This window comes from Coturnix japonica, chromosome 1, assembly GCF_001577835.2.
Source record: "Coturnix japonica isolate 7356 chromosome 1, Coturnix japonica 2.1, whole genome shotgun sequence".
Lineage (NCBI taxonomy): Eukaryota > Metazoa > Chordata > Aves > Galliformes > Phasianidae > Coturnix > Coturnix japonica.
The window spans coordinates 39,534,597-39,606,685 of NC_029516.1; the positions used below are offsets into that span (position 1 = coordinate 39,534,597).

The following is a 72,089-nucleotide window of genomic DNA, read 5'->3' on the forward strand; positions in this document are numbered from 1 at the left end:
CAAGAAAGGCAGGAGATTATGCTTTTCTCAAATTCTAGGTAAGTACAGCTTCAGTTCAACAAGCCTCTAGATCTGCTGTCATCACAGTCAGATCCACCACCTATCAAAACACACTGCTGAAATGGGACTTCAGGAAGACCTGAAGGCATTTCTCTATGTAAAGTAAGCTCACTGTCAGATGTGAAGATAGCTGTCACTTAACTACATGGATTTCAGAGCTGACACACGTGAAAACAAACTGAAGTGATCTGAGTTGTTAACAAAGCAGAAGACAGCTGGAATCAGTGAGTTACCAGCAGTTTAATACCTTCCCTACCCTCTCAACCTATCAGTCTCCAGCTTCTCAGATAGATGTATTTGAAAGCTATCTGGTAGAGGAGCTGCTAGCCAGTTTAAATCATTTAATGTTTTACACTAACTCACAGGGGTGAGGTTGCTAGACAGTGTTCTAATTTAAGTATTGATTTGCATTATGTTCCATAGGCTTCAAAGTTTTGTACTACCAACTTCATTCCCAAGTGAAGAACAAAAGCAAAATCGGCGGATCCAAGCAACATGAAAAAAAAATTATGCACAAAGTGACTCCACAGTAATAGCAAGAGCAGCTATATTGAAGTGAAAAAGAAAAGAATCAGTGTGCACATTAACCTTCTGCTTAGTACCTAAATAGTGTGGGGAGATTATAAAAATGGGCTTAAGGGCTGATCATACCTGCCTTGTTTTCTACCCATTTACTGCCTCTATCTCCTCAGTCTTATCTAAGCCAATCCTCAGAAAGCAAGTCTGGATGCACAGTATAAATAGCGATTCTTCATTTTCTCCACTGCAGCATTAGAAGCCACTAAAGCACACAGCAAACAGATCGCAGTATTCTTTAGAATTCTAGTTAGTGCAAAGATTTTTAAGGATAAATTCAAACCTTTTTCTGGAAAGCCATTAGTCGACAGCTGGTCTCCAGTGACTTTCCAGTCTGCTGTCAGAGCAGCCACTTTGGCCTCTTTCCTATGAAAAGGTTACTGCTTTCCAGCAAGCAGCTTCACCTGACAGATACACAAGGACACGTGTTTCCACACCAGCTACCTGAACACTTGCACTATGTTGCTTACCTCCTGTGAGTCTTACCTCTCACCTCCTGTCATGGGGAAAGCATTCTCTGAGCAAGACACAAGAACAAGTGGTGCAGCAAGCCAAAGGGGCAACAGAGAACAACTAGCAAAAAGGAAGAGAAAATTACAGAGAAGCTCAGAACATTACAGAGAAGCTCAGAACAAGGTGGAAGTGAAAACAGCTATCTAGTCCCCTCAGCCACACTAACGAACTTTCTATACATGGTGACAAGCCAAAGAGGGAAGCAGAGGAGAGGTTGTCTCACTGTCCTTGCAGTCTCTTGGAAAATGCTAGTTAGAAGAACTGCTGGAGAAGGCCACGATACAATCTCCAGAATAAGAAGAAACAACAAACAAAACATCTTAGTGTTAATAAAAGTGATTAGCAATTAGTTTAAGATTTGAAAGATTCATTTATTGGAAGATCCACCACGTAAGCTCTCTTGGTTTGTGAGGAATAACAACCACCATCTTCTTCACATTTTATTATATCTTACAGGTCTTCCTAATGAAAATATGCAATAGCCACAAGATTTACTGCTAGTTGCTAAGCTCTTTGTGTCAACTGAGAGAGAAGAGCACCATAGCTATTTCTTTCTATGGTAGTAAAATTCCACTATGCACAGCTGATGCATCTCTTCTTCCACTTTTTCCCCAGAAGGAGCTATCAGTTGTTTTCAATTTGTTTCAAATCCAGGGAGATATTATGACTGATAGTTTATTCCATCACGCTCAGCTGATCTCTTCTTCCAGAGGGGGGGGGGGAAACTCTTAGTACACAAGACCCGAGTAGTCTTGGTTTTTGTTAGAAATGCAGTTGCTCGGGGAGCCAAAGAAGATACAAGAAGCAGCATATTCCCATATTTGCACATACACAGGAGCAACCCTGAAAGAACCATGCACACAAGACAGTCACCTGTCAAATGATGTTAAAAAGGCTGTGTGACTGCTATGTGATGGCACACCTATAACTCCAAGGAACATTCTATTTTTTTTTCACCTTTGTACATACTTTAGAGGTGGCCAAGATCATCAGATCCCGAACATCAAAATGAATGCTAAAAGTTGAGTTTAAATGAAGAAATTCAGAAAAAAATACTGCTGTGAACCCTAAATTAAGACCCAAGAAATTAGACTGCTGCTTAAAGTATTGGCTTTGCGTGTTTATATGAATAAGGTGGTAAGAAAGATATATTAATAAGCATTCTTTGGAACCAATGATAGCAAGAGCAACAGCAAGAGTTGGCATGCTGGTGCCTCAGTACCTCTGTTTCCAAACAATAAGAAAAGTACGAGCGGCTGAATCACCCTGCCTGCCATGTGATGGAGTTTGTCGCTATCAGCTGCTCCGAGACTGGTACATCTCAAGCCTCTTCTTCATACACAGGACACTGTACACCAAGTGGTCAGAACCTAATAGTGTTGTATTCCCTACTGCCACCTTATCTTTCTGTGAATATAAGGGCACAAGTAAGGGTAGCAGATTACAAGCGATAGGCTCCGCAGAAGCGCGTTTCAAGAACATGATGTTTCCTGTGCTCACTGGGAACGAAGGTGGCATCCAGCTTGTAAGCAATATTGAAAGACTGAGACGCACCGAACACAGAAGTTAACCATAAGTTGAAGGTCATGTCATGCCGGAACTTCCTTGGGTTTCTCCTTCAAAATTATATTAAAAAAAAAAACAAAACAAACAAAAAAACAAAAAAAAAACCAAACAATAAACCAACATTACCCTCGCGCTGAGACACCCCAATCATGCTTTAAATGGCAAAACTGACCAGCAAAGCTTATCAGTCCTGTCCTCCTCAAGGGTTATTTAGGACTACACTTGGCAACAGCACTAACATGAGTATATATCTTCTTCCTCAATCCATTCACCCCCTAAAGACAGGGCAGATGTTGTTTGCCATGTAACACACTTCTGCATCTTATCTACTACTGGAGAAAAAGAATTTGCCTTTATTTTTAAAAGCTATTTCTGGCTTTTTTTTTTTTTTTTTTTTTTTTTTTTTTTTTTTTTTTTTTTTTTTTTTTTTTTTTTTAAAACACCTCCTACATTTTCTTTACATTTCTTCTCCCACCAGACTTTTGAAATACCAACCGAGAAAGCTTCATGCCTACTTTGCAATTCACCAGAATTAAACTAATAACACCTCCTGCTGTCATCTGTCATTTAGAATAAGATTTATAAGTGGCAGCAGAAATCACTTTCATAATGTTTACTGGAATATGAATAGCTTGAGCAGGCAGATCTCTCAAATTTACTGTACATATCAAATGAAACCTGTCATGAAAACTAGAAACTCGTTTTTTAAACTGCATTTGAAAGCTTGATGGTTTGTATTTTATTTCTAAACTGGACAATACTGTGTATTTGTGTTGAAAATACATTGAGCATGAACAGGTGCAACTGTACCACAAAAGACTGCCTCATTTTCTGCCAAATGATTTCTTTATACATGATAGTTCCCAGAAGTTCTTTCTATCTATACTAATGGTTCTTGTTCTCATATTCTGTAAGCATCTCTGAAACAGGACACATGCAAAGCATTGTTTTTACTCTTTACAAATGGATATAGATGTTGGGCGGGATTAGCACGATCTCAGATCCTTATTATTTATCACATCACTATGCAATCAGTGAGCATGATCTTATTTGCTATTTGAAGCCAAAATTAGGGGAAAAGAATAGGAATAAAATTAGCTACGCATCAGTGAAGAAATCCAAACCTAAAGACAAGCCACTTTCAATTAGATTACTAATTATTAATTAGCACACGCTAGAGATAACCTTCCTGTATGTAAGCCATCATAGATTCACTTTTATTTTTATACACAGGCAACAGCACTCCTTATGTCTGCAGCCCTCCTTGTTCTTCAACCAGTTGACATTGTAAGGAGAACCAAAAATGGTACCCTCAATAATAACTGCAACAGGTTGAGTACCAGAAAATAAACCCATTTAAGACTATTGTATGCACTATATCAAGATGGTAGGAAAAGCTCATGTTGGATTTTTGGGCACAATCCTGCAGTTCATAGATTTTATCTAGTTTTTAATTAAAATACACCACAAAAAGATCTGTATCTCCTGAACAGCAGCTTTTAACATGCTTGGGTTTTTTTTCCCCCTTATTATTCATTTTAGGAAACACTGGGAATACTTAGGAATATATGAATATAATTGTACTGATCCTTTTGGAAGAAGATAAGCAGGTACTTTTGTGCAAAAATAATCTGCTACAGATTCAGGCTGCGTTCCTTCTTTCTCAAAAATAAAACCTACATTGATATGTTCTGGGCTAATCACTGCCATTCATTAATCTGCATTAGATAAAATTTTGCAGACTGAAAGGTGACTTTGAGGAAGAAACGCATCCTTCCTGCACTAACATTATTTTTCCTTCAAAAATTGAGGAGAACGTATATTAAAGTGAACAGCTCAAACAACAAAAGACATCCTTGAGGTCACATTTCAGTGGTAAAGAATGCTTGGTGCCATTAATATTTAGTCTACCTTAATGGAAGAAATTTGAGTTAGAAGATACTTTAGGTTATCTTGTCCACCCTTCTGTCAAGGCAGACTTGCTTGCTGCAGCACGTCATTGATTGCTGTGCCAAACCCATTTTGAACTTGTCAGTTAATAGCGAGTTCCCAGCTCCAAGATCTCAAACACAGGCAAAATAAAGTCTTCCAAGCATAAGTACATTTATTTGACTTCAGTGTCTTCATCTCGTGACTGTTTCTTCCAGTTTGACGTTCTCTTCTTCTCTTCTGAATAAACTCAGTTAAAAAACAATAATAATGATAATTACAGACCATTATGATGGTGAGCTGCAAGGTATTTACCAGCCCCTCAGCTTCATGTTCAGCTCCTACAGCTTGGTTTAAGAGTACCTCAACGTTAACAGCTGACAGAAGTCCTCTGTACTGCCGTGCAGGAAAGGGCCAATCTCTAGATGAGATTCCAGCATTAGACAGCAGAGTGTTTGAATTGGCAGAATCTGTCACAGGTTATTAGCTGTGTGTGGTGCAAACGGGGACCCTTTGGTTACGCCATTATCTGTATGCAACGCGACATGGTAAGAAACCAAGACCAGCATCTGAACCCATTGCTAAAGCGACACTGTCTGCTGTGTGCTTGAAATTCCCAAGCACAATGTCTGCTTAATATGCAGCACTGAGTCACCGCATGCATGCATACAGAGTGCAGCCACACCGCCAACACAATTACCTTCCCCTGGTGCCATTCTAATGCCCCGCACCACAGGCAGCACTCTTTTTTTGAATGAATCGAAGTAGTAGCCCCGCATTCAGCACCAAGACAGCAGGACCGATTGAGAAAACCCGCACGTGCCTCTAAGAACACAGGATCCTTGTTTTCTTCAAACCACCCCACCTGGGTGGGCGACCGTAATAAACAGCACAGCGATAAATGGAACAACCCAACAACCCTCTTCCAGACCAGAAATTTTACGTTTAAGCGCATGAATTTTTCCCTGACTGAATTCAGTGACCACTTTTTCCACTGACACTAGGAGAGTTTCCATTCATTATGCCATAAGTATTGCAGTTCTAGTACACTGGAAGCCATTCCTGCCAACAGAGTCCACAGTTTAAAGATACACGAATTTACTTCTGTAGGAATTCCTTATTCGTGATGTTCGGAACAAATCCTTGATAAGGTCCAACATATGGAAAGGGGAATAAATCACACCGGCCGTAGGCAGAGCTCCCACCCCGTGACACACTGTGCCACAAGCCGAGGGCTGCTAGGTTTACCGAGTCAGCGTCTTCTTAACCACCTAAAAACACCATCTGGACCCCAGCTCCTCAGGACCTTCGGGCATTAAGCACGCAGCACCTTCGGACGTGGTGGGGCTTTCCATTGACACGCTGCAGCCCTCCCCCCAGCCAGGTAAATGGCTGTCAGTGACAAACGATGCCAGGAGAGCTCAGCCGGGACCTGCTGCCGGCAGGGACGTGCCCTGCATGTCCCCAGGTGCACATCCCCCCCCTCCCCATCCCCGGCACTACGATGCACACCCGCGCCGGGAACGCTCCCTGAGCGAGCCGGGTAAGCGATGCACAGCAGCGTACTAGACGGCGAGATGGAAAGCACATCGCATCCATTTACACAGCTACCAGCGCCGCACGGAACAGATATTTCCTGCGTTAAGAAAAACGCGAAGGAGGAAAAAAAAAAGCCCCCGAAGACTTGCTGCTACGCATCACCCTTCCCTTCTGTTTCCATTTAATTATAAAAATGAAAGGGAAAATCGCCCGTCCAACGCCGGTAGGGACTCGCGCTGACTGCGGATCGCGGCGCGGTACCATCCGCCACCCAGGGGGCTGAGCGCCGCGGCCCCAACGCGGCTCCACAGCGGCACTCGGAGGAGCGCTCCTCCCGGACCCGCGGCCGCTCCGGGCCTCACGTGGTGCCCATCCAAAGGTTACTCGCACCGCGCGAGGCGCTCCGGCCGAGCTCCCACCCTCCCCGATGCGCCGCGCCGCGCTCCATCCCCGCCTCCCTCCCGGGGTGCGGCAGCGCGGGGCTCGCACGGCCGCTCCCCCCGGCCGCCACCTTAATCCGCGCTCGGCCGTGCGGTGCGGCTCCCGCTCGGCCCCGCATCCGCTGCCCTCAAGGTCACGCCGCGCGGCGCGCTCCGGTTACCTCCTGCGGGGCGCAGCGGGAGGGTCGGGGAGCGCCCCGGCCCCGCGGCCCCCACCCCGCCGAGCCCCTGCACCTGCCGGCGCGCCGCTGTGGACAGAGCGGCGGAGCGGAGCCGTGCCGAACGCAGCCGATCCGAGGCTCCCCGGCAGCCACCGCCCGCCCGTCGCTCTTACCTCGGGGCCGCCCCCACCGTCGGTCGGGACGAGGCGCCCGCGAAGCTGCCCCTGCCGCCGCCGCCGCCGCCCGCCCGCCGAGCGCGAGGTCCCCGCGCCGCGCCGCCCCCGCCCTGCGGCCGCGGGAGGGAGGGAGCGGGGAGGGGAAGGGGCGGGGGCGCAGGACCGAATTGGGGAGGGAGGGAGGGGCGGGGAGGGGGCACCGGCGCGGAGGGAGGAGGGGGGGGGCGAGAAGGAGGCGGAGGAAGGCGGAGGGGGGGGGGGGGCTCGTGCCGCCCCACCGGCCGCAGCCGGACTCACCCTCCGGCGGCGCTCCGGGGCCGCCGCCCGCTTCGTGCCGCACGCACCGGGCAGCGCCGAGCGCGCCGCGGAGCCAGAGCCCCGCACAGCGACCGCTACAGGAGCCCGGCGGGGCGGAGCGGAGCCGAGCGGGGCGGAGCCGGACCGAGCGCGCCTCCCGCCCACTCGCCCGCCCGCTCGCGGCCGCTCACCCTCCGTTGCCGGCGCCCGCCGCCCGTCACCGTCCGCCCGTCACGTGGCGGTGCCCCTCGCGCGGCCGCCCGAGGGGGGTCCCGACGTGCGGCGGCCCTCGGGGGGCAGGAGGGGACGCGCGGCGATAGGCACGGAGCCGGCAGGGGCGGAGTCCCTCGCCTCGGCCCGGCCCCGCGCCGCCCTGACTGGCGGGCGGGAGGTGACGCGCTTGTTTCCATGACGTCGCGAGGCGGGGCCTCGGCGTTTGATGGAGCCCGGCGGGTTCCGGGGGACGGTGACTTTGCCACGAGCGGCTCCTGCGGGGCGGGTCCGGGCTCCGCGGCGGACCGCAGGGGCGGGTCGGGCCGATCCTCTCGACCGCGGTGCGGCGGGTGACCCGGTGAGCGGGCGGCCTGACCGCGCGGGGCCGCCCTGCCGGCCCGCCCCTACCGCGGGGGGCGCGGGGAGCCCGGATCCTTCGGCGGGGGCGGGCAGGGGGCAGCGTCCTGGGCGGCTTTGTCCGGAGGGGAGCGGGGCCAAGCTCCGTGCAGGTGGGGCTCCCGGCCGCTGTCGGAGCCGAGGCTGTGGTAGAACAGAGCAGCCCACCGTATCGCTGCTGCTGCTGCATTGCGAGTTACTGCAGAGACCACAGAGGGTTAAACCACAGAATGAAGTCAGCACGAAACGGCCCACAAGGGCCGGCAGATAAATAACTCATCCTCGCTAGGCTGTGATCGTGGCTTGCGGAGCGTCATTGTCTCGTCTCTTACCTGCATCCTACATTTTCCTCCTGTTCCAATGAGGCAATCGAGAGGCAGCGAGCGGCAATCCGCTCCTGCCCGTTGTGGATGTTTCTAAAAATACTGCCTTACCTCTACGCAGCTAGAGGTCAATTGAAAAATCACAATACAGAGGTAAACAATCCCGCAGACTGCTCTGTTGAGATTCTTTCTTGCTTTTCTTCCCGGAAGGAGAATAAAACGATCCGAACGTCCACGGCACGGAGCGCTCTGCGGGGCTCCCGCGGGCACCGAGCGGCACTTGTCGGCTCAGCGCTGAAAGACACAGCACAGCTCTGCCGCTGCTCTCGGGCACACAATTAGCCTTGGTACCGCCAAGGAGGAGGTGATGTGTTTAACGCATTGCAGTTTGGGTACGTGTCTGTACCTGCTTCCTTTTGTCTGTAAGGAAGGTAGGCAGCCTCATTCCTCATCCATCGAATGGGAAAAGCTCTCATCTGCCGTCTTTAGGGAATGAAGGGATATATATATATATATACACACACACATATCAGCATTAATCTTTGAGATGCTATTACAGTAGAATTCTCTGCATACATTTTTCATGGCACAAAATAATTATTTAATGTTCCTCTTGTAGTGATTTATGAGGGCAGCATAAAAATATGCAACAAATGGATTGAAATTTAGAAGAGATTCTTTCCCACTCCATAGAATCTTTTCCATGGGAATTTCAAAATGTCTTTTTTTTTTTTTTCTTTTCCAAATGAACAGTCAAGCTACAATTTTCTTTATGTTTTTTGGGAGCAAATGGGCATTTTTCCTTCCTTCTGAAGGTTAGGGCCCGTAACTGTGTAGCAGAAAGCCTTGCGTGTTATTTAGGTCACCAGTCCTATAAAGGAAGCAAAAAAACAAACAATCGAGGTGCACAAAGGAATATTTATGGAAATATTTCATGTAACTTTTGAGGAAACATGGCCATTTCAGGATAATTCACTGTGGTTTGCAGACGGTTTGGAAAGGCTGGGCTTGACACATCCATGACAGTAGCTCAGCTCATTCTGTGACCAGCCCTCCGATGATATCAGACATTTTTTACAGAGGCAGAAAATGTGTCACGGAGAATTTAAGTGGGTTGCCTGAATCTGATCTGCTTAGCATGGGACTTTTATCATAAAGAGCATGCTTGGATCATTACAGCCCTTGGTAAAATCTGAGCGAGGCAAACGGGGTCTGAGTGCTTGCACCTTGCTGATGGCTACCTTGGATTTGGATGAAGAGGCAGGACGGGAATGACCCAAGAGAGAAGGCAGATAGAAAGCACATAGTCCTCTCCTACTTTGTGTGTGCTTCTATACTGATATGGGTTTTGAAACATATCTTCTCACTGCTCTGCTACAGTGAGAAGTCCCCCAGTCCTCTTCCAACTGAGCCTATGAGGAGTGAGTGAAATCGGTGATTTTTTAATTATTTTTTAAACTTCTTTTTTTGTTTGGTGAAACCACAGGGAGTGACATTAGGAGACATTTTATGTTCAAACATGAGGAAACCAACGTTCAGAGAATTCCCCAGGTCTACTGAGCTCAAGGTTTTATCACAGTCGGCCTTCACAGAACACCCCAGACTAGGTCCCGGCCTTTGGGCCCTCTGCCACCCCCGCGGTGTCATGGGGGCCGCTTCTCGTCATCCTCCCTAGGGATCCTGTTTCCTGTTGCTATGAGGTTAAGCAACAATTTGATTACAAGCAATCCCCCTTTCTTTCATCTTGTAGGTGTCACCACGGTCAAATTGCTCTATTGTCAGCCCATACAGCCTCGCAATCACCGTGTGAAACAAAACGAAATCACCCCATTCATCCCCAAAGCACCATTGCCCCTCCCTTAGGAATGAGGCCTATCTATGAGGCCTATCTATCTGCTCCCGTTAACATTCTTATCAGCTCCAAATTCTTTCTCTTGACTACTCAGGAACTCGGTATCGTGCTTTACGCGTTTCCTGTTGTTTCCTGTTGTGAATGCATCTGATAAGTCAAAGTACTTGAAGCTTTGTGCTCTTTCATTTCCATCACAACGTTCTGGATTTAATTATTTTCTTTTGTGTTCTTCTAGTGCGTTATCAGAAGGACCAAAGATAACACGGAAGTAAACAAAGGAATGTGAAAAAGAACAGCTATTGCACAAATGTCTTCTTCATGTGGGGGTATATGAGAGAGCTGCGGATGTGATAAAACAGTATGATGCCTCTTAGAAAGCGAGAAATGTCCAATGAATGTATGTGTGCTATTACTCTGCAAATTATCTGCTAGCAGGACTCAAAAATGCATACAGTGAGCATGCAGCTATTCTATTGTGAGGACATTTCCTATGTAGCACTTACCCAGTTTGGAGCAATCCTCTTTATTTTCTCTCCCATAGCAAAATCCCTTAAGATCCTAAAAGATGGAAAAATATCCAGGCAAGGCAGCCCTGGAAGCGTTTTGATCCAGTTGAAGAGAAGGATTTGTTAAAAATCACCCTGCTGTAGCTCATCTGGGCCTGCTATTATTCTGTATGGATACAGATTCGTCAGGCAGCTCATCTGGCAGGCACCAAGACTCAAAAAGTTGGAGAATTCATTATAAGTTAGAATGGTGTGAGAGAACTTTTGAAGGTCTCGTGGCATGTCTGATGCCACAGCAAAATATATATATATATACATATATATATATATATGTAAAATATATATATATATAATATATATAATATATATAATATATATAAATATATATATATATATTCCTGTTGCAGATGTTTTAAGGTGTGTTGCTCTGTAAGCTGTGTTCTTATCTTTAAGAGCGTATGGTCAGCCGATGTTTGTGAGGCTCCATTGAGTTCACTCATTTTGTGGGTCTGTTCCAATTCATGCTGACTGAATATCTGGTTCATAAATTGCAGTGTTGTTATACGCTGCTCTGTGATCAAATGACAAGTGTTTTGTTTATTTTTTTTTCTCTCTACCCCCAAAGATAAGAAGCAACACGGTTAACCAAGCTGTCTCTCTCTGAGGCTAACATCAACATCACTGACCAGCCTGAGTCATGCTCCTGACTCACAGAAATTAGTTTTAGGAAGAGTAAATATAGCCCCTCCTCTCTCTCATCAGTGCTGGTTAATTGTCTTGAATAGAACAAAAAATCGTCCCTTAGTAATGCTACTTCAAAGTCCTTTGGATAAGACAACAGATAATTCAGTTAAGCCTTGGGTTCCTTAGGCAAACATTCTTATTTCTGCCTCTTGGCGATTGTTCAAGATGGTTTTGAAACATTTAAGAGTCATTAGAGCTAATAGCTACCACTCTGAATTTCCTTCAAGGAAGAGTATCAGAAAAATGCACCACCTTATTGCCACTACCTTAATCAAGAATTAATCACTCAAGTGAGAAACAATGACTGGAACCTACTTGAATCAATTATTTGCTTTCTTTGTTGACAGGTTCAGCTCTGAATCATCTTACCTGTTCTTAAGATACTAACAAAAATCTCAAACCAACCCAAAACTGCATTTTTAAAATTATTAATATGGGCCTATCTTACATTCATAATTTAAAACTGGATTTATACAAGCTTTATAAGCCTTGTTCAAGAATACTTGTGCTTTCATATCATATAGTATTATAAATGGTATTAAAAGTGTTACATAAAATGTTTGCATTAGTGTATGTGTAAGTCTAAGTATCCTCAGAGAATTAGGTTATAGGTAATAGAAATAGTAAAGTCGTAACTAGGGCATTGTCTTTAATTATCAGATAATACTGCAGCAATGAATGCAAAGTGTAGTAGGAACAAACTTTTGCAAATAATTTAGTGTTGCTTATAAACCAGAAGAAAATTAAATGAGTGCTTGTGACAACAGCTGTATTTCTGTCCTGTATTAGTAGAAACAAATCAATATGATTTTCCCCTGTCTAAGTTTCCTTTTGTCAATTAGATAACATGGCAGCCCTGTAATGAACCACCAGAGTTTAAATGTATCGTGTTATGGGCACATCTAGTAGTAGGTTTACTGTAGGTTTCTTTCAAGCTGCAGTGTGTTATGCAGTGGTGAAGGCAATTTGGTTTAAGGTAGAGGTGGGTTAAAATATACAAAAGATCTTTTGTGCATGTTTGCAGTCCAAAATTTTTGTTCTTTTCAATTCAGACCAGACTCAGTAAAGGTTGTACATACTCAGTGCTTACTAAAACTGACTCACTTGGGTTACTAAAAAATAACTTTGATAACCAAAAGGGGCTCAAAATTAATAATAGTAATAATAATAATAATAATAATAATAATAATAATAATAATAATAATAATAATAATAATAATATGTATGTGTTTATTTTTTGTATTTAACTCAAAACAACTCAGCTTGATGTTAACCACAACCAAGTCCCTTTCACTGTGGACATGGAACCTTTTACATTCAAGACCCCAAGCCCTAGCACTGACTATTGGGCTGCAAACTATGCAGAGAGTAGACCACCAGGATACCACAAAGGCCCCAAGGCTGATCTGCCAGACTCTATTTAGCAGTAAATGTACATGTGCCATAAATGTCCTTTATGGCATATATAATGGTCTTTAAAATTCTTAAGGGTTAGCAATAATCCGTTGGTCCAAACCATCTGGGAGCTATGATAAGTTGAAAACAATATTTTGACTGAACTCTGAATTAATGAGCATCTGCAGGAGTACTTGCTCCACAGCAAACTGCAAGAGCACTTCTGATGGAACCTGGGCACATGACTGGAGCTATCTTTCTCCAGCATCTGCTATGGTCTAAGAACTGTAGAGGGTAGGGGGATGATTGAAGTGTTAATGCTTGTTTAGTGTACGTAAGGTGAAATCCAGAGGTGAACCAATCAAGAACTCAATCACATGGTGCAGTTTCCAAAACAGATGAAGCAATTTGGGATCATCTGAAGATCTTTCATTAGGACATTCCTGACCTCTTGTTAAAGTGCTGAACCATGCTCTGTCCCCACCCCCCCTTTGTTACCTTGCATAGCTCCCTTTGTCTCTTTTCCCTTTAAGTACTCTGTCCTTCACTTTTTCTTCAGTTTAGCTGATACATGGCAAGTTAGCAGCTTCCTCACACTTCCTGCCAAGCCAATCCAAACCCGAGAACATCCGGTGGGCCTCATGCCTCAGGTGATTAATTTACACAGTTTATACCCTTATTGTGTAGTATTTCTTCCCTTAACGTTTGGGGGGGAATTGTTCATCTTCACACATACATCTTAAAAGGACAGATCTCGATCTGTACTAGCAACCCTAGGGTTCCTTTTACAGTCAGTGGTGAGAAGCAGTAACCTCCAGAAGGCAGTATCTTTCATTATAAGATTTATGTTTAGAATATTTCTGCAGTTGTGTATACTTTCCTTTTAATTCTGGGGATGAACAAGAGTCAGTAGTTTTAACGTCTAACTCTCAGGTTAGCAATAGGTAAAAGAGATGGACTGCTCTTTCAGGCTACATGGTTTCATGAACCCTCACGATCTACCAGCCATTACTTTTATGTGGCCTGGACAGCATGTGCTGACACAAAAGTAGAAAGATACAGCATTAGGCGGGTCAGCTTGTAAAACAATCCACAGTCAGTGATTTTAAATTCATTAAACTTTTGCTAGCAGCTTTTAGTAATTAAAGCACTGAGACTTGAATTGAGGTGAATAGTCCTTACAGGGTAAAGGCCACAATCATAAGTAATGACATAAATGAAGTATGTCTGATTCTTGTAGAGCTGTCTATAACGAAAGGGATGTTCACAGGCTTTCACAACATGGCTGCTGGCTTCAGTTCCACTGAGATGTGAGGTGGTACTTCTGAGTGACCAGTTTATCCTGAACTCCCATGAGATTGTGAGCTTTGTTGCAAGACAGGTAAGACACAGGAGGAAACTGTGTGGGTCCCATAATGAGTGTAGTGCACGGAGTTTCTTAAGATTAGAGTTACAGTGCATGGAGTTTCTTAAGATCAGAGTTACACTGTGGAAATTCCAGCACCATTACAGCCTGTGTTTTGAATGACACTGGGATGTCAGTGACATTGTAGTGTAAGCTCTGATGTGTCTAATCACTGAATGCTTGTCTGCCTCCCAACTTCATGTGGTTTTATTGAAGTATGTGATGCCCTGCAGTGAAAAGTTAGCACTCATAAAAAGCATCAAGGATCCCCTTCAAAGGTAGGGTGTGTTTGTATAAATAAATACATACATATATATATGTATATATATATATAAGGAACTTGCTTTAAAAGGAATCTCTAGTCTAAAAATATGACTAGCTAATACTCCAAACCAGTGTTATACTTATGTAAAATAATAATACTTTAAAAATGATTGACCAACAGTAAAATGCCTGTAAATTCTATTAGAAAATCCAGTTTGTTACTTAACACTTAATTGTTTCTTTCCTTGCCGCTCCCTGCCTCAAACATGTTCCCATCCATTTTAATTTGTTCTAGGAAGACAAACAAAAATGCATCTTAGAAAACTGTTTGCAGTGGAAAACAATAGATGCAAAAGCATGAGAAATTTAATCAGATTTAATTAAGAAGTCTAATGTCAAGGTAGTGTTAGTGTAGGTGCTTTATTTTTTGACCCCTCTCTTTTCCTGTTTTCTAAATTAGTTTAGAAAACGTCCATGAAACATTAAGTTGGCAGAAAAGTAAAGCTAAGATGTGGTACGTCTCTTAAGTTTCTATTGCCAGAAAATTCAGAAAATGAGCTGCAGTGTTACCAAGGCACTTTTGGTGAGTGTAGGTTTTCACTGTTGATATGGCACAAGACAGGTAAAAACACAAATCATTTTTATCTTTCACTCACTTTTTTTTGCTAGTAGTTGAGCGGTAGATGTTTTTAATAGTGTACTACAACTGGTCTATCTTCTCCTTCAATGCATTCTGCTTTATTTTACTTCTTCATTTGTTTTATGGTCGAGGCTATTCAAAAGTGAGTAAAAGAATATGAGAGGAGTCAATGAGTATATATCTCATAGCTGTAACAGATGAGGTTTTTATTAGTTTGCAAGCTGTAAGTAGAAACGTGTATGTAGATTAAGTTAAACTTCTGCATGCCTTTGCAGGTTTAGAACACAAATTGCCTAAAGGAACTCGTGAAAAGGAAATATACTGCTCGAATTGTATGAGGGAGTTTCTCTATCTCTCTGAGTGTAGTCCTTGTTTTCCATTTGCAATATTAAAAAGCATTTGCTGGAACTCCAGCCTGTTCCCTTGAAAATTTAAACATGTGCACTTACTTATTTTCTGCTGTGAGGAGACTAAGAATGGGTTTTTTTCTTGATATATTTCAACATTATTGCACTCCTGAAATACATCAAGGAATATCTGTTCTGAAGACTCAAAGCGTGTGTCATTTTCAGCAGGGTTACAATAATCAGAAAGTATTCCCACAATAGAAATCACCAATTTATTTTGTTGTTTGGCCTTTCAGCTTTTACCTGTGGCAGCTATGGGGAAAAGATCAACTACTGTGCTAGTTCACCCCTTTCAGGAAGTGAAAGCAGGAGGGAAAAAGAAAAGTTAGTCTTGGTTCTACACATCCCTACCACTGTGTACATGTTGGCTTACTACAGTCGAAAGATATTTATAAACTCCTGAGAGTAAAGAGAAATCAGAGGGGAATGGATCTCAAGCACGAGCCTTTATGTGAATGAATTGTAGGTGTTCATCACAGGCTGGTGCATCCATCTTCTTTTTTCAGGGCTGTCTTCAGACATAATCACCCTATAGGAATAACAAATTAATTGAACAAAAACCTAGAAATAATGGATCTTGTAAACCGGATTCACCTACTTTCCAATTCCTTTTATCTGTATTTTGAACCATTAGCGATATAAGGTATAATAAACCAAAATTTATTTAATTTATGATTCATATATTTTTACTGGTTTTGGACAAATCTTGCATTTTTATTCCTGGATTTGCATAAATATCAATAGTCAATTTCCTTTTGGCTTTAGTCAAGGAGTCATTTTATTGTTTTTGTTTTTAAACATGACTCATGAGGTTTCTCTACACTTCTTATACAATACTTCTTCCTTCCTGATAGTGTCTATTTGTTCTCTATTTTTGAATTGCTTCTCTATTGTTATCTCTAGATTGTGTATGTACATACCGTATGTATGTACATGTAGTTGAGGACTGCAGGATCTATCTATTTAATACAACTATTTTAGAATAGTTAAGAGATTTTGCTATTTATTTAATGTCTTTTTTTTTTTTTTTTTTTTTAAATACAGGAGAAATAAAATGTAGTTCGTGTTTTCATTATATTATTCTACAGTGTGCCTAGGGTATGATACATGCAATGCATTAAGTATTATTTATCTGATTGCAAAGCCAAAAATAAGTTTAAAATATAATTAGGTTTGCCTGTCGAGGGAGAATTTTCATGTTATGAAAAATCAAATGCAAGTGGTTGGAGGAAATACTTGTGTAATCTGTGAAGGACGTTGAAGGTTCATGTGAATACAGATGAGCTAGAGTTATGTTCATGGACATTTATAAGACAGTGTGATAAATTTTTATTGTGGCTAAAAAGGGGACAGCCTTCTAATAGGCTGTCAGTACAGCAACTCTGAGAATAACTGATTCACCAAGTACTAGAAAATACTGGCTTAGTAGATGCATGGATAAAAGGTTTTTCTTGCAGAATAGTGAGTCAAGCTTCTAACAGTCTGAAGGAAACAGCTGGGAGAAAGGTATCCTCCTTTTATTCTTGTCTTCTCTGGTATTTGCTTTCCTTCATAGTTTTTGTATATCCTAATAATAGGTTTCACATTGCTTTGAGAAGTAGATGATATAGAGAAAGAATACATATATCAACAACGTGTAAGAGCAATTTGTTGTCTACATTTTAAAATGCTGATTTCCTTAATAAAGTTTTCAGTCTTTATTTTTAAAAGATAAAATCTAATCTATGAAGATTATTTATCATATTTTATTGCATTACAAGTTTCCTATATTGTTCATTCATTAAATCTCATTTTACAAGATAATAACAGGGATATGTTTTTATGAATATACTTTGATATAATTGCTACTTCCTATTTAATGATAGTAATACCTTGCAATTAAAAAATTTGCTTTAACCATACAAAAGGTTTCTGTGATGTATTGTGTGCTTTTACTTTTGTCCACTGAATTGCTGCCAGTTCTTAGGTGGAACTACTTGCCTTTCCATCACACACCTTTTTTACGCTTGTTTAATGGACTCATATGTGTTCTTATGAACTCCGGATATTTGTTGTCAGGCTTGCAGTGTTCAAGACAACTGTTTTCTTGGGTGATGTCCCTTGGAGAAGGAAAAAGTAGAAGAAAAGATTGTTGCCTCTGAAGAACTGAATGGGAAATTGCCTTCCATAGCCATTGTAAACCTCTGCAGGATAACTTTCAGTGAGTGCTGGGTTGTTTGTGTTATTGGGAAATTGGTAGTAAGGAAAAATAAGAATTAAAAAAGCATAAAATTTAAGATCTCAGAAGGATAGATCTATCTGGGGCATATGAGAGGAACAGACTACACAGTGCTTCACCTTATCTCCTCTGAAAACTTCCTCTGTTACAGGTCAGAAGTAAAACCAGTCTTATCTGACCACACCAATTGGCGTAAAAGTACACATTTATCTTGCATCTATTCATATTTGTCATTTTTAGAAGCTGACATGCTGTAACCAACATACATGTGACAATGTGACAAGCACAGCTTGAAATCCTAATACCTAAGCCAGCTTCTTAACTAAGTTTTTCTGCCTTTTGTTCATTTTTTTACATCAGAATGCTGTATATTACATCCTGACTTTGGTAATGTAAGGCAGGACTTCAGCCAAATGGCCTCTGAGTAAGGCAGAAACATTTTTTATTTTCTAGGGCAATTAATTAGACAACCACACTGTCACTCCCACACTTAAATTAATCTCCATATGTTCAGTTATCATAGGAAAAAATAAATGAAAGAAGAAGCTGAAGGAAAAAAACTCACACACATCTCTGCAATATTTTTTCAAACACTGAAATTTCTGTCAGCATATTGGAAATTCATAGCCTCATTATTACATGATTAACTAATCAGCACACATCATGTTTTCCACACAAACAATATCTATGTCACTTTTCATCATATATTTAAAACAGAGGGGAAAAAACAGCCTCCCTCAAGAGATGCCTGTATTTATTTTACATACAGTTTAGGACAGTTGCTATTTGCTGGTAAAATACTATTTCTAATTTAAATAGCCCTTCTCAAGGTATTTGTTTTGTGGTATGCTCTCAGATTAATTTGTTTCTTGTCTCATTTGCTTTCTAATTTGGGGAAAACGACAACAACAAAACAAACACTTTCTCAGCCATTTTTATTGAATTGCCTGAGTTCTGATGTGTCTTGTTGAGAACCTTTTTAGATTATTATTTTTTTTATTTTAGTTCATTATCTTTTCCAATGGATATATTTCCTAAGGTTAAGAAAAAAGATAATAAGCACATATGGACCACTGAGGTGCTTTTGACACTTGAAAAGTTAATGTCTCGCAGCTAGTGGAAGTGGGAATGTATCCTATAACAGCTGATGCATCTCTGGCCTGATAAGAGTTTCCTGTTTAGCATTCCTATGTTTTAAAACTCATTGGAAATGTTCCCAGCCCAAAGCTTCAGCTCTTGCCCCAGCATTTTGGCTGCACAAGGCGCAGGTTGGTGATTTGATGCAGGGGTTTGCACCCCACTGCACAGGCATAAACCTTTGGTGCTGGGATGCACAGCCAAGAAGTGACAGACTCGTCCTTCTTTTACTGCACTGCATGCCAGTTTTTAGGATGCTTACTGCATAGCTCGGGATGTGATAAGGAGCTTTCTTCTGGCTTAAGAAAGGATGAAGAAATCCTTGACTTCAGCTCTTTCTGACCCTATGCTGAAGCTGTTGAACCTCACCAGTACCATCATTCACAGCTCTACAGCACTTCAAAGTGTAGCAGGTACTCAAAGCCCACAGTCTTAGAAAGTTGTTAACCCATGCAATTTTATGGGCTCAGTAAGCACAACCAAAGGAGGAAAGGATTCAAACCTTTACATAAATGTCTGCTTGAAAAGCCCCATCTACACGCTTCCTATCACTAAAGCTTCATTTTTTGCATCTTTCCTGTCTTTAAGACTTCTCTTCTAAATTTTGCATTTTCTTGAATCTCAGAATCACATTGCTTAGTTTGCTCAGAGTTGTCTCTCAGCCACTGCCTACATGCTCACTTTTTTGATTCTAGTTGGGTTATTTTCCATGCAATGCTTTAGAGATATCTGCTTAGTTATAGTCACACCTGCACTTTTTAAAATCTTGTTTTCCTTTCTTTCTTCTGAGGGAATGAGAGAAGGAAGTTGGATCCTAGTCAGTTTTATACATAAGCAGAAGGCCTTTATTTTTCTTATTTACCCACTTTTCTCCCTTTTACCCATCTTCATCTTTCGCTCATTGTATCATTGTCTGTCCATAGAACCGGTAGGGACTCCTGAGGGAGAGCCACTGTGAGATTAATAGAATTATAGAATGGTTTGGGTTGGAAATGACCTTTAAGATCATCTAGTTCCAAACCCCCTACTGTAGGCAGGGACGCTTTTCACTAGGCCAGGTTACTAAAAGCCCCATCCAGCCTGGCCCTGAACACCTCCAGGGTGGAAGAATCTACAGCTTCTCTGGGAAATTTGTTCTAGTGTCTCATGACACAAATTGTTGACACACAGTGAATAATTTCTTCCTAATATCAGTTCTAAATCCATCCTGTGACCAATACAGCCAATCCTTCATCCAGTGAGTGATCCATCCATCAAATCTATTTGTCTCCTCTTTGGAGACCAGGATGTCACACCAGACAGTGTCAAATGCTTTGTACAAATCCAGGTAGATTACATCAGTTACTCTTCCTTTATCCATTGCTCCTGTATCCATTGCTGCTCATAAAAGGCCATCAAAATTATCAGGCATGGCTTTCCCATGGTGAAGCCATGTTGGTTACCACCAGTCACCTCATCTTTTTTATCCATGTGCCTTAGTAGGGCCTTCGGAAGGATCTGCTCCATGATCTTGCAATGCTCAGAGGTGAGATTGAGTGGTTCGTCGTTCCTTGGATCTTCTATTTTTGTATTCTTGAAAATGAGGCTATGTTTTCCATTTTCCAGACAGTGGAATCTTCATCGGACTGCCATGATCTTTCAAATATGATGGATGGTGGCTTGGTAACTTCATCCACCAGTTCCCTCAGAACCTGTGGATGGATCTCATTGAGTTCTTCACTGCTGCTCCCAGCTCCTTGTAGTCCCTCTTGATATTCTTCAGGTTGCTAACAGCTGTGTCACTGGTGCCTACGTGAAACAGCAGCAGTGGGTAGTAGTCTGTGGGATGTACAGGGTCTGGCAGCCTGTTGTCACATCCTTGGTGCAGGCTTCTGGTAAGCAGAAGACATCAGTAGGTAGTGGATCAGGGTGATGAATGGTTGCCTCCATAACCCTCAGAAGACAATCACCCACCACTATCACCCATTGCTTTTTCTTAGTTGTGGTAGTTGTTATGCATCAGGGAGCTGGTCTGGCTGCCTTACTTGGTTTTGACTATTTATGTGTTACCATTTCATTCCACTTCATGGTTCTGCAGAAGAACCTCAGGCTTTGAGGAGGGCTTCCTTCTCGTATTAGTCTTTCTCATGGCAAATTTTAATCTCTGTTGGTTCTCCTCTTAGTGGATGTGCTGGTTGGGGAGTTTGGGGCTGTTCCAGATTCCTGAATTCATTGTAACTATTTAACTAGACATTACAAGAATTGTCCTTCTATGTAAGAGCAAATAGGAGTTTAGTGAAAAAATTTCCATGGAAACAATAGTTTAGAGACAATGAGAAATATTTCTCGCCACGATGTGCTAAAAATAACGTCACAAATAACTTTACAAAATTGGACAATTTTTTATTGATAGCATAGGAGCCAAAGCCATTGTATTTTTCGTGTAGAGGATTATATGGTTCATTCTGAGTTCTGCATCCCTAATTCTTGAATAGGATATCTATGCATTTGCAATCCTACTTTTTTATAGGCCTATTCTGAAGTTATATATTCTTATTCAGCTAAATACAGGGATTACAAAGCTAAAAATGAGCTATACTGGGTGCTCAGTTGTTTGCTACTTCCCATGTCCTTCTGGTTTTGCTACTTCACAGCTATACTGAGATCAATTATCTAGGAAAAGAGCAAGGAACACCTTGGATGTGCACATTCTTTGCCACTGCAGAAGAGTGATGTCTTCTATGCTTTGTACAATTTTGCAACAAAGTGAGGTTGGTAGGCAGTTTCTCTTCAAGGTGCAGTAGAACAGCTAAATTTCTCCTTTGTGTCACTGCACAGTATACGATGCTTGCTCTATCAACAGGCTTATGAAATTCCCCTTGGGATCTGTTAGCATATTTCTATGATGATTTTGATATCTATTTTTTTGTAGTTGATTGATACTGGTTGATTGATAAGGCGTATAATAAATACAAGTCAGCTGCAGACTGCATCTCTGTTTTATCTGTACTGGCTGTATGATCATACTTTGCTTTCCATTGGTATTTAACTATTTTCATGAACTAGATTCTAGATAAGTTTATTTAGTTAACTGCAATATCATAGTCATAGAAGGAGGAGTTCACTTGTATGAAATGAGGTACAGCTGTGAAGATCAGTTGGTCAACAGATTTGTCCAGCAGGGTTTTGTGTTCCTCTGATGGAGCTTGTCTGAAAGACAGACAGAAAGGTTTGGAAAGAAGCTAAAATAAATATGTATGCTTTCTCTTTTTTTTTGACAGCTTAGTTAAGGGGAGATTGTCTGCATGAGTGGTTCGAAGAGGAAATATTCCTGTCTTCTTGCTGACTGCTAGACCCTCAGGGCTTTCAAGATGAAAAAGCTTAGAAGTCCTGTATTTAGATCTGCTGCTTATAAAGCAACCTCTGGCTATCCTTGTTTCCTCCTTTGAGTGAATGGAGATGTATTTTTGAAAAGATCTTGCAGAACTTCAGTTGCTCATTCTTATTTTATACTTCTTTCAAAGAAAGGGTATATTGATATTATGGAGGTGGCTGGAGCTGGATCCTACTTTGGCACTGCTGGCTTGTAGGTTTGGTTCTTATAAGAAACACTGGTAGTTGATGTATATATACAGTCAGCAATTTGAGTAACACTCAGATTGAAAAATAGCACTTGGTTTCTGTCCAGATGGTGAAGATCTCAACACGGCAGTCAGGAACTGCGCCTCCTCATGTTGCAAGGCAGTACCCAGGGCAAGGTACTTTGTTAGACATTATGATGATGTACAATACAGCCTATGTTTTCTGCTCTCTTCTCTGGCAAGAATCTGTTCCTATGTGTCCGTGAATGATTCCCAAGGTGAAATATGTCAGCAAGTTAAGTGCCTTAAGAAATGACCTACAGAAAGTTAAAGAAACTATTACAATTGAAATATGTAAACACTTAAACTTGAATGAAACTGGCAGGACTCTGGGGCAGACACACCCATGCTGCATAGCCTCCTCCAGCTATATGACAGTAAAGTAAATCTAATGCCCCTTGAACATGAAATTCAGTAACAATGTTTTGAGATGTAAAATAGGACATAAAATAACAAAATAAGAACATTTATTAAAAAAAAGACTAAAAATTAGTGTAGGTTTCTTCAATGTTTTGTCCAGCTGCGTAGTAAGACTCTTATGTTTAGATCAATGCCACTCAGAGCTGAATATCTGCAGCATATTTATTTGATGATGGGAAAGAAAAATCAAGCTGAAGACTCAGATTCTAAAGAACAAAGTTGAGGAAAAACACTCAAATGAAGGTTTGCCTGAAAGAACAGATTGGAGGGGGAGGATATACTCCTTATTTACAACTTTGAAGCAGAATGAACACAATAGCTGAGATCACTGAGTAGAACCAGTATAGAAGTGAAAAGAAAATGAAACCTGACAAACAGAATTTCTAGGTTAGGTAAGGACAGCATGAAGCCTTGTTTGCCTTTCTACACTGGGTTTTGTGGTTGACAGAATGGATAGGGGTCAGGACCCATCTACCTGGAGCGTGGGAAATGCCTTTAGTCTGCTACAGGCTTTAAAACTGGACTTATGCAAACATTTTAATTAGGCACCTGTGTCTTGATTAGGTGACTACATCACTGTTTTATTTGTTGTGCTATCCCAAACCTCATGCTCCTGGAATAACCTTTTTATTAAACTGATGGTGAGATCTCTCACCCTGTAGATGGGACACACAAATCTAGTTTCCCTCTATAGGGAGTTAAAACCTGCAGCTTCCTGGTGGAATTCTGAAGGTAACCAACACAGTATTCTGAGTTGGGTTCTTGCTGTCTCTTCTGATGAAAAGTGAGGATTAACAACTAATTGTGTGGAAACACAGTGTCCACCTAGATGAGGTAACACCGAAGATGCCAACAGCCTCAGTGGGTACTTGGACATCCATTGTAACCCATTCTTTTTTCTTCTCTGCTTAGAATGTTTCAGCTCTTCAACTCAACTGCATATGAGGCTTTGCTCATCCCAAATTTCCCAGAAGTGGAACTGGCTTTCTCCTGTTATTGTGAGGAGACAAAAAATTAATTGCTACTTGGGACAGGCTAGTTGTTTCTGTGCTGTTGATACAAATAGTTTGCTAGCTGTTTAATTCAGAAGCAGAACGATGCTGAGAAAAATGCAGGCTAATATAAAGGACTGTGAGCTCCATTAACTCTTTGACTTGCTAGATATTGCTTGAGTGAGATGGGCCAGACATTTCTAGAGATTTAAGCCTTGTGGCACACACAAAAAAAATGCTGCAAACCTGCTCCAGAGCTGCTAACAGTTGGTTTGTTCATCAGGTGCTGGCAGCATTTAGTGCCATGAGGTAAACAAAGCTGACAGCATTTCAAACATTGTTATCTATGCAGGCCTAATCAATGCTGCTGCCGTCTCTACTTTGCTTATGTTTTGGCATAAGGATAGAGGAGATGTAAAGATTTTAGGCACTGCCATGTCTTACAGGCTTCGAATCTGTTATTTTTGCTGTGGTCTACTCCCAGAACACCCACATCATTTCCCCTGGATTGGCTGTGCATTGCGGGCTGCCTGTGTGGCCCAGAGGTGTAGAAGCACTTTCTAGCTCCCTGTAGGAGCTGGGACAATGTGAGAAGTGCAAGATATTCCACGGTTGTGTGGGAGGTGTCGTGTCACAAGCCTTGTAGGAAGTCTCTATGCCATCTCAATCTAGTCAGGAGACTGCTGCTTGAGGAGGCTAGTCACTGGTTACCATCAGTGATAAACATGTAACCAAAATCTGCCCTATCAGCACCTGCATCTATGAGTGCTGCTCCAAAAGTAGTGCCTCCGGTTTTATTAAGTTGGCCCATGACATCAGAGTTGGATGGTGGTGGTATGGCAGTAGAGGCTGAACCTTCCTGCCAATATTCTGTTACATGTGGTTGTCGTATGGCAGATGGCAGCAGAGGGGCAGTCTGACAAAATGGTGTCTGACACGGAAGCGCTTATGAAGCAAACTGGATCTCTCCACATGGAAAAAGATTGCATCCACTGACATTTATTGATGCCTGTTGATCATTTATGGAGACCAAACAGTGAATGTAAGCACAGTGAGGCTGAGGGTGCTGCATTTCAGCAGGGAGGACAGTGACATGAAAGACAAGCCATGTTCCAGACGACCATACACAGCTGTCACGCAGTGAAATGAACAGCACCTCCATCAGGTCATCCATACAAATCACTGGACCACGACCAGAGAATTGTGCACAGCGCTGAATATTGGCTTCAATGCAGCAACATTGGAATATTGCAGTGTTTGTGCCATGTGGATCACACAGATGTCCACACGAACAGAAAGAGTACCTTATATAAGTTTGATGGCACCTACTTTACTAATACAAGGCTGAAGGTGACAGTATCCTTGATCATATCGTTACTGGTGACAAGATGTGGTGTTGCCACTACAGGCTGGAGTCAAAACACCAGAACATGGAGCACACTGAAGAAAAAGTTCAAGACACAGCCCTCAGTGGGTAAAGTGATATGCACTGTATTTTGAAATATGAGGGAGGTGATCCTTTTGGATTTCCCAGAACCCAAACAGCTCCTCAACTCTGATCACTGCATCATGATGGTGACTGTGCTGAAGGCTCAAAGTTCCAAAGGTGGTGTCTGTGTTGAAGGATAGTGTTTTGTAGCTGAGAATTTGCTCTATCAGAAAGTGCTATTGTGCTTTGTATCTGTTGTAGATTCTATGGAAGTAAACTGGAGGCATTACTTTCAGAGCAATCTATGTATATACTTTTAATCTTCAGTTAAAAGTCAGTAGATGAAATTTTCTCCCTAACCTTAAGCTAGATACTGAAATGGACTGTATTCCCATAATCTTTTGGATCAGAACACACTTTTACAATATTGAATTGTAGATGACTCTATACGTATTCAATGTCTCACTTTATTATCTTCTGTGACATAAATCAGTCTCTGGTCTTTTGAATGCTAGTACTTTGCACTGTAAATCACGAATACTTGATAGGCTTACTGTAAAATAGAAACCATCTTTTTGAGAGTCGGGAATTGGGAAAAAATATTTGATACAAAGCACAAATTGAAAAAATTAGTTTCTTTTATTGCACCTTACATGACATAAAAATATATTTGAATATGAGATAATAAGGACAGAAAGCTTCATGAAGGCTCTTGGCTATTTCGGTGATGTTGTCTTGTACTTTTTGCTATTCTTGCTTGCTTTTGATTGCTTTTACTGAATATTGCGCATTCTTAAATTCTTTCATATCTGTTCATGTTATGTTATGTTAAGTTTTAGTTTCCCATAAATTATCTCTATGCGTTTCCAACTATTTTTTTTTTTTTTTTGACAAAGGATTTTCAGAGTGAAAACTGCAGTGACTTGGGTGGGCCTCATTTTTGCTTGTCAAGTGATATTCCTGGGGATACTCTCAGTTCACTTCAACTGGCATTTCTCTTCAAGTTTTATTGTAACATTCCTAAAAATGGAGATTCATTCTACATGGAAATTGTCTCTGACCTTTTGTATTACTACTCTGCCAAGTTCAAAGTACTGTAGATTTGTCTTTTTTCTCCTTTTATTTATTTCATTTCTTCAAGTTTTATTTGTTACTAACTCCCCATCACCATATATGGAGTCATTGTTGACTTATTCTATGTATTTTTGTCTTCTGACTAGATTTAGTGGAATGATTGAAAACAGAAAAGTTCTAAGCGTGCTTTGTGGGATCCTAAAGCAGTATTTCATTTCTGGCAACATGCTGTAGGTATTATCTCAGCTGTGTTGTAAAAATACTTAATATGGATAGGAGGAAAGGAGAAGAGAAAGATGCAAATCTCGCTTTCCCTTACATGGTTGTAGAAGACAGACCAAGGACATGGAGGGGGCAAAAAAGCCCCAAGTATTTTACAGCTTCTGAAAAAGGTTTTGGTAAGACCACAGTGTAGCTGTCAGTTTGCCCATCCTGGAGCATAGTTGTTGGAAAATAATGGAAAAGAAGTAGGAAAAAAGATCACTGTTAGGACTAGGTAAGTGGATATTGTACCTGTCAAAAAACGGCCCACTAAACTTTCATTCTCCCCTTACTGCTGTAGCAGTGTATCTCAGTTACCTGAGCAGCAGAATGCCTCCATGAGAAACCCTCAAAGCACCATAGAAGGTTGAAGCTAGGGTTACTGGTTTGCTCTTCTATGCTTTGGAAAATAAAAATAAAAATAAATGAAGAGTGGTTCCAAGCATGAACATCTTCCAGAGGTCAGCTGTGGACAACGCAGAACATAAGAAGTGTTTACAAAGAGGAAAGTGTGAACAAAACCTGGGTAGGTTAGCGAAGGTGCAGTGAGGTTGTGGGTCTTAAATAAAGGCTTGAAAGCTAAAAGGGTTGCTTGGCTGACAATGTGTGGAAGGCTTCCTAACACTGGAAATGATAAAGAATGTTAAAGTTGAAAGAGGCAGAAAGGAAAAAGAAATGAAGAAAGAGGTCAAGGGTGAGTGTAGAGACACAACCACTTCAAGGTTTACAGTTCTATTAGATCTTTATTTTTTTCAGAATCTCCACCTCTTCAGTTACCTAAATTAGTAGTGGCTTTCTTTCTTTCTGAAATATGCTACGTGCTAAACATTAATTAAATCATATTTACATTTAAAGTCACTAGGCAGTGCCAATTTGACTCCCTTTCCCCCTCTTCTAATAGTGGAAAAGAGCTCAAAAATACTTTTTTTCCCATCTGTTCACGAAGCCAAAATGAACAAGATTGAGATCTGAGACTTGCTACTTAGCACCTGAATAGCACCTCCCTTTTAGCTGGAAAAAAATACATTGATCTTAGGCTTGGCTTGGCAGGTTTTACATTTTCATTAAATATTGATAGTCAAACATCATCTTTGTTTACACTGCATGCTGCTCCCTCTAGGTCTTAAACGAGGTGGGTTTGCACACAGTGTTGGAGTTAGGAGTTCATAACAGCTTTATTTATTGATGTGTGATGAAAGCTTATCAGCGTGTATTTGAATGATACAGATATATTCAGATACTGTGAATGATGTTTAAAATCCATATTTTTTGTGATATCAGATTTCTGACCTTAGTAAAGGCTTTCAGTTAAATCAGATTTAGTCTAATGAGATATGGTGTAGTTGGTACACCTGGGGGATCAGATGCCATGCAAAGAGAGCTAGACAGCCTTGAGCAGTGGGTCCAGAACCTCACGAGGTTCATCAAATACAAGTGCAGAGTCTTCAACATGGATCATGGCAACTCTTGATAACAGTACAAGCTGGTGAATGTAAGGATGGAGCACAGTCCTGCTGAAAAAGACTCGGGGGTACTGGCGGATGGCAAGCTGGACATGAGTCAACAATATAGATTCACAGCCCAGCTCCCATACAAGGACAGGCTGAGAGAGCTGGGGCTGCTCAGCCTGGAGAAGGCACTGGGGAGGCCTGATAGAGGCCTTTCAGTATCTAAAGGGGGGCTATAAGAAAGGAGGGGACAGACTCTTGAGCAGGATCTGTTGTGATAGGACAAGGGGAAATAATTTCAAAATAAAACAGGGTAGACTGAGATTGGATATAAGGAAGAAGTCTTTACAATAAGGGAGGTGAAGCACTGGCACAGGTTGCTCAGAGAGGTGGTGAGTACTCTCTCCTTATAGACTTTCAAGGCTAGGCTGGACAGGGCAGTCTGGCCTACTTGTAGGTGTCCCTGTTCATTGCAGGGAAGTTGGACCAGATGTCCCTTAATGTCCACTTAAATGTCCCTTCCAACTCAAATGATTTTATGAATTTATGATTCTGATAAATAATCTGTGTAATCACCATGTTAGTTCTGGTCAAGGGTGTGAAGAGCAAACATTAGGGGTATCAACAATTGAAATTGATTTAATCTGCCATCTTGTTTTGGTTGTACTGAATTTGTTTTCTGGTGAAACATTTTCTGGTGATTTAAATGTAAAATAACTGCTTGTGTGCATACTCCTTTATATTGATTTTCCTATTTTCAGTAAATCAGCGCCTTTTGTTTTGTCTCAAGGTTCAGGAGAGGCAGAATGAATGCTGAGATCAAACAGCTGTCTAGAATGAAAATGTTGAAATATTGTGAAGATCAGCAAGACCTTCCTTGCGCATTTGCATTCCCAAATCAGGCCTAGATCCTTTCTCACAGTCATTACAACAGGGTGAGCAACCCACTGCTGCTGCTGGCTATTGCACAAGGCACGGCAGCTGTTCCTCTAACGCCTGGGTCAGATCTTGCTGGGTACAGTGGAAAGTGAGGAGCTGTCACTTACTTTCCCACACTTCTTCTAATGAAGGAACAAGAGAGAGAATTAAATCAGCACTTCTTCTGTTGTCAGTGATTTCAGAACTTGTGGGAACAGAAACAATGAAATCTGCCAAATCAGCAGTTCAACAAGTGAAGGTTGTGCAGCAATGAAGTCTGCGTGTTGCTACATCAGCCAACTGCATGCAGAGTGGGTGAGAGTGTACAACTACACTGCAGATATCTGCTATGACTTAAGATGGCACCCAAAAAGTGTGACAGACAGTGAGTGCATGGTGACTCCGCCCTGCTCTTTCCAGGAGTCAGCTGCTCAGAGCTCTTCCTGCTTCCACTCTTGCCTATTGGTAATTCTGGCACTCCAAGTGCCACCTGCAGTACCAACCACTTCTATCCTACATCACTGCTATACTGTGCATACTCACCTCTTACCTATGAAAAGCAGACATCATCCGTTTACTGAAACTGATTGAATCAGATGTGGTCTGAAGTTAAAGAGAACCATTCAGATGCTGTAGCCATAGTGCCTTGATCACTCTGCTATTTGGATGGCATGCAGACGGAGGAGGCTGTCTGCTCTCTGCATGCTGCTGGACTGGATTCACAGCAGGGTCCCTGTGCTGGTGTTGATGGCTACCTGAACCAACTCAAGACATTTCAGGTGCATCAAGCATGGCATTGCTAAGGTAATTATTCTGCTACACTGCACTAGTCCAGCCTCACCATGAGTACTGTGTGCAGTTTTCATCACCACAGTACAAACAGGACATAAAACTGTTAGGGAGTTAGTTCCACAGGGAAGCTACAAAGATGGTGACAGGTCTAGAGAAGGCTTGAGGTCCTTTAGTTTGCTCAGTGCAGAAGAAGAAGAGCTGAGGGGAGGCCTCATGGTGGCTGCAGCTCCTCACAGGGAGTGGAGGAGCAGCGCTGAGCTCTGCTCTCTGTTGACAGAGATAGGGCCTGAGGGAACGGCATGGAGCTGTGTCAGGGGATGATTAGGTTGGGGGATAGGGAAAGGTTCTTCACTGGAGGGTGGCGGACATGGAGCAGGCTCCACAGGGCAGTGGGCACAGCCCTAAGCTGCTGGAGTTCAAGAAGCACCTGGACAACACTCTCAGACATATGGCTTGATTTTTGGGTAATCCTGTTTGGAGCCAGGAGTTGGGCTCAGTGATCCTTTTGAGTCCCTTCCAACTTGGGGTATTCTGTAATTCTATGATTCTAAGAGGGTGGAAACACAACTGTGCCTGTGACAGAGAGATCAGCAAGCCTGATGGGGTATTAGAATTTATCAAAGGAGGCTGATTTTCTCCTTCATAGAGATACTGGAGTTCAGCTAGAAGTTAGTGGCTCTAGGCAGAAATTGGTCAGATTAAAATGGATGGTCTAGATTACTGTTGGGTATGTATTTGTTTTGCGGGCAGAGTCCGTGTAATAATCTTCTTATAACTAGATGTAAAGAATAAATAGACATCAGCATAATTTAAAGAAAATAAAACTAAGAACAGGCACAAACTGGAAAAGCAGCCCTAAAGTCTGTAGAGCTATTCTGATGTAAATTGGCATAGGTTAGCAGTGAATCAGAAGCAATTTGTAAATACCATATCCAAAGAAAAGAAGGCATATGGAATATTATTATCTCAAACAAAGTGTAAAGGTGAGTTACTATCTCCAGCTCGTTATGTTTATCGTGGTAATGACTGCCTATGGAGTGAGGCAATTTCATAATTTTCCATGAGTGAGTTTTTCCATTGTGCCTTTTATGCCTATACATAAAAATCCAGGGTGTAACAAGGCGCTGTAAGAGGCCTCGGTGCAGCCTCCCACCAGGCCGGGCTGAGCCTCACCCATGCAGCCCTCACTACTGGGGGCACATGGGGACAGAGTGTGCCTCCTGCCTCCGGTCAGAGGGTGTGTTCAGATTGTGGCAGGGCCCTACCCGTTCAGCTGTGCTGGGAAACAGACCTGAGAAATGCAGGGAAAGGAGGCGGTCAGTCTGAGCGAAGCCTAGGTTTGCTGTGCCAGGAAAAATGGGCAATAAATGAATTAACCTTCAGAAGAGGCACAGAAACCCAGGCACCCAGACAAAGAGGGAATTGATTGTCGGGTCAGTCTTTCCACTGGACTAAATAAGTGACACAGTTAATGGTCTGCAGAGCACTAGCATTATTTCCACTTGGTGTGTGGTGAGGGGGGAGATGGAAGGGCAGGATCAGACCTGGGGTAGCACACACTAAGCACAGACCTATCTTGTATGTAGTCCATTTGTGACTGCTTTGTTTGCTGATTCTACTAATTAAGACGTTTTGTTTTTGTTTAGCACTTCTAGGAGGTATCTTTTGCCTAAGTACACAACTTCGTGGTGAGCCAGCCCTCCCTGACCACTTGTCACATACAGACTCAGCTTTCCTGGAATGTCAGATGGCAGCACTCATACCTCTGTAAAGTCAGGGTAGGAATCCTCCTGAAAATGGTTTCAGGATTTTTGCAGTTCTACCTTCTTTTCAGCAGAGTGAAAAAAAAATAAAATTAAATATACAAAAGACTGCTTTTTGGTGCCAGTTTTGATAATGAGTTAAACCATTTTTCTGTGTGTGCAGGTGAATTGTGGCACCCTGACTGCAGTGAGATATGCAAACTAACATAGAAATCTGGCTTGACTGTTGCTTTTCAACAATACAAAACTGGTTGATTAAGCTGGATTTACAGTGCTTTGCATGCCAAATTAAATAAAGATAGGTTTGGTAAAAGCAAATAGATCAGAGTTTTTTAAAACTTGTAGCCACAACATGTCCTTCTGTGTTTATCCCAGGGATCAGAATGTTATGATCACTTGCACGTTTCCCTGCTCTCAGAGTTGCATCCTCAGCTATGTATTGTGATGGCAAGGGGAATTTTGGCTACTGTGTGCATTGCTGAAGAGATCATATCATGTTTGAGACTTCAGAGAAAAGAATGGTCAGAAAGAAGTGATGGAGTCAAGAGAATATGAACACTGTAGTTATAGCTGTTACATTTCACTGGCATAAGCCATTTCTAATTGATCTATACTGGAGGATCATCGCTGCCTCAGCTGACATGATTTACATGTCATTATAAAAGCTATGAGGAAAGAAATGAGACTTGATCAAATACAAAATAGTGGGCTTGAGCAGCCTCTTAATGTCCAATATGCCTTTGTCCACAGCAGTATGCAATAAGTCATGTTTAACCTAGGACAGCTCCTTGATTTTAATGAGGTATGTGATCTCTAACATCAGCCATAAATTCCAGGGGTTATGTGCCTTCCAGGGCAGTATGGAGGAGGGAGGAGGAAACTGAGATTGTGTGTGCGAGGAACACCATGAAAAAAAGACCACACTGCATGTTGATAAGCAACAGTATGTAAAACAGGGAATGAAGAAGCTTTAATAGGTTGTGGGGTTTTTTTGTTTGTTTGTTTGGTTTTTGGGGTTTTTTTTTGGTGCTGAACACTGGTTTTGGAGAAAATAAGGAAAAAACACACACTGACTGAGAATGCATTTTGCAGATGTGTGAACTCTTTTCTGCAAACTGCTGTTTGATCAGTTTTGACCGCACCTTTCCTGCCTTCTAAAAAAAGCTAAAAATATAAACGAGGACTTGTGGTTAGAAATTGACAGCACTTACTTTGTTGCATGGTTACGAGCTGTAAGTGTATAATATCTGTTAGGGCATATGGATTTATGTTCTTATCGACTCCAAATGCTTTGTGAGCTTGTTTCTATGTATAGATCCAGAAACGGTTGTGTAGATCAACAGAGACATAAACAACAACCAGTGTTTTAATAAATAACTACTGATTTTGGACAAAAAGAAAAACGACTGGAGTAATAACAAATACAGTTTTATGTGCTTTATATGAGAGTAATGTTTGCATCTTACTGTCCGTTCATTGGAGGTTTAATCGAATTTGGCTCTGCATTTTTAAGTGGAAATGGGGATGAAAGATATCTTAGATTCTCAATATAAATCATGTAGAACTGCCAATGAATATTGTTAGTATTCTGGAGCTCATTTTTTTGGGAAGTGTTACTTTGCTTTTTTGTGCATACTTGCGCTTTTTAAGCTGTAAGCGTGATACAGCTGCTTGCGTCATTTCACTACCTGATAATAAAGCAAGCACCTTCACAATAACAGGCTGAAAGAGTAACACTGGAAATAGAAAATAGGCTCTTGATATGCAGTGTAGGTTTAGATCTCAGTACTGAAATCTGCGTTCTTGTAAGCAGAATGAAATAAAATAAATAATATAGAAATATACCTGAATGACCTAGATGAGGTTCTCAAGTTTTGAGGAACCTAAGATTTCTGACATTAGTGCTCTACAGTCAGGTTACTTGTTAAGATAATATCTTGCGAGGGAGCTTCAGCTCCCTGCTCACTGTATTACAAGGGTAAAAATAATGTAATACTCAGAAAGTTTCCTGGAAACAGGTGATCTTTCAAATAGTGCTGTTGATTTAGAAATAAATGGGGCAGGAGCTGGAATGGAAGTGAGGCAACAGGACAAAATGTCACAGACTGTTGTGGAAATCCTTAGTATTCACAAATTGTCCTTAAAGTCATTGAAGTCACTAACAGCTATTTTGGTTGATCTCAGAAGGCTGAACTAACGTGGTGATTATGCAGATTATTTATCAGAATCATGAATTCATAGAATCATTTGAGTTGGAAGGGACATTTTAAGGCCAAATGGTCCAGCTTCCCTGCAATGAACAGGGACACCTACAAGTAGGCCAGATTGCTCAGAGCCCTGTCCAGCCTGACCTTGAATGTCTCCAAGGACAGGGTATTCACCACCTCTCTGGGCAACCTGTGCCAGTGCTTTACTTCCCTTATTGTAAAGACTTCTTCCTTATATCCAATCTCAGTCTCCCCTGTTTTATTTTGAAATTATTTCCCCTTGTCCTGTCACAACAGATCCTGCTCAAGGGTCTGTCCCCTCCTTTCTTATAGCCCCCCTTTAGACACTGAAAGGCCTCTATCAAGCCTCCCCAGTGCCTTCTCCAGGCTGAGCAGCCCCAGCTCTCTTAGCCTGTCCTTGTAGGGGAGCTGTTTCATCCCTTGGTGAAGTAGTTTGAGTTTGTATGTAACTGAACCTGTCTTTCAGAATTATACATCCACAATGACTTAGATTTATGAGGGTTTAGGCTGCACAAAGTCTCACAAGATCGTCATTATTCACTTGCTAGCAGAGAAAACTGCTGATTTCTTACCCGACTCTCCTGACATTTTCAACTGCACATCTAATGGAGCTGGGATGAAGGCATCCAATCAACCCATTTTAGGAGGGACCAATAATATGGCACTGTGATAGAACTATTATTTCACTCTTACTGAGGACCAGCACAGGAAATGGCATGTATGACCTCTTTCTGTCAGTATAAAAGCTTATTTTTACAGGAGGGTCTTACACTGTGCCAACTTGCATAATACTTACTGACTGTACTGGAAACAGACTGATTTATTGAGAAATCCTCATTTGAAGAATAAGGTCTTCTTGCAGAATTCTGTACTGCTCCTAAAACTCTTGGAAAGAAAATGCAGGCCTACCAAAGGGAAAAAATATTATTATGTTAATTTTGCAAAGTATCAACATACATACTGCTAAAGTAAGCTGTAAAAGATGGGATAATGACAAAACAATACATTAGATGGTGAAATTAAAGCCAGATGCTTGCTTCATTAAAAACAATTCGTATTTCATTATCATCTATACATTTATCAGCACTGTGACTGAATTGGCATGTAATTTGCTCCTGAAAGTAATTTTGTGTAGCCTTTCAGTCTTCAGAAATCATTAAAACTAATTAGCAATAAAAATCTAGGGATCAAAGGTAGGCTGCCCAATGGCTGGACATAGACTTTCAAACTTATAGGTATAGTAATATCAGATAAAAATCTCAGTGTGTCCCTGCAGTTGTATTCTGTGACAAGCACTAGGTCTGGCAATGATTAGATTTGTAATTGAAGGTTTGTTGTTGTTTTATTTCTCTTGAAAAAAATAAAAATAAAAAATAAAAATAAAAATAAAAACAAATCAATGACTTCAGTAGATATTACATATCAAAGTCCAGTAAAAGTATATGTGTGTGTGTATATATATATATATATATACATATATACATATATACACATATACATATATGTATATATATATATTCAAAAAGTGGCAAGATTTTTTTTGTGTATGTGTTTGTGTTGTTTTGAAGGCACTCTGGATACTCCTTACAGAAAATGGGTACGTTAAGAAAAGTTTGTCTGCTGAATCTCATTCGAGCACATGTAAGCATGTAAATTTCATGTCAATAGAATGTGCAGTATTAATGAGAATCAAAACATTTGGTAGACAGGACTTAGCAGAAAGGGAGGTTACAGACTGCAAAATACCAGTAAAGTAAGCTCACAGTTTTTATGTCCACACCATATGGTCTATGTATAAACACAGTAGTTCCATGCTTGTCTTATTCTTATCCAGCATGCTCTTCCTCTTGGTCTAATCTTCACTTCCTTGTTTACTTTTTCTGTTATCATCATTAGCACTGATGATGGAGTCCACAGGCATGAGCATCAGAATTTCACATAAATCTTCAATTCACATTATTGATTTTCTTTCTTTTTTTTCTTTTTTTTCTTTTCAGTGGTTGACATCTTGAGCTGTTCAGATGTGTCTGCTACCTTTAAACATGCAAACAGAAATTCTTCAACAATTCAATTGGGAACGGAGCCAAAAAGGAATGTGACCACTCATGCTTAAAGTCCAGAGGAACAAAGAAATGCTGTGATAGGTTATCACTGGGCTGGGTTAATGGTGAGTGATTAGGTGTTAAGTGGTCAACAGGAAAGGTCAATAAACTGTTCTCTGATCAAAACTGTGACTACAGGGAATAGCTGGATGCTGATTTTACTATATTGTTTTTTTCTTCATCACTTCTGGTTTGGTTAATGGTATCTGTTGATAGCCACTGAAACAATAAATTCCTATTGCTGATGCAATGATCTTCTTCCTTTCCCTTGCCTAAGAACAGTATTTACTAGCTCCATCCTAGCATCCATCCATGTTAGCTAGCTAACATATGCAACCAGAAAGAGTTTCCTATTTCATTTGTGCTCCTAGCATGACATGGACCTCAACTGGCACTACTTGTGTTGATATGAACTGGCACTACTTGTGTTGATATGAGTAGGAGTGTTGGAATTATCAGAAACATGGAAACCTGCACCTTAAGACCTACACATGCATATTTATTTTCATATTTGCATGTATATTTTGGCATGTATAGAAAGACGTATCATATTGACTGATGAAAATGTATGCAGCTACTTCAACCCATTAAGGGCTGAACTTGAGCCAGCAGTGCGCCCTGGCTGCAAAGAAAGCCAGCAACATCTTGAGTTGTGCTAACAAGAGCACAGGCAGTAGGGTCAGGGAACTAATTATCCCCCTTAACCTGAGACTCATAAGACCACATCTAGATGTTACTTCCAGTATGGGACCTCTCAGTACACAAGGGCTGCCAAGTTGCATGGAGCTGGAGCAACTGTCTTGTGAAGAGAGACAGAGGGACTAAGTCTGGCCCAGCCTGGAGTAAAAAAGGGTTCAGGAAGATCTGGTTGCTGCCTTTCCCTCATGTGCTCAGTACTTACAAGACATCAAAAAGACTAAATCAGGCTTTTTACATTGATCTCTGGTTGGTAGACAAGAAGCAGTGAGGATAAATTGAAAACTTCCTACCTGATAAATACTTTGTCAGTGTGGGGACAGGAAAGCAGTGGTTGACTAGAGAAGTTGTTCTGTCTTCACTCTTAGAGGTTTATAAATTTAGGGAGGTTAAGGCTCTGAGTAACCTGATCTGATCTCAAAGCTGTTTCTGCTTTATGAAGTTTTCAATAGACTTCTTGAGGTCTTTTCCAACTTCAACTTCTAGTGATTTTGTGATTCGTTGATTCTGTGTGGATGAATACACTTACTGTACTGAGCTTTAAATTCACCCCTATTTAAGCAAAATTAAAAATGACACTTCTGCTATTATTTATGCTATATATGTGATTGTGAAGCTTTAAAAAAAAGTGCATTTCAATTAAAATTTACTTTGAAAAATCTCATCCTTACAATCCAGGTTTCATTTTCTAGAGAGTTCAGCAAATGTGATATGACACATTTACTGCACGTGTATAAATGACTATACATCAGAACAGACTTAACTACAAGAGCATGCACAAAAAATTGCATGCATCTTACATTGAATTTCCTGATATTTACTAGTAGTTGGAAACTGTGTAAAACTAGAGGGCTAAAGTCTGTAAGTATGTAATTTAGCTTTGCCTTGACTATTTTTCTTCTTGAGGAATAAAAATGCGGTCACATGTCATGCTTTGTCTCACTCTAGGTACATTACATTTTACTCATGTCCTATATCCTGAGTATTTTATAAACATTTCATGTTTCTTATGTTTTAAAACAGAATGTTAATGGGCAATAACAAGATGACAAGAATGACAAAATAGAGAGGAAACAGCACTTACTCTTGACCAAACAAAAAATTATCAAAGATGAACATTAGTGAGGCTTTTTAGGTTTGTTTTTAATTCCCATGTTCATAGCAGGAGTAGAATCATTTGTACATGTAATTTTGTAATAAATTAAGATGTCCTGAAAAGCGTTACTCTGGAATCAAGGTATGCTCAGAAGATAATCTACTTTGCTTATTTATTTATTTATTTCTGCTCAAAATATAATCTCTCTTCTATGGCAGGTTGAAAAGAATGATTCAAATACCGTTTATATCAGATCTTTCCAAACAAGTTAATATATAAGAGCTGTATTTCTTTGCTTCAGTGAACAAATTGGATCAGATGAGAGAAGACCTTGTTCTCTCCCAGGCTGCATTTTGATCTCTGAAATGCCTGTGTGATGGAACTTGGTGATTTCCAAGGACAAACACAAGGTTTAGTACTGCTCATAATTTAACAGGTGATTTTAGAAAAGCAGTAGTGTGTTTAATGGTGCTATAATTCACATCAGCTATTGAAATAAAGATGACAGAACGGTCTCCTAATCTATATACATCACTGGAAGTATTTATCCCCATTACAGAGTTTGTTATGTTATCTAACACAGAATAATGGGCACTTTATACTTTCTGGAAGTCTAGATATGCCATGCAGAAACTGGAAGTGGCATGAAGATAGTAAATGGCTCCCAGACTCCAAAGCTATCTGAGAGCTTTTAGGTATGTCACCACTTCAGTCATGGACCGCTCTGGCAACTTAAGAGTTTGTAAGGTGTACAAACATTCTGGATGCACTCATTTTCTCAGAAAACAAAAACAAAAAGCCAAACATTTGCCCTACCAATTTGTATCACTTTTTTTTTTTCTTTGAGGAAAATTTCTCACTGACCAAACATCTATATTTATGTGGTATTGGCACTACTGAGAAAGGTAAGAGTATTGTTTAGTGCTCACAGCTGCTCAATGAATCTATGGTAGGGTGAGGTAGTTCAGATCCTCAGTCTGTTTTACAGTCTGTGAATTCCCTATTTCTTTAATATAAGCAATGAAATTGACGACTACCCACAAAATCAATCATCTTTAATTGGTTCTGTTGTTTTAACAGAAAAATATTTCATTCTTTTTTTTTTCTTTTTTTTTTCCCCCCTTTTTTTTCTTTTACTCCTCTTTACATAGAAGACTTTGGATTTAAACACCGTAACTTCTATCTGGTTTCAAAACTTATTGAAAAAAACTCTTTCTTCACCTCCTCCACCCTCTGGAAGCTCTATCTAAAAGAATGCAACACAACAGAAGTTATGCAAATATTTCTTGTATATTTACACTTGATGTGAACCACTCATCTCTTCACCTAAGAACAATCAAATTGTTCTTAGGACCTTTGGAATGACTAGCAGTTGCCCTACATAGTCTTGTAATTTACCTGTTGTAGTTTGGAGTCATTGATTTCCTCTTTCAGCTATTCTAAAGTTGGGGGTTGATAACCTGAGAACCTTTCCACATTCCTGTCTATTGTACATTCATCAAGGAAACAGCATATAGGACATGTTGACCATTTCTATTCTGCCTATAATTTGGTGATCCTCTTACTCTCAAACTGTTGATTTGCTGAGAATTTTTAAGATTTAGTTTGGAACTGAGTTCCTTCTTCTCATGGCAGCTTATCCCTAATGCATTCTGTTTTGTTGTCCTGTGCAGTGTCATAGAAAATGTCTTCTGTTTGCCTGTTTGCTCCTACTCTTTTAACACTTGTTGTGGAAGCAATGAACTCAGAATATTTTTACTATTTTATTGAGGTCCATATTGAGCACTGTGCTACTCTACTGATGTGATTAAGCACCTAAGCAGGTTAATGCTGACTCAAAATAATGTTTTTAATAGTGCAGTAGAGTTGCTTTGCTAGTATATGCCATGTCATTCAAAATCCATAATACCAAATGGCATCTTTGTTTTTTTTCCCAATCTGACGAATGGCACAAACCTATGAGGGATATAATAAAATTACATTTGTTGCAAAGTCTTGTGTTTTCTGCTTCAGAAATGAATCATAGAAAGCTATGCAAATCCCTTTATATATATGTTCGGCATAAAAAAAAGGTTAAGGTTGCAGTATAATGTACAAACTGGTTGATTAGATTAACCATTTATGCAAACAAGAGTTTGGCCAAAATAACACTTGTGATTTAGAGGTTTTTTTGTGTGTGTGTATGTTCACTTTTTCACAGCAGGACGCCTATTGTTTTTTTTGATTTTTGTTTTTGAAAGCTTTCATTGAAATTCAAATTGAAGACAATTTGCAGTAGAATCATATTGTGTTTAAGACTACTGAAAGTAGTAAAAAATAATTAGAATGACTCTGGAGATTACTTTGATCTCCCTAGGGGCTCTTTATTTGAGTGGAGTAATGTACATCAAAGATGAACTCCAAATGTGCCAGTGTAGCTCAAAGCATTGATGCAGGTCTTAACTGTGGAAACAGCCTGTAAGTATGAAGGCTCTGTCACCTGTGTGTCTGTGAAAGCAGCCGCTACTGGAATCGCATGTTTATTTTACATGTTTGGAGTTCAACAAGAGTACTGAAAGCTGAGGATGGATGAAAGGAAGAGATGTTGGAAGTAAGAGAAATATGATAACATAGCAGTTTTCGGTCCTGCATTGTCTACATTTAAAATAGAACAAGTTCAATCTTGAATTTGTCTTATTTTCTTTTTCCTTTCTCTTTCCAGTACAGGTAGTTAGATATCAGAAACATTTATCAAGTTGTATTCCTCATAAGAAATGATTAGATATTCTGTCGATTTATGTTATTGTCATCATCATCATCGTCGTCATCAACAGCATTACTATCATTGTTATTACTATTATTTTTGAAACAACATTTTGCAATTCAAAAAGAAACAATTTAGAACAAGTTCAGTAGCCTACTGGAGATCATTAAAGTTATCTGACTGATGTGCCATTTCTATTCTGCATAGCTTCTAATTATACAAATGTGAGGGCAGAGAGGGATTTTAATCTATCTCAGCTCACAGGGGTAATGAAGCTAAAGACTAAGTGAGAAGAGACATCAGAAACTAATTAGTATTACTATAGAAGCAATGGCAATTGTAAATAGTTCATCCTGGGTCTGAGTGACATTGGATGTCATTCTTGAAAACCAGTAACTGGGATGTTCAACTTTTCTTTGAACAACAACAGCTAATCTTCCTAGCCTTCTCCTTTTGAAGGAAAACTCAAATACAAGCCACAGCTTCACCAGGAAAGACAGAAAAAGGAATAAAAAAAGCATACATATAATTCAAGCAAATACAGAGTTAAAAATAAAACACCATGATTTTTGGAGAGATAACTGTAACTGATTCATAAATTTCACGTTTGAGGCTATCAACAGTGCACTTGAATAATACATAGATGGAGGCACTTTAAGAGTTTGGTGTTTCACCTTTGCAGAATATGGCAAACAGCAGAGGAGACCCATTTCAGGTCATATAAGGAGAACACTGCTGTGACTCGACAAAGTAATGTTTAGTACTGAAATCACTAAAGCTTCCCAATTGGTCTGGTCCCGTAAACTTACACAAGGACTTCATATGGATGTATCATAACTTAGCAAATAAATCAGTTGTTAAAAATGCTTGTTTTGATATTTATTATATTTTATAATTATTAACTCATTTAATCTCCTCACAAGTGGGGTTTTTAAGGATCTAAGTGGTCCATGCATGTCTAATTAACAATCAAAAAGAATTAATGAGGAGACCCAAACTGCAAGTACTTTATTTGGTCCTTTGATATTACTGCTAGAACAAATGATCCTTATCAATCCACTGAATTTTGATGTGGTGTGAATCTTAATAATAATACTGGTTGATGTTTTTTCTTTTGTTCTTTACTATCTTTTACTATTAAAATATTAAATGTGAATTTGAAGTTAAAAATCTTAAAATATATTTAACTTACTTAGTTAGTTTGTTTGTTTGTTGCTTTTTAAGGGGTGCATATTTCATTTAGTTCCAGTTTTCTGAACCATTAATTTTTTATCATGTTTCTGAATGATTTGGAGTTATCCATGTATGCTTTTTGGTGTAATCCCTTTTCAGGATTGTTGTCTGTTGAGGGTAAGCTCTATCTTGGTACATTTGGTTAGATCTTCAGAGTAATAGAAATATTGATCTTATATGCTTATTTATTTTGTAATTACATTACAAATTAATCATTATTTATTAATTGTAAACCAGTTTATAGTCTATCTGGGAATTTGTGATCCCTAACAAGAAGACTATTTGGCAAATAGATGATAGTTTGGGACCAGAAAATTTGCAATATAAATGTTAGTTAGTCAAAGTGAGTCTATGAATTTCTTTGATACTTATAGTACGATATTTTAGACATAAGTTAAACCATTACGTACCTCCTTAGTCAACCTACCTTGTGAAACAGCTGGGAGAAAAGAAGCAGTGGACATAACAGAGTAGTAATTATATGATATTCCAGTTTGCTCCAAGGTCAGGTCCCTTGCCTCATGTCCAATCAGACTGAACTCCTCGAGCAGTGCAAGGCAACTAGGAATCTGCTTAGTACAATCAAATCTCTGTTATTAGAGAATTATACTCCCTTTCCCTTACAGACAAGAAATGTTAAATCAGGAGTAGACAACTTCTACAGCACTTGTTCCAATGACTCTGCCTAAGGAAACTGTTTTATTTGAAGAGCTGGGTCATGAAGAAACTTGAGCCACAGCCTTATGCATTCATCTGATTCTGGAAAGACCCCAGAGGGGTCTTTCTGGATCTGCTGCAGCCAAAAGCTTATGAAGCCTTGGACAAATTGAACTATTCCAAAGACATTAATTCCCCAAAATCCCCAGACTGAGGGAGATCAAAAGCTGAAGTACTAAAGAAGTAACCAACACTTGAGGAATGGAAGAATGGTGCTATCTGTGGTTTTGAGTTTTCTAATTTTAGATCCTTACACTGACCTTTTTTTTTTTTTTTTTTTTTTTTTTTTTTTTTTCCTGTTGATTATGTTTTTAATGTAAAACAAACATCTATAATACTTCTCAAGCTATCCCAAAGCATCAATTTCTGCTCAATCTCATTAAGCATCCAGAATATTATTACAGGTAAGACTATGTAGCATTGTAAGTTGTGGTAACACTAAACATTTCTCAAGTATGTTATTTAAATTGCGTTTTTTCAGTTTTTTAATTTTTTTTTATTTTAATAAAAATTTGTATTGATTATCATATTTCAACTAGATTTTAATTGCTTTGTTCTTGTATCTTTGTTAGAAAGTAAATCAACATTCACAAAGTGGTAAAGCCATACATAGACTGAAATATTTGTAGAGTCAATAAGTGGATTAATTATCCCATCAGATTCAACTCAGCTGAGGTGAAGTAAATGGAAAACTATGCTTCTACATCTGGAATGTTTAAAGAAGCAGAAATTTAAACTCTTGGATTTATTTGTGTTTGACCCATGCTTGGAATTTGCCACTGTAACTGAACATGTGATAACCATGGAGTGCGCTAACTGACTTTTGTGCACTGGTGCTATAATAAGCACTGCTCTGCTTCCTGGCCAAATTCCCTCTGTCAACAGAACATTTTAAAGTTTTGACTGCAAAATTATAACAACTTTCTTGTTGGAAAAAATTTAGTAAGATGCTGGTTATAGACTGCTTCATATTTCCTGGCAAGTAAGTAAAGCAGGTTGAAATATTTTTATGTGAAAAATTTTCCTCCTGGAAAATGTGGTTTTGATGAAATGGGAACCTTCTGTGGGAAAATGTCAATTTTAATGTGTACTTTCTACTTTTCACTAGGGGTAATCAAAACAAAGCCCCCTTCATTTCAAGGCGACAGTTTGAAATAAAGATACTTTTCAGATCCAGATAGTGATTTAGTGATTTGAATTAAAAAATAAACAAAGGAAAAAGAAAGTGAGCACAAATTACCTTGAACCTTCTCTTCCAATTACAGGTGTGGTAATTTTTCACTTTGACAATTTTATTTTGACACTTCCTATAGTTTTTTTTTGTCCTACTTTTTGACAATCCAATTTTTCATTCTGCTTTGAAGTAGAAATTAATTTCCCATGGAATAAAATTTTGGTTCCCATCTAGATCTACAAGCAACTAATTAGTAAATGGTTTCAAAAGGAATAAGGGAGTAATATTTTATGAATATATGCACATCAGTTACAGTCATCTATTATATCTCAAGCTGCTTTCAAACAGCTTATAAGAAAATGATGTCATTATCAGGTGTAGAACTCCTCAGAGTACCTTTATATGCAATATAACGTGATGAATCTGTTTTATATTTTTCTTTGGGTTGGGTTGCATAGACAAAAACTTCAGAAAATCTTCTTCAAGTCTGTCACTAAAGTTTATGAGAACTGGGGACAATTTTTTTTCTGGGTAAGGAAGATGTAAAGACCTCACCATCACTTGGTTATTCCCAAAGGACATCAACATGGTCTAATTACTTTTTCTTATTCCATGAAAATATGTGTGCTCTACTATGTGTAGTAAAAGCTCTAACAATCTAAAAATCATATCTGAGGTATCATCTCACTTTGATTTCCAGTCAACTGAATAGATAGCTTCTTTTATTCACAGGTTGCTGTCTTCTATAAAACAATGATATATTCAGCAAGTACTATATAAACCGTACCTGGAGAACATCACAGATAGTTGTTGAAATTTTCTTTATAACTAGAGATGATCAAGTGTTTAGTAAGAAATAAAGCATTGTCTGAACGTAGCTTAAATTCATCTGTTGAGTTTTAGTCATTGGTGTTCTGAGACTCTGGATCTACTGAAGAACATATCTCTAGAAACAAAACATCTACATCATAAATATTGGGAAGATTAGCTAGAAAAACATGGGAATTGTACTAATGATGTGATTACATAAAATGTTGACTGTGGCAGTAGCAGACCAACACCACAGTTTCAAAGTAATAACATCTAAGAGGTATCTTTTCCATCACAAAAGCGATGCCAGGAACAGTATCTAGAGATGTGGAGTGTTGGGTGTTAGATGTCCTCTACTCTGCTCTTGTAAGACCCCACCTAGAGTACTGCATTCAGTTCTGGGGACCCCAACACAAGAAGCTGTGGAGCAGGTTCAGAGGAGGGCCAGAAAGATTATCAGAGGGCTGAAGCATCTCTTCTATGAGGACAGGCTGAAAGAGCTGGGGTTGTTCAGCCTGGAGAAAAGAAGGTTCTTGGGGGACCTTATAGCAGCCTTCCAGTACCTGGAGGTATCTTAAAGAAGAGTTTTTATTTCCCCATTCTATCCTGATCCATTCTGAGGGGACATCACAGTATTGCCTAAAAAGACTGCTATTAGGCATAAATAACAAGGAACTGCTTCCTTAACCATAACATAAAAGTCAACAGTTTGATTATCTAACATGAGTTTAACAGATTGAATCAGAGAGCCAGGCAGTTACTTGCAGATAGAAATACTCTAAAGAAAGGAATTTGAGAACAGCTTGTGGGACTAAGATAAAATGTCTTATACAAACATACATGCTCATGCATCCTGGCTATACCTCGAGATTCAGGATGTAATCATTGCAATACAGTCATTTTTTCCTAAGAGTTATAAGACAGAAGTAGATTAATTCAGTTGAGTAAGGAAAGGAAACTTTACATGAACTTCACAACTTACTGTGAAGGATGACTCTGGATATCAGTGTATGGCTGGGAAACGATGTAGCTGTCTCTCAGTAATAGCTTTTATATCTCTACAGATACCTTCACCGAGTTTGTTGATGTTTTGTATCATCCCACTCCAGTTAATGGCAGCCTTGTGTTTTACTCTGTTGTTTCAGACTGCAATGGCCAGAAGACTGCTTGAGCAAAGATCTGATGAACACACGGTCTGCAGAAATGAGACAGACAACACACCTCTTTCAGAGACCTTACATTTGAACCACATAATCTGCTTTGACTTTGCAAGGACTTTTACGATTGTTGGCCTACAGAAAGTGCTCTACAGTTCTTGGATCTGCCCCAGTGCATCATCAGCACATCAGCACAGCTTGAGGAAACAGAAGCTTGGGTTTCACTTAGCTTGAATGCTTACTTCCATGGTTTCCAAGGAGAGCTAAAGTTCAAAGGGCAGAAGTTATCTGCTTATATAAATCTTCTATGAAGTAAATCACATCCATCAAACAGGAGCTCTTCAGACACTGGTACAAAGCTGACATTTATTTTGCTATCACAAGGATAATGCTAATTAACAAGCAGCTAAACCCATTTGAGAAGAAAAAACATAGTTCTCTGCCATAATGCAGTAGGCTATTATCCAATTAAAAATGGTCTGATAAAAACACTTTTTAACATTTGTTACATTTTTTGCCTGTTTGTAATCCAGCCAAAAAATTCTATCGTTTTCTGAATGCAAGCAAGATGTAACTAACTGTTGCCATACCAGTAACTAGGAAGAAAAAGAACCTCCTCCACATGGACTACCCACGCAGATCTGATGGGGACAGTTTGTGAAATGCCTCGGGAATAAAATGATGTGGTGGCTGATGGTGTGCACACAGCTGCTGCAGTAGGGTCTGGCCATAGACTTACATGTTATTTGTGTGTGTGTATAAACTGTGATTCACTAGGGCACTACACTGTATCTACTTGTGTTCTGAATCACAGATCTCATTTAAGATGCTGGTTATTCTTTTTTCCCTCAGTATCTCAAATTGTACCTGTGTCAGAGCAGCTGTGGGCCCTGATTGTGGCTGTAGCTCTCTAATACAACAGGACACCTTAATTGATCACCACAGCAGATAAAGAGCTGAGATTTTTCTTATCTCTTTTGCACTAACTTGAGGACATTTTAGTCAGTGGCTCCGGCAACTTGTCATGAAGAAGACTGCAAATGGCATCTTATGTCAGGTTTGATAAAACTTTGGCTAAAACTTCAATTCAAATGAGTCAGATCTTTCCATGGAAAATCTGTCAGTTTAGGGCTTTTTTTTTTTTTTTTCCTGAGGTCATGAACTTTGAAGGATTGAGGCTGTCAGTAGGTCTGTCCTTCTGGAAAAGAAAAGCATTGTTTAACTAAGTTTGCAGCTCTGCTTTATGACAGAGATGTACCACTTTGATTTTACCAGGGCTTCCAAAGATGTACCTGATGATTAAATGAGCCTTCTATTAACTAAATGTAAAGATTTTCAGGTATCATTTGCAGCATTATTTGTTCAGAAAGTTTATTCAGAAAGTAACCTCATCTGTAATTCTAATTTCCAGTTAAAAGTCTCAGTGCAGAACCCTTGCTATTAGCAGATCGAGCAGTAGAAAGGTATCAGTCTCTGTTGTTACTTGATATAGTGGTCACAGATACATGCATAGCAACTCTCTGCAGAGGTTAAGGGGAAAATACTATCAATTGTAAGCTCTCTATGTCCTAAATACTGTGCTTTCAGTAAGGTTCGTGTTGGCCTTCATATAAGATGGAAATTTCAGCTCCACTGGAGCTAGCATCTTGCATTTTGACAAGGTCTCCTAAATTATGAAGACGTGGACATTAGGGACCAGGAGCTGTGGAAACTCCTCCCACGGTATTCTGGAATGAATCAGGATCTCTGAATGCACTGCCTCTTCTATTTTCTGCACCACAGATGGCTACATAATGTACATGTCTGTTCTCCTAATGGTGTCCACAATTGTGCTGGTTGAAGTACAATCTAATCTCAAACAAACTTTGCACAGTTAATAAAAGATTCATGTCTTTCCAGTTATGATAACCAGACATTATTGCCAACACATAGCTATTTCCCTTTAAAAAAGGGAACTTCATAATGGGTTCTTAATGATCCCTCAAGTCCTAGTCTTGGTGTTGTATAATGTACTTTAATACTCCTTCATACTGACTTTCTGTTTACTTAATAGAAAGCTGTTTAGCTTTTAGAACTTTACAGATTTTGGCACACTAAAATAAACCAACCAGCTTTATTAAATTCATAATTGAAGGAAATCACTGTAAGCCTAATAAGATTTATGTGTTTCCATGCAGTGTCGGCAGGGAGTCAGATTAAATCAGTGCTGAAGGTCTCAGCTGTATTTGAACCCTTGATCAAGCTACTAATGTTTCAGTTCACAAAGTATGACAAAATGATTAAATGATTTAAATAGCCCCGTGCTTTTTGAGACAGCTGATATCACTAACACAATTATATTTTGCAGTCAAAATGCAGATTTCTTATAGTCATGTTAACAAAATGTGATTTGTCAAGTTTTCTCAGTAGGGTGGTTTAATGAAAATAATCATTTGCTTTGTTTCTTTTGTTTAACAAGGTTGCCTGTTATACAAATTGACTATTACTAAAAACATAATATCTAGTATTTACACAAAGCTGTCTCCAAAGCATATTACACAGGCTGCTCTGAAAGTAATGCCTCCTATTTATTTCCATGAAAACTACAACAAATACAAAGAACACAATAGCACTGTTTGATAGAGCAAAACACTATTTCTCAACATAGTTCACTACCATTAACTGTGCATTTTCACCAGGGAAGAACAAGAGTCTGCATGCTGTGCTCATAACAATGTGCACCAGTGGAGCTGACCACTATTGTTGTCTGCCTCTGACATCGTAGGCCAGCATAAAAAAATAGGAGGCATTACTTTCAGAGCAGCCCTTGTAATAAAGAAATATGTGTTATTATCCACAGATATGGCATGCAGTATTTTTAATGTTACAATTATTGGATGACATCCCAGGATTTCAACACCTGTGCTGACTCAGAACCACTTCTGATTCATTACCTCTCAAGGTCTTATTCCTTAAGTGAAGTTAAAATCCATCTAAAATGAAGGAGTCATTTAATCTGTGCTGACTGATTGGAAGAATTTTCCTGTATGATTGCAAGATAACGCAGCATTAGTCAGCAAGCTTTCATGAAGGAAGTCCCAAATCTGCCCTTGAATGTCTACCAACTGGCTCTACGTGTCTCATTCCAAGATTAGATCAACACGGTACCAGTGCTCTTAGTGCCTGTTGCTAATGCATAGCATTCATGACACTTGTAGGCAAGGATGAATATTTCAAATTTTCAAGTCCACCACCTGGATATAGAAATGTATTTTCATTTTAATTGAATGAAATGTACCTTCAGTCTTCCATTTTGTTACTAAGTTTGGATTTGGGGCCTTGTACAACTCTGCCTTCTGAAGCTATCCAGGGACATGAAGTAAATACTGAGAATCTTTTTTATGAGTTACTTGGGATAAAAACATTTAAACCATTCAAAGTATGGTTCTGATAAAACATACTTGGAGAGCTAAGAAGATAAACATACCTTTAATTTCGATGTCTGCAATTACAGGCTGTAATTCCTGCAAGTCAGACTGGGAGCCACAAACAGAAGATTATTGATCTGTTTGTAATCAGGTCAAGAGAAAATCCAAGCACTAAGGAAGATGATGGATACTGAGAGTTAAGAATTCAGTGGATCTTTTTCCATACTCAGTTCATTTCTAAACCATGCCCTTCTTCTTCTGTGAGTGAAGTGGTATTTGCTGGCTTTGTAGGTTAGCAGTGCTGTGCAGCTGGTTCCAAAATCCATTTGGTATTGTCAAATAGTGACAATAATGTGGTGCTCCCTGAGACAGTGAAAACTGTCAGTAAGTAGTTTATGTACATTTTATTATCGTGTGGGAACCTCTGAGAAATTCTAGACAGTGTCCTGTACTGTGTTTCATGCACACATATCATACATTTATACTAGAAAATAGTCTAGTATTGTCTGTACAGTGCTGGATTTTTTCTGTAGTAAAGGAGATAATGGAAACTGTTTCCTGGCTTTTCATCCTGAGTAAAGGGAACCCTTACACCCTGCCCAGAAGTGTGGATCTGATGGGTAGGAAATATCACAGATTGGCCTTTTACTGGGATAGATCAAATATATGGGAGAGACTTAGGCTTACCAGATTAAGAGTTATCTTTGTTGATAATGTCATAGAATTGTATGATCTGTAATCACACTACATTTTGATAGCCTGTATTTTCTTTTTGCGCTCAGTGTTAGCTGAGATCTCTCCTTGTAATGTTTAGAGTCACTGAAAGATCTTAAAATTATAGTGATGCCCAGATGGACAAACTGATTCTTCATCATAAATCTTTCAGAGCTGAGTGGTCAAGGATTCTCTAATGAAGCTAAACATTGTTGGATGACATCGATGCCAATGTCATTCTCTACTGGTATATGCTAATTTACTCTGGCTGTGTAATGTTATCAGTCTACTGTACTTTGAGAACTTTGATATATAGTGATAAGAAGTTTCTGTTCTTTACCTCAGTCAGATAAAAGTAATGGCAGTCCTAAATAGAAGTATACCCTCAACTTTCAAATTTTGAGGGTGTGCAGTTTGGTCTTGATTAATGTTGTCTGGAAAAATTCCAAGTAATGCAGTGATTAAAACAAGAAAACAAAAACATATATCGTAGGTATAGTTGAGTGAGCACTGACTGATAAAGTGCAGCTTCCTAGCAATAAGTTCTGAATGGTTCAGGAGTTTTAATTGCAGTACAAAAATGTCCTACAGGAAAGGCAAACTTACATGAGTGATTTTATTCTAAATGTAGGAAGCAGTTGTATAAATGCATACTTATATGCAAATACATATCTATACTTCTATACATATAACAAATACTCAGTGTTGCTGAATAAGTGCAAGGGTAATGATATAAATTTTGAGAACAAATTCTCTCTTTCTGGGAGTAAATCAACTCAGGAGTATTTTGAGTGGTTGGAGCTTTCCAGCATTGCTGTATGCTACAGACCACAAAATAAGATGTTGATGCGCCTATTTTGTTACAGGTTGTGAAATATCGTGCTGTCTGTACAGGAATTCCACTTCTCTGTAAATGAATTTCCTATCAGCACAAATGCCTTTTCAAGATCAGTACTCTTGGCTAAGGCTCTGCAGCGACCAGCCAAACTCATACAAGTGAGATAAGACAATTTCTGAGTGGCAGGTGTCAGCAGCATAGGCAGCTGTTTGTGACTGACATGGGAAGAGCAGGCTGGCCGCCAAGACCTCTGAGCAGTGATGTGCTGGAGATATGTGTGAAACACTGACTGTGCTTCAGCTGCAGGTCTGTTCTGACCTGCTTTGTGCACACATATGGAATGAATCTGCAAACACCAGTGTTAAAGCTGGAGCAATGTGAGACTGAGAAGCACATGTGCGCCCACAGCGCTGAGCTCTCTTGGGTAACTTGAATGGACTCCAACGCGAGAGGAACTCATGTCTGCTGTGATAAAAGTGCCAAATGATAAGGGCTAGACTGATAAATGATGGCACAAAGGTGAAAGACGGGCTCTGACATACTTGTGGCTAGATCTCTCCATAAGCATGAGAATTCAGTGATTCTCACAAATATAAAAAGAGGAGTCAGAGGCTGATGACATTCCTCCATTTTGCTCTCTTCAGATATCACATAGATGCTTAGATTCAGCAGTCCAATTTTCCAGATGCTAACTGGTAATTTACAGAGAGGGAGAAAACTGCCGTGGCCATCAAATAAACAGCAGTGACACAGATTCTAATGTTGCCAGACCTAAGCTTATCTCTGGGACGTGCAAACTACTGAGCAGTACATGTACTTCCCAGCTATGTAGGAGAGGAGATGTGTGTTCCCCTGGACTCTTCTCTGCTACCCAGTCTCGGCGATCACTATTCTGCTTTCTGACACCCCAAGGGTTTGAGATTTTCATGTCTCAATGTGCTGCTTTTGTGTGTGCAGTACTGACAGCAGTGGATGAAATGTCTTTTTTAATAGGTCATTGTGTTTGTTTATGCAATATAATATCTGTAGGAGACTGCTCTGAATGTTTATTTTTTTTCTACTGTGAAAGAACAAATATCATTATTTACCAGCACACATTGTTGGACCAGCATTAGTGAAATATATACATTAATAATCTTGTCCCCAGATCCAGACAATCTTATACTTCTTTTGTTTCTGCCCTAATGCAGAGTTATATATACCTCTATACCTCTGCAAAACCAAGAAAGGAATCTTTGCATAACGGTGTTCACCTCCTCCCAGGAGTATTGCATATGGTCCCTCTTGAGCAGCCTCTCCAAGTGAGCTTGGAGTTGTTTGTAAAAGTTCCATTCAGGATGTACCTGTAAGTGGCCAATTATTCTTTGGGGCTCATCATCCCATGCTTCTGAAAACACTTCATTTATTTTCTAACAATAGTAATATCACTGTGTAATAGGCCTGCTGTTACATCTCATCTGTTGGAATTAGAGGTCGGGTAGGGAGATGCTGTGACTTAAAAGCAGGGTGAAAGGCAAGTGAAGGAGAGAAATTGCTATTGTTACTATAGTGTGTTAAAAAATAAAATAAAATTAGGGAAAAAAAAAAAAAAGAGCCATATGCTCCAATAAAAGTTGAGATCTTGTTAATTTGAATCATTGTGACAATGAGGGCATTGTAACCCCATCACCCGCATCTTTCATATGAAGCAAGTCAATAAAAAATCAAAGAAAAAAACCCTATATATCTATTTTCTTAATCACACCTTTCTGCGGCTCTGATTGCTAACCAGAGCTGTTAACATTCAAAGCAACTCTTTCCTTTCAAAGGCAGTCAGAATGAATTCCTGCAGAGAAGCTTCTCTATTCTACAGATAGGTTGAGGAGCATTACAGGCCACTTGGAGACACAGCTGAGGCTACTTAGTGACTGTAAATCAGTCCCATCTTGATAATGTCAGTAAGGTTATGCTAATTTATGCCTGCTGAAGTACTCAAACCTGCCAACGGGCATCTGGTTAAATACCTATGTTTAACCTGCTGGAATTGGTCAGGAGAGATTAAAGCAGCAACCTCTCCATTAGAAGGGAAAGGGGCAAAGTATCACCTAGTTAAGTCCACCTCTCCCTTTAGCACCAGAGGCTCTGGAGGAGCCTTCGCAATCTTCCCTTCCGCTACAACTTTTGATAGAGATATGAAGGCAAAGAACTACAGATGCTGACAACATGTTCTGGAAGCAACTGAAGAAGGAAGACAAAGGCTTGCTGAGACCTTGTCCTGCTATGCCATGTGCAAAATCCAGCTATTTCATTGTCTTCTGCAAGCTGCCAGCTATTGATTTCCCTTATTAAAATTGAACCTGCTTAACAACAGATTAAATATTATCATGAAATGGAGAGAGAAGTTTTGTTCCAATGCAGCAAGTTATGACCTCAAAGGACTGATGATGCAAGCAATAAACAATAATAGACAACCGGATTAGTGTTTAAAATAACACATTAACACTTAAAAACCCCTGTAATCCTTAAAATTTAGGAAGTAACTCTTCTTTAAGTGAGTGGAGAGATGTCAGAGAAGATTCTACTTGATGATGGCCAGGTTTCTTGTCTATGACAGCAGCTACACTCTTTCTCTCCCCTTTGCAAATTGTCTATTGAAAGTTCAGCCTGAACAGTATCATGAAAACATTCAGAACATACAGAATGCTACTGTAGTCACATAGGCAGAAAAAGAAGATGTGTGGAAAATTTGTACAATACACTACAACCAAAATCAATGTAACTGTGCTATCTTCCTTTAGTAGATGGAGATATGAGACATTTTACGTCAACGTAAACACCCACATCTCTGAACGCATCATTCTGCTCATTTCATAGTCAAGGGAAAGAACTGTCCTACTTTAGATGTTTCCTCTGAGATGAGATAAATTAGACTCTGCAAGTGTCTGTTCCTCCCTCATGACTCTAAAGGTTAAATAGACTGGAAGCTCAGATAAGATGTTTATAGTGTAGATATCAGCATTTGGGCACTTCAGTCCCTTTCTTGGCATTGGGTCTGTCAGGGTGTTGCAAAAACATATCTTCTGAAAGGCTTTATTCAATACATGTATTGTATTGAATCATTTGTCTGACTGAGCATCCCAGGCTTGGACCAGAGCTAGCTCATGGCTTCTGAGTTTGACGTACAATTGAAAACTGGAAAATCTAGAGAACTAGGCTACAGGCTTTGGTTGCCGCTTATGTGAAAAGTTGTGATAAGTAATCATCAGTGTAAGATAGTTCAGGAAGACATGTGCCTCCCTTGGAAATGGAGAGGATAAAATACTGTGAAGGAATTTACTTCCCTTTAGAAACTGAATTCTATTTAAAGGTCTTCCTGTCACTTACTTAAATAACTAACCTCGGAGAGGTGGGTCATGGCTCATGGGAGGTTATAGGCACAGCTAATTCTGACCACTACCTGCTCCTTGAGAAAAGTAAATTCTTCATGGTTCTTCTCTCTCTCTTTTTAATTGAAAGCAAACAAACAAACAAACAAAGCTAATATAACTCTGAATATTAGGAACATTAGGAATTATATATATATATATACATATATATATATACATATATATATATATTTAAGGTAGTAGAAAGCCACAGAAAAACAACTGAGGAAAGTAAGTGCTATTATTTTGAATCTGAAACACAAAAGCACTATGGTCATTTCTGTGGGAGTGAAAATGATTCCCAAAGCAAAATAGAATAAAATAAAATAAAATAAAATAAAATAAAATAAAATAAAATAAAATAAAATAAAATAAAATAAAATAAAAAACAAAAACAAAGTTTGGTTTCTGAACTAATCTGAAACAAAATCTTTTTTTTTTTTTTTTTTTTTTCCAAAAAAGCCAAACAGTTGTTATTCATATCATTGTACTTAGAAAAACTGGAGCCAGAAGGGAAAATAAATTCAGGCCTCCTTGGAGTCCAGTGAAGCTATGAGTAGGTACCTTAAACAGAGCTGGAGTAGGGCTCTGCCTACCTGCAAAGGACCTGCAAAAAAGTATTTGACCAAATGCTTTTCTATTACTTTGCACTGGATCAGTTAGTTTGCACGAATAGCTTTCTGCAGTATATCGCTGTATGGCATCAGCCTTGTGTTTGACATCAAACTGATGTAATGTGGTACATTAGTTTTATCAGAGCAGTTTTTAATTTGACAAGCTATTTTATTACCTTAGTGAATATTTTCTCTGGGTAGCCTATAAAAGAATGTAAAGTAAAAGCACCTAACTGCTCACAGCAAAATGTGAAATGGGGTATCCTGCACTCTACTGATTAATTACATAATATTTAGATCATTTAGCTAATCTGTTGAATGCATACTGCATAGTTAATGAAAAATTTCAAAGCTCCAGGCAGACTTCAAGAAATGAATCATCATGTACAGTACACAGTCTTCATTACTCACTGCAGAAATGCATCATCCATAGGTATGAAGATTGAACCAGGGGAGGCACAAAAGGCAGTGTGACCCTGGCAAAATTTGCTAACTGTCTGGTTTCTGTCTACTTGAGGAGTCACACAGGGAAGAGTAAACAGTTACGTGGCTCCTCAGTGAGGCAGAGACTGGTCTTTGAGGTACTGACGAGAAAGGACTCATCTAATCCATGGGTCTCTGAAGAGTGCTGCAGACTCTAGGAACTGGGGTATTCTCCTTGCAATGTTGCTCTGGATAAGATGTTAAGGAGGCAAAGAAATAGTAAAGCTTGTCAAGTAGAAAAAGTTCTGGAACATGCTTGAGATTCTGAACACTTTTCTTTTGTACAATGCAGCAATGATTAGTTAACAATGATTAGTTAACAATGATTAGTTAACAAAGGTTGAAAAGTCAACTTTGTCATCGCTACCATACTGTCATGGCTTGAGTAGCATTCCATTTTCAGGGTGGATTTTTTCAGCCTATATTTATTTATTTATTCATTCATTCATTTATTTATTTATTAAGGATAAATATGGCATGTAACAACACAGAGAGGAGCTGAACTCCAGCTCTGTAATGTTCTGTCATCCCACTCATTAGCTTGGGCTAGAAGAGCCTTAGAGCTGTAGCACAATGCTCTATGAAAGCTCAGTAGACAAAAAGATGAAAAGCAAATTAGAAATGGTAAAAGAGAGAGGCATATGGGCTGAGAAGGCAGAAATGAAGTCTGTGTAGTTACAAACTCATTTAATTGAACAAGCAGCTCCTTGCTCACAGATTGGCCATGGAACAGGACGGCACAAACAGCACGATGTACAATCAAAAACAAACACAAACGGCAGAATCTCTTTTTTTTTTTCCCTGGGATGCAGCCAGGAGACTCCAAGGAGACATGCTCCTCCTCTGCACCCTTATCAGCGCCCACGAGCACTGGGATCATCCTGCCCCCGGCTCTCGGTGGGAGGAACTGTGAGTGCTCTCCCTATCTGACTCAGCCAAAGTCATCCAGCTAAGATCCATCTACTGTTCCTTTTTTAAACTTGCTCTGTCTGAAGAAGATTAAAGACCACTTGTACCAGCCCTGTTTGCGAACCCTCCAGCAGGGGTGGGAACAAACAGCTAAGGTGGGACTGATAATTTCTTATCTGCTCCAGCCTGTGGGTTCAGGGCCTGTGGATATAGAGTGAAAAACAGCACACATCTCCTCCTCTTCCTGTATGTGGTCAGGACCTGAGTTTCATATCTCATCTGAAAGATAACACCTCCAGGAGCATCTTGGTAGAACAATACTGAGTCAGAGGGTAGAGAATGAGTCACTGCAGCTCTTAGAATTTTCTTGGAAGTTTCTCACTGAAACATTGACCCAGCCTGACACTATTTAGTAGATGACATCAGAGAGACTACAGTTCATCTTAAATTCAGCTTAGATAAAGGCTATAGTCCCAGCAAACTGGTTTAAAATGAGTGCTTACTTCTTTGTGGAGCAATTCAAAGCTACATAATTGGAGTGCTTTCGTTATGAATGTACTAGAACACAAAAGTAACTCCCTCCCCCCAAAAATCATTAGACCATCTAACTAGAAATCTTTAGCTGTTGAGCAACAGATACACCATGTGTCACATTACAGACTGTTCCTTCCCTTAGCAATGACATACAAAGTGAACTCTTTATAATTGGATTGCATTTGGCTAGAAAGAGCCAAATTCTCTCTCTCTCTCTTTTTGCTGCTACCTGATTTTTGCAGTGCAGCTGCCTGCAGTCTTGCAAAGGATCCCCTCATCAACAGAAAAGCATCACTGGCAGTGTCAGATTGTCACTGCGGAGTGGTGCTCTGGTGCTTGTCAGTGAATTGACAACGATTTGTGACTCACTGCTGCTCATTCTTAATCCGGCCCACTCCGCCACTGCTTGTACTGCCTTGTGGGAAGCAAATCTGAGCACATGCATAGGAAGAAGCCTCAGAGTTATTTTGCTGGCAGCATTCCAGGCATCTCCTTTGCACTGTAACTGCCTGTCTGCTACCCACTGAGTTTGCCATGCTGCTAAAGATTTTCTTCTAGTCCTCTAGGGACTTCAGAGGGTATAAATTCTACATTAATTGTGAAAAAGATAAAACTGATTTAAACCCGTGATATATGAGATGTGCATGGATGTGGTACAATGCTAGTACACCTATGAGTGAAAAATGGACCAGCTGCAGTCTCTTGGATAGGGCCCTGGGCAATCTTATTTAGTACTTGATCTAATGGTTGGCAACCCTGCCTGTAGCAGGGGAGCTGGAACTTGATCTTTGATGCTCATTCCAACCCAAGCTGTTCTATTATTTCTATGATTGATTCTATAATTCTATGATGCTTGTGCCAAAGAGATGACCTTCTGTGACTGCAGGGGCACAACACCAGCAGCCCTAGGGAAGGCCTAAAAAGCAGAAAGGTTTCTTTAAGCTTCTTTCCTGCTGCTGCAAACCTGAAGCCACACAGCATGCAGGTAACTGTTCACGTGAAAGAGCCACGTTTGCTGTGTCTTGTCCTCAGTGTGCTACTCCATGACAATTCACAATGCAGACCTGCTTGAAATGGGGAGTGGTTTCTGGTCCATGTATATTGGATCACCCAAGACACATATGCCAGTATTTCTCCCACCAGGTATCATGATCACATGAGACCAAGAATGGGCAGAAACCTGAGGGTGTTAGTTGGAGGGCTTTTAACCTGCACTAGCGATACGAGAAGTTAACCTAAGTGTGGGTATCTTAGAGTCAGTGTGTCTATCTCAGCCATCTTAAAATGCTAAAATTCCTGTCTCTGTTCTGCTAACTTTCTGCCTCTATCATACCAAAGTTTTTCCTACACGGAGCTGGCTAGAGACCATACAGATGATTTTGTCTGTCTCGTGGCCACTTCCAGAGCCAGTAAAAACTGTTCTCATATGATTAAGCATGGAAAGTGCACTATAAAAGAAAGCTCAATATATCCTCAATAGACTATTCTTTAAGATATTAGTCTTCCAGGAGAGAAGCAGTAGACACCTAAGGAAGTGACAATCTTCCTATCTTAGGCAATGTATTTGGAGCAATAATTTTCAGATTTCAAACTAAACGCAAAAAACAAACTCAGCAGCTATATGCCCAACAGTATTATTCCTCGAAAGGAATAACTTATCTGATAGCTGGAAGAATTTATAAATCAAGTCAATTACATTCTACAATCACTTTTAGTAAAATGGACAGGTCTGTTAGGTCTGTCTGCTCTTTGACTTTGTTCTTTATGCCAAACATATTTTGTCACATTTGCTCTCACTGCTTTGAACAGTTTCTGGCAAACTGTGCGAGTTCTGCTTACTGCAGCTATACATCTTGAAAAACTATGAAATTGTTTATACGTAATGTTTTGATGGATGGAATGAAAGCTGGCATTTCAAGCCACATTTCAAGTGTTTGCATCCAGAGATGTTGGCACGCTGGAGCATCCTGAAAAAAAACAAAAAAGATTCTGTCTCAATAATGTGGAAAATCTCAGCTATATTAAGGAGGTTCCAGATGAGGTGGCATCTACACAGATATCTGTCAGTGCTCTGTCCAAACATCCAGGTAGTTATTTGACTTAGAAATACATCCACTTTACAGTGCAAGGCATCTGTCTATGCCCAAAGGATGCCATACTAGTCAGGCTGATAAGCAAAACTGTTACTCTAACAGTGATAACTCTCAGAAGACTTCTGGACACATCTCTGGTGTCTTTCGGTTTTGACTTTCTGCCATTTTCTTTAGAGATAAAAGTCTCCCCTGACTCCCTGTTTTTCTTTCACTGAAAGCCCTACCTACACATCTCCCAGGCTAAAGACAACTGGAATGTATTTTTTATGCATACTAATTTCTCAAGATTTTGTACTTTATCTTCAGGAGAGAAAAAGACCATTTGAATTTCCTTTTATCTGAGGAATGAGGTTACACAGGGCTGGGTTGTGTGGCTTGTGATACACCTGGTCTTTGGGCTACATAACACTGCATGTGACCTCAGGGACTAGTCCTTGTGTATGACACATTTCTGGTTAACACAGCTTGGACTTCTGTTCTGTGACACCAGCAGCTGGTAAGCAAGCCACAGAACAGGCTGATCAACAGTGGGGTGGCACAGTGTCAGAGCGGATCAGAGCCCCTGACTTTGTCTTGCATAACTGGGACAAAGCACATTTATTTGCTAGGCAGAATGAGCTGCAAGTCTTGCACATTGCATGAAATGTGATGGGTCTGCAGAAGGCTGGAACTGCTTACTGTTAGTATCTTCACTATGGATCTTCACTAGCAGCTGCAATGGCTCAGAAACTTCAAGTTCCTGCTTTTGCATCTCTTTTGGGTCACAGTTTCCTGCACCAAGCTGCACCAATGAGCAGTCCTAAGGACACTGTATATCTGTGCTCCTCATGCTCGTTAAGGCAGGCTGTCCTGCTGCAGCTGAAATCAAGGGACAAAACGCCCATTGAAGTTAATGAGAACATGGGTGAGCCCACTTCCCATATGGTGCCTGTCAACCACGTGCTAAAGAAACATCTGATATATCTTTATTGTGATCATGTGTTTGGTATAAAGAATAAGACTTGCTAAAACTTGTACGTCTTGAGCCTGTGGGCTGCAAGAAATTCCCAAGTTTTGTATAAATATCCAGCTTTGTTCCTTTGTGAGAGAACCACATGCCAGTAAGGGAACTCACATGATTTTGGGTGCAGCTAAGAGAAACCATCTGCCTTAAGGTACACTCCTTGCAGTCTGTGGCAAACCCTAGGCCTCCTGTCAGTGGAGTATTTGTTTATACAGACCTCAAGTGTTACGTCACTGAAATTTTGACGCAAAATTCAGATGTATTAGGTTGAATTCTTAACATTTTTGCATTTCTGTGGGTTTTGTACAGCTTTTATATACATACTACCATCGTATCTTAGTCAATGTGAAGCTGAGCTGCAATGCTATCACCTTTGTTGTGAAAACATTATAATAATAATGTTGCTATCACATACACACACACACATAAATTAGAAATCACTGGAATTATATTTGTCCCTGATAGATATTCTGCATAAATTAATATCTTCTTAGGTGGTTCATTTCAATATAAATAGGTCCACGAACTTGAGGTAGGTGACCAAAATTTTCGTATGACATTACAGTGGACAGGATTTATGTGTTATGAAACAAGCTTACTGTTTTATGTCACCTTGACTTTGAGCAAATGTATCATATTATAGTTGAAATTGTTCAGAGTACAATGGAGCATAAAAGAAAAATGATTTTGAATGAGGCGCAGACACAAGTTGACTTTCATCCTTCCTAAGGACGGAGACTAAAGGAAAGTGAGAACCATTGTTTTTGATTTACTTTTACTCTCCAGAGTTCCAGAGTTGTTTGGGGAGTCCTCCAAGACACAAAGATTGCACTTGAGCGGACTGGATATAAATAACGTATAGCAAAGGAAAGATATATGTAAAAAAAACACACAGTAAAAACCAAACCCAAATATACCTTCCTACAGTTTCTTGCTATTGTAGTAAATTGCTGACAGTGTCATCTTAGGAGAAACAGTTCTGTATATTCTTTTGCTAACAGTAAGTCAGGATATTTTTTTAATTTATTTTTTTATTTTACTACTTTGCTTTACTTCCTATATCAACCATATTCTGAATATTAGTTTGTGAGTAATAAGAGGCTGATAGAGTAAAGGAACATAACTGCACAGCAGATATGTTGTTTATAGGAAACCAGACTGAATTTATTCTACTCATGATAAAAATCAATATCTATCTTGAATGGGTAAGAACTTCACTTGAGTGTCTGAAAATCTTAATTTACTTCCACTGCACCCACAGTGATTTCCCACTCTGTTGCCTAAAGCTTATTCTTCACTGTTAAGCATAAACATCATTGACTAAAAGATGACTGCAGTTCCTCTGCTGAAATTACAAGTGATCACTTACATTTTAGCCAATGTTGTTCTCTCCTCAGTGCATTCATTCACATCACACTCTGAATTGACAGGCTCAGTTTAATCACTGGCTTCAGTCACAGTCAAAATTACTTAAAGTAGAACAGTATACATTTTCCAAGCAGCTGTGAGACACCTAATAAACCTGCACGTTCTCCTTGCACTTCAGTTAGTCACTGTGTATTTACCATGGAGGAAAAAAAGAAGGACTATGACCTCTAGAATAGAATTTCAGGGACGATCTCATCTAGAACATCTGAAAAATGTGTCACCTCGAGCCAGTAACCAACTTAACCTTTACTATGTTTCATACTTAACAGAGAAAACAATTTCCTTTAACTGTATCCTAAGGGTACTCAGGAGATACCGATATCACTTACACTGTATTTTGGTAGATAAGGCTTCAATTTCATCTTTGGTATACAAAGGTTTGAGTCTAATGACACTATATAAAAGCAGTGACCTCTTCTGTATTGATTTCCAAAATGGTAATTTGGTAATGCAAAAGTTGAGTACTGGTAAGCTTCTAAAAATGGTTCAGTTATCTGCTCTTAGTCTGAAAAATGTTGACTTGGCTTCCTAATAAGTAAGTGACTTTGTTCCTGGAGAGTTAACCAAAATAGTCTTCAGTAATCTGAGTCTGAAGGTTGTTTGAAAGTCTTGTACATACAGGCAATACAAATTCCATGGTAAATGCAATATTAAAAAGTTTTGGTTCCAAATTTATCTTCCTGGCGTTAACAGTCACTTAACTTGTAACATAATATAGTGGTATTCTTAACAGTAGACCTGGAATTGCTTGAGGAAGCCATGCAATGGTTGTGTAACATCTTGAGCACAGTCCTGTGCGGCCGCGCTTACCTACTTGTATTGAGCCTGCAGGCCCGAAATACTGTACGTTATGTTTCTGTCTCAAGTAACTAATTAATGAAGGCTGAAATAATTAATGATGAATGTAACAGAAGTACAGTGTAGGTACTGAGGTTAACAAGCTTATCTCATTCCATGCCATCTATTATCTGTGCATCTCTGATATTAATTGAGTAAACTGAAAAACTAAGAACTGAAGAAACATAACATGGCACATATGAGTCCTGTAATATTCCAATTATACTCTTGGCAATGTGAAAGGCATGTTGTAAACCATCAATCCATCTACTGAAGTGAGAGTGTAGCAGGTAACAGCAGACGATTCATTCCCCAGAGACAGTGGTGTTGTTAGGACTCCCTGTTATTAAGTGGCAATACTTTGCAAAGGACAGCAAAATAATTATGTTATGTCAACCTGAGTGCTGATATAATTCCTGTCAAAACAAGTGTGAAAAAAGTCCCTTTGGGAGCGAACTTCAGCATGACTTGAACTCATGCTCCAGTGGTGCTGGAAGGTGCCTAGCATACCTTTGGAAATACTTAGCAATTCAGTGAACAAGGCTTAGAACCTGTGGGAAAGGGAATCATTCTCATCTCCACTTTTAAAAAAAAAAAAAAAAAAAAGCAACAAAAAAACCAACAAATCTTTCTTGTTATTAAAAACAAATTTCCCAAGAGCATCTGGACTTTCCAAATGTTTAGTATGTGGATGACTCACCAGCTTTATGCTAAGATACCATGCTGTTATTTCCAAACCAAAATATCAGCTTTGACATTTTTATATGTCGCACAGAGATCTGTAGTCTTTCTCATTATTATATATCATTTTAGCTTTTAAAAGTTTAAAAAGAATTTTGCATTAAGCATGATGCTGAGTTGGAATCGAAGAAGGTCTTGCACAAAGAAGTATTTTCTTGGATAAACTCAATCTATTTGGCAAAATAATTTTATTTTAAAATATATTTTCTTTACTTTTCTTGTATTAGCTGAACTGTATTTGTTACAAAATTTGGAACAAGAAGAAAAAGTTATCCATTTATTTCCAGCTAGCTAAGTACTTGGAACAGTCTAATAAAGATGTTTTTTTTTCCAGGACACCTCTAGTCAATAAGGCTTGCTAGAATGTAATTCAAAATGTAGTTTTTACACCACTTCTTACGAAGAGTCTTTGCCCACTCAGGAACATCATTTACAATGAATGAGGGAGGGAAGAGATGTATGAATTTGCAGGTACATAAAGATTTATGTACTTGAAGAGGAGATGTGAATACTTTTATATAACCGCGGATTTCCTTGCTAACAATTTTTTTTACTAATATGAGTAGTTTAAAGGAAAAATATATATATGTATATAGTTATATGTTTAGTGTCCACTTGTCAGCAGGCCTGAAAAAAAGTAGGCATGGGTAGCATGTATAGTAGGCATGAACAGCCTCCTCTCCAAAAGCTATGCCAGACTGGTGGTGTCCTTTCAAAGCAAGCTACAACTTTTCAGCTACACTTTAATGCAACGGGCAGGATATGTTAATATAGTCATTGTGACTTCATATTCCCCCATATGAAGCTGTCACTACTTTTCTTTGTATCCTTAAATAAAATAATTGAATAGGACAGGGACACTAGTTCATTTCCTGGGGAACAATCTGCATTTTTTGAGATGTGAAAATCCTTCCTTACTCCTGTTCCTGCTATCCATTGCAGGCCTTTAGGTATACATTTCCCTCTCAGTAGCTAATGAGACTTAAATAAACATACTGAGAGACTAACACGGCCTCCACAGTTTAATAAATTATACTGATTCTGGTCTCAATTACGCTGGTGTAAATCTGGAAGAACATCACTGCTTACAGTTGAATTACCCTAGATTTATATCAGAACTGAATTTGAACCATAGTCTTCAGGTTTTTTTAATGTGTTGGAACTTTATCACTATGATTTAAGCTATTTAAAACAAAACAAATATAAATACAGTTTAGCAGACCAAATTGAGTTTCTAATTTTTACCAGATATCTGCATACTGCAGCTCCAGTTTTACTGTTATCTCTTTCTAAATCTAACTCTTCAACAGACAAGGAAATTATAACGTTTTACTGATAACTAATCAGATCACATCACATATTATAATTAGAAGATCAATGCTTCTTTTCTTGGAGAAAGCCTATAACTCTGCCTTTGAATTTGTGTATTTTTGTATTTTTGATTGCAAATAATGTGCAGACCAAGTTTTTAAACATAATTTGCCATCCAGTTCATGATTAGAATGAAGTGATTTGATGTATAGAAGAAACATGGCATATCTTAAACTAGTCAGAAGAACAAAGTACTATGTTCTATAAAGGAACTAGCTCTAGAGATAATATGATCACATTGCTGGTGTGCTATTATGAACAAGTTGTACAGAACCTGCCAAAAATCAAAGATGAGTCAATGGAAAAAAAGACATTAAGAGACACAGAAAGTCAGCTCACAGGCAACACAAACCTTTGAATCAAACAGCTTTTTACCTTGTTCTTCCTTTTAGGTCAAAATTATAGTAAACAACAATATTCTCTATAGAAATAGAGTTCCCTTCCTTTTTACTAGCTCAAATAGAGTAAAGGTACAAATAACTATACACAATGTAAAGAAGAAAATCTCAAAGTGTTTTTATTCTTAGATGGAGGTGTCAAACATGCATGAAATGTTATTATATTATCCTTGCTTGAAACTGATTCAGCTCAGTAATGCTCCTGGAAAGTGTCAGAATTTGGTTAAAAAGAGGAGTCTAAATTGATGTTGTAAAGTTATGAAGGAGTAGACCTCTCTGGTTGTAAGTCTTGAGAATATAAAGTATGAAGGTATTTTGAGTAGACACTGGTGCAAAAGTAACTGATGAAGCCATGATCTTCATTACTGCTGAGGATAGAAATCCATACATCTTGTGACAATTACCCACATCTTCCTGTTAAAGAAAATATCCGTAGGAAGGGGGAGGGGATAAAAGATATAAAAACCTGTGCAACAGAAGCTATTTAAAAGACAAGGTTTGCCAACTATCGTTACCATAGTTACCTTGCATTATAATTATAGAAAGATCTGTGGTGGTCTTATTTAACCATGTGTGGGACGTATCAGAGATTGCCTGATTAATCCTGTTTAATGAAATAAAGAAGATATGTGCACTCTCTTAGTACAGCAGACTCATGGAAAGGTATTAACAAATTTGTTAAAAAAAATCAACCTGTCAGTGTAATGATGATGAATTATGTTTATTACAAGATATCTGGTTACATTTCCTGGAAAACTATGACAGTGCTTTTAAGAAGAAAAAAACCCTATCTGAATGTTTTATTATTAATTTTGACACCCGTTGTTGCATCATGTATTCTAAAAAATCCCAAAACCTAATACAAACTTCTATCAAAGAAAGTGCACTGACAAGTCTAGGTTAACTTTGAGGTCTGAATATAATATTTATTAAGGCTTGCTATGCAAGTCTCTGTGGATCTTCATACTTCTTGTTTGCGAATTGATCTTTCTTGAGACATGAATGCTCTTATTCCTGTAGCTCATCGCTTTTGATACTTTCAAAGTATTTTTATCATGGGGAAAAACAAAGAAGATTTTCAGAATATTCTTTACAGATTGGGAAAGCACACATTCTTCAGCTGATTTTCCTTGCAAATCATTCTGGTCTACAGCTGGTGTGAGACTTGGAAGACACACTAGTTCAGACTCTGCAACAACCTATTGCACCTTAATGCTTCTTTGAATTCTCAGGCTAGTTCAACCCATGGCTTGTAGTTCATTGGCCTTGCCACTGATCTACTTTTTACCTTGGGGACACTGATAAGAGAACTATACGAGGTGGAAAGACATGCTAACTCATCAGCCTAGGGTCTGGGCTAGGAAGGAGTAAACCTTTCTGGTTGTGAGTCTTGAGAATATAAAATATTAGAAACTCAAAGAAACTCAAAAACATGAATGTTTTGAACTTGGGGAGAATATACAATATCAAGTCTGTAATTCTTGTGAACTGATGAATTTCCCAGATGATTTTCTAGCTGTTGCTATTCTTTTGGAAGCTGCATCCTACCTATCATTGCAAAAATCCTACAGATGAATAAAATATACAACTATACTTACACAAGAGAGGGATTGTTTTGTGGCCAGATGGCCACTGAGTCACAGCTGTACTGACATTTTCAGATGCTGTACATATATTTACTTTGTGATCAGCCAACTCACTTTACTATAAGCTGGCTAATTTAGGACCTCTTAACATCACAGCCATGAGAACATGAAGAAGAGGACTTCTCATTTATTTGTTTCTTGGACAGATTTTACAGTCTCCATTGAGCTTCTGGCTGCCTCTTCTACCACTGAAATCAAGACCTGAAATAAAGTTTAAAATTACACTATATGTGTGTCTGCAAGGATTGAAATGCATCCCTTTATAAACACTTTGTGCTGTGTTGTAACTCATGCTTAACTTTCTGTCAGTTTTTGGTTTGTTTTGTTTTTAATGGCAACACCATTAAATTAATATTAGATCTGTTTTTTGTTTTTTTTTTAATCATAACTTCTTTTGGAGAAAAATCAGTGTGAACGTTCTCTCATTTTTTTCTATCTGGTCTATATCTCGACTACACATACATCTATCACACAAATCATGGCACACCTGTGAAGCGTGGAAACAGTGTAGTCTTATTTACTGCAAAGAGAAAAGCCCTTTGTTTTACACATGATGAGTCACAAAAATGGACTTTCTGTACTTTTGGCCACTTAACAACATTTGCTCCCTACTTGTTTGGCTTTTAGGCTCTCATGTTTGCAGGGGATTGGTCATCACAACATCAACAATTTCACTTACTTCCTTCTGAGTTTCTGTTTCATTCCCTCGTAATTCTAGTCGGTGTCCAAATTCAATCTAGTTTTACATTAAAGATGTGTTCAAATACAAGTAAAAAAACCTCTTCTTAAAAAAAGCAAAACCTTCTCCTTTATATGGCTTTCTTTTCAATTCACTAGATTTTTTGCATGCTTGCTTCCTTGCAAGTGTTACATCTTTCTACTCTGCCACTGACCCAGAGATATCAATCCTTTGGATAGCCATACTTTTGAGAAAGATTTTTGGTAAACTGGAATATCTCCCTTGTTATTCTATACTATGTCAGCTACATAAACTGGTAATCTGATTTGTGCTGTTTTTGTTCTCTACCAAATACTCACTCTTCCTAAACCTAGAACTAAGGATGGAAATTGGAAGGAAATAATCCAACAGTTTTGGATTTTTCTTTCTGTGTGAGACTATTCTTACTCTACTAACATATTGATATGTCAAAGAAGAGAGTAAACTGTAGGTCTATATTTCAAGTCTGTATTTTTCATCTTTTATTCTCCTGTTGAAGGAACTGATTGTAAATATCCAACACTTTCTGGGAGCACTGAATTACAGATATATATTTCTAGAAATTATTTTTATGCAGATGACATTGCCTCCATAACAAAGTCAGAACAATTCAGAGAAGCAAACCATGTCAACCTCACTATACTTCCTCAATCATCTCCTGTTTTTGCCAAGTAGAATTTATTGCCTGGGCAGAAGACTAACTAAGAAACAGAATGACCCAATTTTTCCATATTTGATGCATGATCATGGATTTTGAAGAATTCCTTAAGCCACCTGATACATTTTCTGCATTCTTCTGTGAAGATTAACAACCTGAGTAGTTATTTTTCAGTGAGGGAGGCTGTAGCATTCATACAACTAATGCCCCACACACATGAATGACTTAATTTTAAGTTTCTAAGTCATTTCTTTGGGTATTGGCCTGGACTGGATGTAAAGGGTGGAGAAACATTTATTTTCTCATTCTGATTATAATCCATTTTACAGAACAGAAGTGTTAAGTATCACAGATTCTTCTGTGTTAAGAAAACAGCGCAAGGCTGTTAAGATGCAACTATGAATTGTCTTCATTTTGAAGCAGATTTTCCTTTTTGTTCCCACTGCAGCAACACAATAATGAAAATGAATAATCTGTTCTGTCTGTAAACACCAACAAATTGTTTGCTCATGCAAGTGAAATAATAGGGCCTTAAACTCATTTTACTCATATATACAATACTTAGTATTAACATACTAACATATTTGAAACCCTGTGGTTGCACCCACTTGGGCATATGCATGAAGAACCTTGTTGATTTAGTTCCGATCTAAAAGCTCGTACTGAAGAAATCAGCCTTACTGAGCTGCCTGATTTAAAGAACCAGAACTTTAATTTTTATAACAAACTATGTAAATGCATATCCAGAGCCTATTACAGCAAGGATGAAATGGGTAAGAAAAGCTTTTTACCCCGGGATTTTATCAGTCTCCCTCTTTGGGAATTATTATTAAACAAGTATTTGCAAGTCAAGAATCTTATGGGGATGATAACAGTGTCCAGTTTCCTAAGAAAAACATTCTCAGTAAGGTGAGCCGATGTCAAACATTCAGTTCAACACCTGGAATCTCAGTGCAGTTTTTTTTTTTTACTTTTTTCTCTTCTATGTCTTCTGTTTCACTCCTACATCTGCAGATTTGAATATTCAAGCACAAGCTGAGAGTAGGAGTACATTATTTTGGGCTACTGGTATTTAGTTTGAAACTGTCAATCAGCCTACAGTCGGTGTACAGCGAAGAACAAATACTGCCAAAATCTGAAAAAAACCCACTAATTAGTGTTGATACGAAATGAATTATTACTGAATAATCTTAAATTAAATGTTAATAGTTCACAAACAGTTTATTAAATGTTGGTGCATGTTGACTTCCTCACGGGGTAAAAGCAGAAGTACATAAAGTGCTGAAGTAAAAACAACTTCCCGTGATTTCATTTTTTGTATAGTTTCCTGCAAGTCAGCTGCAATTTTTCTGCACTTAGTTATTAGAATGAGTTTTTCCTTTTCATTCTCTGTATCTTTCACACAACTGGTTTTTAGACTTAACACTCCACAAAGCTGCACAAAGTGGCACCTCTACTAATGTGCGGCAGGAAATTTTGCATGCACACAGTCAGATAAATAAACTCAACCCTCAGAAAGTGCTCAAAGAGAAAAGCGCAAATTCACTTTTATCCATTTGGTCTATGTAAATGTAATCTCTGGGAGAAACATAAACAATAAGAGAAAAGGTATGGGATCTCTGAAATTAAGTTAAAATTTCAGAAAGAAAAAGTCGTAAGAAGATGTTTATACAAAAACATGTGAACTAGAAATTGAAGAGCAATGTCACCATCAAACTAAACAGGACACTACCTTTTTGATTTTTCCAACTTAAGCTGATTTTTCAGAATAAAGCTTAGAAGATGAGTTCAGCACATCTGCTGGAAAATTCTAAGCTATCAATATAAGAAACATTTCACAAAATTCATTTTGTTGTAGAAAACTCTTTGTTAAGAGAGAAACACATATGCAAGTTACCATAACACCTTGTTTGCCTGGCTACTGTTCTGAGGGACTCTGGGTCTTGAAAAAAACAGTACTTTGCAGATGTCCTACCACGGTTTTTAGCACTTTTTTTTTTTTACTATTTTTTTTTTTTTTACTAATTTTTTTTAGGCATTTACTTAAGATAATAATTCAAACATTTTCTACAAATAAATAACACGTATTTCTTCTGTATATTCATTAGTGATATGTGAAATAAAACTCTCAGACATGCTCTTGAATGTGCAATATTTTTTCTTTCAAAATAATGTTAATCTTGAATTGTATCCAGAATAAAAGCATGAACTTCTTTTATTTACATAGAAAAAAAAAGTATTAATATATAATCATCCTCAAAGGACTTTGTTCAGAAAATACAACTTGCTAGAATTTACTGAATTACTTCTTGAAGTCTTAGTAAATTTAAATAATTCCATTCTAAACAGACAATGCTGTAACATCAATCTGAAAAGTTCGAGCAGGTCTTCTTTGGGCAATGGGTAATTAATAATGCACAGCCTGGTATACACCATCCCTGTTAGGGAAGATAATATTGCAGTAAATTCCATCAGAAGCAGTCACTCAGAAAATGAAACAAAAGTCCTATGCAGAACAGAAGTCACTGTTAACTCTGAGTGTAGAGCTGAACCATCAATAAAGGGTGCAACTATATTAATAGAGGTACAGGTGTCTATGTTTGGTACAAATGTCCATGGATTTCTGTGACACAGTGTGAAGCTGTTCAGGTTCTACTTTCAAAGATTGTTTATTGAAGGTTATTTTCTTGTGCAGACTTTTTTTCAGTTCAATAACTACTGGGCATGTGCTTCAGTCAAGATTGTATCTGAACAAGTTGATCTCCTGTAGTGAATGCATTTTAATAATAATTCTACATACTTCTCTTGAAGTTCATGTTTTTGTTCTAGCATCTTTAACCAAGGCAAAAGAATGGAGAAATAGCTATGTCAAGAATTTATTTTAACTCACTTGTAGGATTTCAATTTTTAAGCTTCTCACTTTAATTTTAGATGGTGACAGAGACCCTACACCATACTTGATATTAAGGCTGACGTATGCTGGTTCTAGTCATGTTAGGTCAACTTTTGAAAGTAGTCATCAGATTTTCAATTAATATCTATCGAGGCAGCTAAAATTAACAAATATAACTTGATCTTTCATAACTGCTTAGTATCTGAATCTTCTGTTGGCCTTACTTCAATATCTCTGATATGATGAAATCACATGGTACTTTTGCCTCCAAGCTACTATCATCTAAATTATGCATCAGCACAGCCACACTAAATCAACTGTACTCTGTTGATAAAAATTCAGGATCACCTTAAGTACTGAACAGAAGCACTACACTTTAGCTTATAGTTTATTATACACATTTTTTTTACTTTTGCCTTCTGCACAATCTGGAGAGTACAAGCTATTCTGTTGATTGTTGTAGTGTTTTGAGAATTGAACTGCTACTCAGTGCTGAGTCATGTGAAAGAAATAAATTGATACCATCATTTACAGACTTGTGTCTTGGCAGCCATATACTTCAGTGGAAGATGCAGGTTGTCAAGATTTTTTGAAAAGCCGGATCATTTTTGTGTATCATTTTGTATTTTGAAGGAAAGGATCATTTCCTTATACTTTTATTTGTATTTTAACATCACTTTATCACTAATTTTACAGTACTTCACTATTAGGCTTTGACCTAGAACTGTGGTAGATGGCAAGAAATTTTGGTACTGTTTCTGAGAAATAGATTGAATATCATTATGTTTTAAAAATCAATAAACATCGCTCCAGCCCCACCAATTCTAAAAAAATACCAGTGACCAAACACTACCCCTTCCATATTTGCAAATAATATTTTATAGAGCTACTGGAACTGCCTATACATGTAAAAAGCAGAAACATGCCCTGAATTACAATTAATGTGTAAAAAGTCTGAGAACACAGATTTACAGAATATGCTTCTTTGTCTGTTGGCTCAAATAAAGGCCAGGAAAGCAATGGCTATTTGCTGTCTCCATTTGGTAGTCTGTGTGAAATGAGATAGTGAGGGCTGCCAGTTACATTTTCGGACTAATCCAATGTCTGTTCAGCTATATCAGTTGACATTGTGCCTAAATAATGAAATATATCCCATGCTCAAAATCAAGCAGGTGGTTTAGTACCTTGATGAGTCAGTTGTCGTAACTGCAAGGTCTATAACTCTTAATGCTTGTTGGCATGTCTATAGTTAGGCTCAGCCAAGAGGACAAGAAAGCAACGGACTTCTCAGCCCAGGAAGCTTGTCGGCAGCATAATATGGGAGCTTACTCTGTCACTGCCTAGGCTGTGCTGGGAGATTAATGGTTATTTTATTCTGACTGTCTTCAAGAAGGAAAATATATCACAGCCTTTTGAAGAAGGTTAAAAGTTTGCATGCACCTCTGTATAAATGCACAAATATATACAGCATGCATTCTCATTTATGTATATATATATGCATAACGCATATATAAAGCTGCATATAAAGCTCTGCTGTTACTGAGTTTCATATAAAAAGTTTAATTGGCCTTTCTGTGCACCTTAGAGCTCTCACACTTTAAACAACTTCTTCGCTGAAATAAAATGAAGAAAATTTAATAAAAATAAGAAAGAATGAATAATAAGTAATGAATAAAAATGAGAAAGAATGGCTTGCATCAGAACAGATACTTTTCTAGAGTTTTATCATTCTAAAGTTTCTACATGAGAGGATGGTGTGCAAAGAGCATCTGAAGACTCTTGCAATTACTGTGCTTAAAAGGAAGTGGAAGATATTTATCTTCTGGTTACCAAGGACTGGATTTTCAATATCTGCTTTGTTTATGTGTCTTAAAGAAAGTGCGTACATAGACATACGAGAGTTCAAAATGCTTTCCCAAGGTCTTAAATCCAGTTTCTTCCTCCTTTTTTTGGTCAGTAGAAGCCTAACT

The 72,089-nt window shown here is 39.1% G+C and overlaps 1 long non-coding RNA gene across 10 annotated transcripts; it reads left to right on the forward strand.

The window, feature by feature from the left end:
* Window positions 1-7,818: 7,818 nt before the first annotated feature.
* Window positions 7,819-51,860, forward strand: LOC107311308. 10 transcript variants are annotated; one of them, XR_004306768.1, is made up of 7 exons: window positions 7,819-9,889; window positions 10,277-10,367; window positions 13,246-13,336; window positions 13,957-16,908; window positions 17,461-17,602; window positions 28,792-29,723; window positions 35,700-37,164. It is a non-coding gene; the product is annotated as an uncharacterized LOC107311308 (long non-coding RNA). The 10 variants fall into 10 exon arrangements; XR_004306769.1 differs by having other exon boundaries at window positions 7,819-8,581; XR_004306760.1 differs by adding an exon at window positions 45,419-51,860 and having other exon boundaries at window positions 7,820-10,367; window positions 35,700-35,869.
* The last annotated feature ends 20,229 nt before the right edge of the window (window positions 51,861-72,089 follow it).